The following is a 72,089-nucleotide window of genomic DNA, read 5'->3' on the forward strand; positions in this document are numbered from 1 at the left end:
CAGGTGCATAACCTTACTGATGCCTCTTAAGTGGCCATAAGAAGTTGGCTGAGCATGAAATTCTGTCATTACAGTTTATGCTTTGAGTTGGGGGAGGAGATAAGAAACAAAATTCAAGACTAGAATAAAAGAAGAGGAGGAGGAAAAATTGATTACAGCTCATATGAGAAAATGATGTGGTTTTGAGGAGACACTTAGTTTTTTTCTGGGGGGAAAAATACACTTGTGATTCTGAATCCAGTGTGTGCTGGTGGCTCTCCCCCCTCCTGACATCCAGAATGGAAGCAAAGAAGGGAGATTGCGAAGAGGTTCTGCTTCTTCATCACTGACCCTAATGTGATAGCTCGTGAGTTGCTGAGCTGTGAAGAAGAAATGCTGACAGCTCTCTTGACACACATGGGGAGCAGAATTCTGCTTGGGGAACTCAAGGGAAAAAAGTATTAGTTCAGAGTAGTTTGTATTTTTATAGTAGTACATTGTGTTGAATTGGAATTTACACAGTTGCTCAGGCGGCAATCAGAAAGGTCATTCCCTTAATTTTTATTAATTGCTCTAATATTGTCAGGTAGACTGAGGTTAGGGGGAGAGGAAGACTTTTTTTTCCCCATGGTCAGTCCCTTTGCCCTCTGATTTTAGTCATCTATTTTGGATATTCAGGTATCTTTTAGATAAATAGTGCCATTCACATTTACATCACCCTCTGTGGCTGTCTAACATGGGATCAGGCTGCTGGGTGAGAGGTAGGAACAATCTAATATGAGCTCACACACCTGAAGTACATAAGGATCTTAGAATGGGGCCTGGATGTCAAGAATGAAGCTCTTTGCCTGAGTGGTGTGGCTGGGCTAGGTTGGGCTTTGGACTGATGACCACAGATATACTCTTTGGTCCTACATGGCCTCTGGGAGTGATGTCCTGACAGGCACTGTTGAGCCCTGGTTCTAGTCATCCTCTTCTTATCCACCCTCTCAACACGCTCATGTCAATTCAACAGAAACTATAGAAATGGCTGGACCCCTTGAATGCCACTTACAATCAGGAGGATCCTAGAGGATTGTCTCAGGATCATCTCGCTAATCAATTCTCTCTACCAGACAAGCACCATCCTCCCCAAATTGGACCAGGCATTCTCTCTTTCCAGGCAGATAAAAGAAGAAAATGGTTCAAAACATCTACTGATTCTCTTCAACATTTCCAACTTCTTAAAGTCAGATGCCACTTCTCTAACTTGCCTACTTTGCCTTCTCCTTCCACAGCCCATCAGATGACAAGGGCCATCTCCCCTTCACCTTTTCCTCTCTGGAAGAAACGTGTGTAATTTCCCAGGAACACTAAACTTTGGGTTTAGCTGTAACAATAAATTGGGAGCAAGGAAAGTAATCTGCTTGCCAATAAAGACCACAATGCAAGAGATAATTACACATTGTTATCCTCCTTATACTTATACCCTCTCCTAGATTCAAATCTATTAGAGTCATGTAAAATTCAAGGATTACTTATCACTATTGGAATGCTGAGGTTGAATGAAGTATTTAGCAAAACAATATATATTCCCCTTATAAGAAAAACTTTTGAAAAATAAAGCGAGTAAAACTCAGATGAATTCATGTGAGCAAAATATTCCTTTGCTAAATGGAAGTAACATATAAATTAAATGCAAAAAAAAATTAAAAAGATGATAGGAAATGTTTAACATCTGAATAAGAGTGTCACATAGTATCACTTGGGGGAAGGTGCATTTTCAGGTGTGTGTGTGACTTCTACAGCCATCCAGGCATTTAACCACAATACACCGAGAAATAGAGCTCTGGGTTACCAGTCTCTGGGACTTAAAGTTTTACTTTTCTTAGTGCCCACATTTTACTTAGTTTAGGAGAGGTTGCAAGATGTCCCTAATTCTGTCTTTAGGGATCATCAAGAAGGGGCAGACAACTCTGTACTGTTTAGTTTAAACATTTTTCCAAAATAAATGACCAATACCAAGAAGTTGAGCTCAATGATTCGTCAACTGGATATTACTAGATATCCCTTAAGTTTGAGAAAGACTTCATAAGAAGAAAAGAATATGAATTGTTACCCACCAAAGCTACCACCAAAGATGCTCTGCTTTGCTGCTTTCACGTGAATGTTTAGTGAATGTTCACAGTCGTTCAGGCGACGATTGGCCCTGGATATAAAAATAGGAAGATGCTGTCATGATCTTCAAGAACCTCAAATTCAATGCTATTTAGTAGGTTGTTAGATACCATTAATCTTTCTTTAAATCTTTCTTATTCTGTTCCTTAAAATTAAAATACACACACAAAAGATTAATTGCCAGTTCTTGTCTAACCTGGATGCCTGACAATCTTGTGCTATACACTCATAAATGAGGCACAGGTATACATACAGTCACCATTTTGAATATAGTCCCTGGGATTCTATGCTGTTGTTTGCTTACTTGTTCATTTTCCAATTATTATAAAGTTAAGGTAATAGACATAGTCATGATCCTTTGCTATATTCATTATGTGATATTCATAAATATATATTTAAATCCTCACTTGAGGGTATGTTTTCATTAGCAAGAGAGAGAGAAAGGGAGAGAAACATCAATGTGAGTGAGAAACATCCACCCTGACCAGGAATCAAACCCACAACCTTTTGGTGAACAGGGATGATGCTCCAACCAACTGGACCACCCAGCTAGGGCTAGTATGTGATATTTGTTGAAAGAGGGAGAAAAGGATGATGTTTCAGTACCTCATTTTAAACCATAATCTGAGTAAATATGCTCTTGAAATGCTAAATGCTCTCTCTTTCAACTTTCTCTATTTTACTAGAGCTGTATTCCCCTAGGACTGTACATTCCAGTATCATTAAAGTCATGCTCTGCATAATTGTTTTGAATCCAAAGTGACCACAAATAAACACGTCTAACAGTTAGTATACCGTTGTGCTTTTATTCTGGTCAAGAGACAACCAGACATGCTTTTTCCCTGCCTGAGAATTTTGATTGCAAAGATCCTTTAGTGGGCTTACATTGCTTAGCCAGGATTCTGGAAACCCCTGTCTCCATTTCATATCCTGCTGGCCTCCTCATTGTGCATTTCAGAATCAGAACAAAGAGCCAGTCAAGGAAAGAAAATCCTTACAAAGCGCTGTTCTGATACAGCTGCCTCCTACTCTTCTTCAACCTAATGTGTATTAGCTTCTAGGTTTTGTAATGAATTGGTAAGGAGTTTACAGATCAAAAATCCTCACAGGAGTCATAATCAACCTAAGCAAATTCTGCTGGCTTCGGAGGTGAACTGTGGTAATAAATGGAAGTGGATGAAAGAAGTGGAACAATGGAAGCCGCATGATCCTACTGCAGAAAATGTGAAAAGGAAAAAAAAAAAGTGGTATCTAATTCCTTCACTGTCTTGAGAATCCATCACTGAGACAGAACCCATAACAGAAATCTAATTCTCCAGTTGCTGGACAAAGTTAATTAATTTGCAAATATATTTCATCTTCTAAGTGACAGCCTGGTCTGGTCTAGGCAGTGAGGAAGTAGGAGGCTGAAACTGGAGCATGAAGCACCGGCGGGCTCACGTGACACGACTCCAACCCTGGAGAAGTGAGGTGACACCGGCTCGTTATAGCTCCTCTAAATGAGCTCCTCGTCAAAGGGAAATATTTTGATTAAGGTAGTGAGGGGGGCACTTGCCAAGCTCTCCATGTGCCTTTTCTAATTGCTTTGCGGTGTACTTAAGTTTCTTCAAAGGAACGATGCCTGCAGGGACCAGGGTCCTCCTGATTTTTGTCATCAGCCCCAAGGTGGGGTGCAGACATGTTTACTTTTGTTTTCTGATTCCTCCAGTAGCTGTGTTCCTCTCCTTAATCTCCAGTGCCTTCATTTTGGAGCCACTCATCCTGAGAGGAAGTTTTCTCATTACTTTAGTTAGTGACTTGCATTGCCTATATTCTATGGCAAGCTTCAGTAAAAACCCTAACATCTTAGCTTGCACCGTTTATTTTCCATATACATATTTCCAACTGGGAAGACTCTTTCCCTGTACCAGAGATCTTCCTAGGCTTTATGCTTCTATGGCATTGGCAGAATAATTATAAAGTCAAAACTTGGGTGATTGGAGGAGGATTAAAAGTCTACATTCAGAATAGAGTCAATCTCTGCTTTATCCCCAACCTATACAGTTCAGTGTTTTGTAAGGCTGGTTGTCTTGGCCCCATCTGCTGACTCAGCAATACCCCAGTTCCTAAAACACAAAGTGGGAGAGAGTGGTTGTCAGCACAATGGCAAGGAGGAAGTGATTACAACAAAGTCAGAGGTTTATAAAGGGAGAAGTTTTCCCAACTGGCATGGCTCAATGGTTGAGCATTGACCTATGAACCAGGAGGTCACTGTTCAATTTCTTGTTAGGGCCCATACCCATCCCCAGTGGAAGGCAGCTGATCAATGATTAGCTCTCATCATTGATGTTTCTATCTCTCTCTCCCTCTCCCTTCCTCTCTGAAATCAATCCTATATAATAAAGAAGTAATATGCAAAATGACCATCACACCCTCACACAAGATGGCTGCCCCTATGTGGTTACAAGATGGCCATCACAAGATGTCCGGCATGGGAAGACAATTTGGGGCAATCGGGCCAGCAAGGGAGCAGTTAGGCATCGATCAGGCTGGCAGGGGAATTGTTGGGGGCGATCAGGCAGGCAGGCAGGCAGGCAAGCAGTTGGGAGCCAGCAGTCCCGGATTATGAGAGGGATGTACGACTGCCCCTGAGGGGTCCCAGATTGGAGAGCATGCAGTCTGGGCTGAGGGACACTCCCCCCCCCCCACAGTGCATGAATTTCATGCACTGGGCCAGATAGATAGATAGATAGATAGATAGATAGATAGATAGATATACTAGAGGCCCAGTGCACAAAAATTTGTGCACTTGCAGGGGGGGAGGGTCCCTCAGCCCAGCCTGTGCCCTCGCGGAGTCTGGGACCCCTCAGAGGATGACCACCTGCTGGCTTAGGCCCGCTCCCCAGGAGATTGGGGCTAAGATGGCAATCAGACATCCCTCTGGCAGCCCGGCAGCCCTCAGGGGATGTCCACTTGCCAGCGGGGAGCAGGCTGAAACTGCAGTTGGACATCCTTAGCACTTCTGAGGAGGCAGGAGAGGCTCCCACCACCACCACTGTACTGGCAGTCATCAGCCTTGCTTGTGGCTGAACAGAGCTCCTCCCATGTGAGAGCACCCTGACCACCAGAGGGCAGCTCCTGCATTGAGCGTCTGCCCCTTGGTGGTCACTGTGTGTCATAGTGACCAGTCGTTCCCAGTCCTTCTGCTGTTAGGGTCAGTTTGCATATTACCCTTTTACTATATAGGATAGAGGCCTGGTGCACAGGTGGGGACTGGCTGGTTTGCCCTGAAGGGTGTCCCAGATCAGGGTGGGGGGTCCGCTTGGGTGTCTGGTCAGCCAGGATGAGGGGATGATGGCTGTTTTTCAGCTGGTCACACCCCCTTCAGGGTGGGGGTCCCCACTGGGGTGCCTGGCCAACCTGGATGAGGGGCTGAGAGCTTTTTGCATCTGGTCGCACCCCCTTCAGGTTGGGGGTCCCCATTGGGGTGCCTGGCCAGTCTGGGTGAGGGGCTGAGGGCCATTTTCAGGCTGGCAGGTGACTGAAGCTCCCAACCTCTCCTTTTTTTCTTTTTTTATTCTTGGATTTATTTACCTTGTATGGCTGTCACTGGAACTGAGAGCCGGCTTTAGCTCTGAGGCTCGGCTCCAGCTCTGAGATCTAGGCTGCTGAAAGCAGGTATCTGTGTTTGTTTGGCTTCTATAATTGAAACACTGTTGCAGCTCCAGCTCTGAGGCCCGGCTGGCTGAAAGTAGGTTTCTGGGGTTTGTTTAGCTTGTATAATTGCAACATTGTTTCTTAGAGTGCAAGCTCAGAGGCCGGCAGCGGCAGGCGGGGAACCTTGGCTTCCTCCATCACTGGAGCAAGCAAGCCTCCTGTTCGCTTCAGCTGCCTGGCTGCCGACCGCCATCTTGGTTGGCAGTTAATTTGCATATCACCCTGATTAGCCAATGGGAAGCGTGTCGGAGGTACAGTTAATTACCATGTTTGTCTATTATTAGATTGGATATATATATATATATATATATATATATATATATAGATAGATAGATAGAGAGAGAGAGAGAGAGAGAGAGAGAAGATCATGCAGCTTTGTACCATATGTTAAAGTCTGGCTTGTATTCTAAGTGCAATGGGAACCGATTGAAGATATTTAAATAAGGGAATTATATGACTTGAATTATTATTTTAAAAGAATATTCTGGCTATTGTATGGAGGTTGGGTGATACAGAGTGAAATCAGGGTGCTGTTTTAAGTCTCCTAGCCAACAAAGGTATTAGGCTGGAAATGTTGATAAAGATTTATATTGGAGGTAGAACAAACAGGCCTTGTTAAAGGATTGAGTGTAGAAAATTAAGGAAAATGGGGGATTCAAAGATGGCTAGTAGGTTTCTGGTTTTGAGCAACTGAGTATACGTAGGCACCAGAGCGCTTGGTCTTTTTAGAACTTGAGCCTTGACATGCTCTTACTAGTTCCTGTCCAAACTATAGAAATATGCCTATAAAATCTCAGTTTGGTGGTCAGATCCTTAAAACAAACTAGAAAAGTTTTAGCACTCCCTTTCTCTCTATTTTCTGCCCCTGAAACCTTATTACCCTTTTCAGCAACTGTATTAGCTGGGATGCCCCTCTTGCTTCATTCTGGACCTCCACATACTGACATTTGCACTGAGATTTGAGTGATCCCCAAATTCCCATTGGGAAAACTGTTAATTTTGCACAGAGACTCCCTTCCATCTTCCACTCTTGGATGTCCCAGCCATATGCCCAGCACTGGTGGTCACTGTATTTGTGATGGGTATAGTTTTAGATGCCTGCACCTTTCTTTTAGAGTCTGTTTCATTCTGATTTACTGTGTCTTTCACTGCTAAGTCTTGAAATAGGAAACATAAATACAGTGATACCAAAATGTGTAGTAAGTTTTCACAAAAATTTCCCCTCATTTTGAAATTGCTTTCCCCCAAAGTACATACTCAGAAAAGTACTTCTTCTCTTTGACTGTCCCTAAGCCCCACTACCATTGTAGAAATGTCAATTGGTTTATCTAAAGCACTCAGACAGTTATATGTTCAGAATGGTCAAACACGATGACCAAAGGTAACACTCCAGGAATAATTATGCAGTTTATAAAAACTGTAATTGAAGTAGCTACTGAGAAAAAGAAGAAAGGCTACTAAAAAGAGAGAACTGTGTGTATTCCTTTCCAAAGACCAGAATTATTCCAGGTCTTGTTAGTGGGCATTCATTTGGAAATTTTAAAATATACATCTCATTTTCTATCTTACAACAAAGAAAAGCAAAAATACTCTTTTCTTCATTTAGTAACCAGAGATTTATTTCTAGGATAATTTTATAATATACCAGTCAAATGAGTTGTGACTAAATATCCATTATATTCAAGTGCTATAATTCCAATGAACTAATGAACAGGAGAATTTTTTGCTTCACTCACAAGTGTTGAATTCTGCTACCAAGAAAAAAAATCAGTCAAAAGAAATGGGGAAAAAATCCAACAGTTTTTTAAGAATGGTGTTAAGGGAATCTGTAAGCCAGCTTTTAAAAAATGATCAATCACCCCCTGTAATCTAAAAATGGGGATATAAAGCAATTTTTATAATTCCAGATAGCACTAAAAAGCTTGAAATTGCTTCATTCTTTTAAAAGAAAATGTTATTCTAGCTAAAATTTCTACCCAGTTGTCATGACAACGTTTCCATTTTATACAGTGTAGAGACAATTAGATATTAACCTGAGCATTTAGAGAAAGACGCTTCTAACTTAGAGAATGACTTGTTGATTTGTGTTTGGCTGAGTAGTCCAAAGAATTACGATTATAATTCTTCCTGGAGTTAATATTCTTTGAGCCATCCAGGCCATTGTCTTAGAAAGGCATATCTCTGATTTTTATAGATCAACCAAACACAGTCAAGGGAAAGAGACACAAAAGGGGTTGTGTTAACTAGTACTCTACCAGCTGGAAAACTGAGAAAGTCACAGTTTTTTTGTTTATTTGACATAAATCTTTAATATAGTGACTGGCAGCACTGTAGATTTGCACAAAATAGAAGACTAATTTGCCTGAGATTTAATTGGAGCAAGAAGTAGCAGTGGATTGTATCTCTATGTTTTAAACAAACAACAGTTATTAAATCTGTAGGCCTAACTCCTTTTATATATCTTGTGAGACGACAGCAAGGGAAGCGATGAGATGGAAACCACCAGAGAATGCAGATATTAATCCTTCCTTTATTAGGGTTTTTGTCTAACTGGCACTCTTCCTTTTCCCATCAGTTCAGATAATAAAAATTTTTTCATTATCTTCTTTGCTATTATAGTGTGTGTGTTTTTTTCTACTTACCTAATAATGCCAGAGTGGGAGAGGGGTGGAGGCATATGGTTGGGAAGGAAGAACTGTTTTATATTAAATGGACTCATAAAACAGATCTAAGGTACTGTCATAGAGTATTTGTTTAACTCCAAAACCATGTTATTTCCCTGGTTAATGCAGATGTTTACATAGACTCAAGTTAGTCCCAAAACACGTACCCTACAGATGAGGAACAAGGTAAAATGAATTAAAAAACAAAAAACTGTGATTATAAAAGAACAATGATTTTTGTTTGAAAAAAAAAAATTAGGGCTTTTCTTTTCAATGCACTAACCAAAGGAACAATATATTTTCTAATTTTACTGTAGTTGTTCAAAATATTTAGAGACCGTTTCTCCTAGAAATTGTTTCTGGAGTCTTTTCCATGTTATTGTGATTGTCCAAAGCAAAGTAAATCTGTATTCTTTGAGAGTAAGCCAAGTCTATTAAAAAGGTGGATACTCAAGTTTAGCAAAACCATTTAGTGAATGTTGTTGGTTTTGTTTTGTTTTATCTTTTTTTTCTTTTTTTAAGGATCATTGAAGATTGTATTTTATGTGTGCATGAGGGAGGGATGGTTTTTTAGTTTGCTAAGGCAGCCACAGAAAAATGACACAGATTTGGTGGCTTAAACAAGAGAAATTCATTGTCTCACAGTTCTGGAGGCTAGAAGTCCGAGATCAGGGTGTTCCTGGGCAGGATTGGTTTCTTCTGAGGGCCCCGAGGAAAAGAGCTGCCCTTGGCCTGAGGATGGCTATTTTTTCCCTGTGCTTTTCCATGATCTTTCCTCTGTACACATCTGTAAATCTCCTCTTATGTGAACACCAGTCACCCTGGATTAGGGCTTACTCTAATGACCTCATTTTAACATAACCACCTCTTTAAACATGCTATCCCCAAATACAATCACATCTGAGGTACCGGAGTTGGAATTCCAACATATGGATTTCAGGGTGTGAACACAGTTCAGTTTGTAACAGTGAGTTTGAGGTGCCCTTTTAGTGTGTCTGTCTCAGAACAATGGGTGTGACTTCTAAATAGAATCTGCCCTAGCTGGTTTGACTCAGTGGATAGAACATCTGCCTGTGGACCAAAGGGTCCTGGGTTTGATTCCAGTCAAGGGCATGTACCTTGGTTGCAGGCTCCTCCAGGGCCTGGGTCTCCTGCAGGAGGCACCAGTCCATGTGTTTTTCTTACATCGAGTTTCTCTCTTCTCCTCTCACTTCCACTCTCCCTAAAAATCAATAGAAAAATATCTTAGGGTGAGGATTAACAAAAACAAAAATATATAAATAGAATCTAAAGGCCATTCCCACAGGAAGTTTCTGTGAAGGAAAAGACTCCTTGGATGTTGTATCACTTATCTTTTGCTGCATAACAAAAATCCCAGGATTTAGTAGTTTAAAATAATGGCTTCCTCTATATATAGTCATTACAATACTATTGACTATATTCCCTATGCTATGATAACTATGTATGGTGTCAGATGGACACTAGATTTATTGGGGAGACCACTTCGTAAGTTATATGAATGTCTAATCACTATATTATTGCAAAAATAATCCATACTATATTATTTCATTTTTTTATAAAACTGTAGACAAAGCAAATTGATCTCTAATCACCACAACCGAGTAGATCATTATGTTTGGGGATGGTGGGTGGAGGTGGGAGAGAGGAGGAAGTAGGAAAGTTTGCAAAGGGATACTCAGAATCTTTTGGAGGTGATGGATTTTCATTATCTTAACTGTGTTCATATATGTATACATACATCAACATTTATCAAATTATACACTTCAAGTATGTGCAGTTTATTGTATGTCAATTCTATCTCAGTAAAGATATTTAAGATTTTAAAAAAATGTTTAAAAATATGTTTCCCACAATTCTGTGAGATGGTCAGATGATTATTTTGCTGGTTTCACCAGCTCACTTGTAGGATTGCATGCATAAGGAGAGCCCTCTGAATAGGAATATACACAATGGACTCAATAGCATGTCTAGTAGTTCTAAGAAGGGTGCTCAGTTCTCCTCTCAGGGACTCTCAGCCTCCAGCAAGCCAGGCAGCTTCCCCGCATGCTAGTCTCAGGGCAGTGCCCCAAGAGTGCACAGGAAAAATCAATATTCCTGAGGCCCAAACTCTGGAACTCCTTTTACTCTGTTGAAATAATTAAGCCATAAGGATATAATATATAACATGGTAACTATAGTTAACAATATTGTATTACAATTTGAAATTACTAAGAGAATAAATCTTAAATGTTCTCATAATAAGGAAAAAATGTATAACTATGGATGGTGACAGATATTAAAGCATTGAATCATTATGCTATACAATTGAAACTAATATGATGTTTTATGTCAATTGTACCTCAATTAAAAAAAAAAAAAACTTGTATTTTTTTTTTTTTTCATCAAAGCAAGTAAAAGACTACCCCAAACTCCAAGGATTGGGAATAGATTCAACTTCTTGATGGGAGGAACTATAAATAAATTATGTCCATATTTAATCTATCACACATATAAATCTTAGTATGTTTGTTTAAATAACTATCTTTCATTTAATGCCATGATTTCTAGTTCCATTGACTTTTTGGAGGTAAATAGTGGCACACATAAACTACAATTGATTTTTTTTAAATTCTCATTATTTAGCTTTTAAAACATTTTATTCCTACTCTACTTTTAAATCTGATTTGTTTTGATTAAGAATTGTGTAAATATTTAATAAAAGTAGTTTGAATTCTTTTTAAAAAATATATTTGTTAATTTCAGAGCGGAAGAAAGAGGGAGAGAGAGATAGAAATATCAATTATGGAAGAGAAACATTGATCAACTGCCTCTTGCACACCCCCACTGGGGATCTAACCCACAACCTGGGCACATGCCCTGACCAGGAATCGAACCATGACCTCCTGGTTCATAGGTCAATGATCAACCACAAAGCCACACTAGCTGAGCAGTAGTTTTCATTCTTTAAGCACGCACTGGCAGATGTTGGAGACAACCTGAAAAGTAGAAAACAAGCTCATAAGCAGTGTGTCTTAGATGGTCCAAGGAACAGAAAATTATAGTTATTTAGTGATGAAGTCTTATTGTAAAGATACATGAGCAAGTAAAGGAAAACTGAAAACTCTGCAATGAGGTCCATCCAGGCTACCTAGAGAATTAGCACATCATGTGGTATGGGACATGGCAACCATATCATTTTCCTGGAGCTTCTGTAACAAATTACAGATTTGGTGGCTTAAAACAACAGAATTTTATTCTGTCACAATTCTGGAGGATAGAAATCCAAAACCCAAAAAGGTTCTCATCCTTCTTGGAAATCCTAGGAGATAATCTTCCCTTGCCTCTTCCATTCTGGTGGCTGCCTCAGCATTCCTGGGCTCGTGGCTATAGTCCTTGCCTTCATTTTTGCATTGCATTCTCCTCTGTGTGCCTGTTGTCTCCTGTGGCATTTGTGGCTTCATTTAGGCCCCCCCCCCCCCCGCCAGGTCATCCAGACTAATCTCCTCATCTCAAAATTCTTAATTACATCTACAAATTGTAGGAATTACAACTTGATATCTTTAGGTGGCCATTATTCAATCTACTGCAGCAATGACCAACACTAGTTTTTCTCCAGCCTCTAGACCTGACCTGTTATAGAAGACAAATATGTCAAGAGAAGGTGAAGGATCTGCCAGCCTGCCTATGTTCTCCCTCATCCAGCCCCAGCACAACAGCTCTCCACTCATCTCTATTGTATACTAGATGCCTGGTGCACAAAATTCTTGCACAGGGTGGGGGGGGGGGAAAGGGTGTGTCCCTCAGCCTGGCCTGCACCCTCTCCAATCCAGGATCCCTCTCACAATCCGGAACCACTGGCTCCTAACTGCTCACCTGCCTGCCTGCCTGATGCCCCTAACTTCTCCCCTGTAGGCCTGATGGCCCTAACTGCCTAACTGCTCTCCCTTCCTGGCCTCATTTCCCTAACTGCCTAACTGATCCCCCCTGCCAGCCTGATTCCTCTAATTGCCCTCCCCTGCCTGCCCGATTGCCCTAACTACCTAACTGTGCTCCCCTCCTGGCCTGATTCCCTTAACTGCCTATCTGCTCTCCCTTCCTCTCTGCGCCCTTCAGACCCCCGATGCAGGCGTGCTGAGAGTTCTTTACCACAGCCCTGCCCCCATCCTGATTGATCGTTACGTGACAGTGTCCCAGCCAATTTGCATATTCCTCTATTATTATTATAGATAAGTACATGTGGCTCACTATTCATTTAGGGGTCAGAGGCCCTTCTCAGTTGCAGTGAGTTTAAGATAGGAGGATATGGCCCCCTAAATTATTATTTATTTATTTTTTTCTGTGAGTAAGTCTCCTTGGAATTAATTTTCCTAATTCCAAGTTTAGGAGAAACAAAGTCAGCAGAGAGAAGAGCTCAATCTTTATCAGAGTTATAAAGCAAAAATAAAAATTCCCACTGATTCCTTCCTAGGTAGCAACCAGATCAGAGACCTCTAACTCTGAACATCCACATCTCAGAGACTATTGAGAAGGGCAGCAACAGCTCCATGCATTCTGGGGGGCAACTGATCCCCATTTTGATGTTGAAATCTTTGGATAAACTCTCATCCCTCATAAGAAGTGCATATACATAACATTTTATATGTAGTTTTAGGAGGGATGATAATTTTCAAGTGTAGCATAAGATGGGCTATGTGCTTTCAAGAGCAAAATCTTGAAGTGTTTGTATTTCAAATGCCTAGAACAGAATGTACGAGACCTTGTAAAAACTGTGTTTTAAGAGGCTTCATCAGGCACAAGAGACTTAATAATAGCTTTCCGTGGAGCACAAGTCCCTGAAATGCAGTTAAGGATTTGATGTCTTTGGCTACCAGTTTCCACATGTAAGCATACTTACTGAGGCATGAGGCTCTTCTAGTACTTTTTAAACAACGCTTTTACTAACTTTGGTAACAGTGTCATCATATGGAAGTCAGGGGAGGTTTGATAAGACAATCTCTAAGGGCTTTTAAATTTCCATATGCGTAAGAATCATCTGGGTGATTTGTTAAAAATGCTGCTTCCTGAGCAAATGGCTTCAGAAATTCCAAATCAATAGAGATGTGGAAAGCAGATGATTCAGATACAGGTGGTTGAGAAGGGTATTTTGAGAAACACAGTCCTCAATAACATTCTGTAACTTCCAACTTTTGATACCCTGTTCCAGAAAAGCCAACACAAGATTCTTACTCAGTAGGGGGTATGGGTCAGATGGGGAAAGACAGCAATGTCTAAAACAGTGTATTCCCAATTTGTTTCCACTAAGTTTTAAAGAAGTGAATCACTGAAGTTGTAAGCACCTCTTCTGGTCATAAAAATAGGATATTGTTTGTTAAAACAAAATATCTTGAAATGAGCATTCATCAGAGAGATTTCTTTATCTTACAACAGGAAAAAAATGAAGCTTTATCTTCCTTGATGTTTGGTTCACTCTTAGACATCTGTCATTTCGGGATCCGTGTCATATTTTTCAGCTCCACTTTGTAATCCTTTGCTTTTATCAAAGAAAGAACATATTGGCAGTTTCTGAAAAGATTTGAAACACACATTCACACAAAGGGGCCCAGAGAGAAAGCTGAGCTTTTATTGATGGAAATGAGCTGTCTGAGTGATCACTGTGTTTCCATGCAGACATCTGGAGAGCAGTTCTCCTCTACAAACACTTGTGGTACTTTAATGAAGCTTCATGTGTAACACTTATATCATCACTCTTCACCCAATTTAACTATGTTAAAAAATAAAATAAACATTAGGGGAAAGTGTTGAGCCTATTTTGAAGTATTTCTTTTTTTCTTTATGAGGATTTCAGAGCAAGGTCATGCTTTAAACATTTATTTAATAGGTTATTTGATAAGATTGTAATGATCAGATTATCCCCTGGAAAACTAGGACAGAAAAGGCCATGCTTAACAAGCCCTGCCTCTAGCAGAGAACATCAAGAAGGGTAGGAAAAGTGGCTGGCCTGGATTTTTCTTCTTTGCAATAGAGTCCAATGGTTACCAACCTATAGATACTTCCTTAGATGACTTTTACTGTCTTTGACAAAACATCTAGGAACCTGAGAAAAATGCCAAAATGCACTATTATGATCTCTGACTATACACATAAATGTGACAGATATTTAGATGGTTTATATTTTGGTATATTTCTTTTTTGGTCATATTCTTCTCCTCAATTACTAGTATAGTTTTGATCAGATTTGTAGACATCACTTCCAATAAATCATAAATATAATAATAAGGCCATAGTGAATTTTAATAAGACAATTAATACATTTGCACTCATAGGTATATATCAAACTGTATTCCCTAGAAGCAAAGAATATAATTTATTTATAATAACTATATATTATTTATTAAAAATTGGCCATATGCTTTAAAGAAAATCCTCAATAAACTTGAAAGCAAAAAAAATAATTTATATATCTAATCTAATAAAAGAGAAACATGCAAATTGACCATACCTTCGCTAGGCCCTAAGCCACGCCCACCAGCCAATCAGAGTGTCTATATGCAAATTAACCCAACCAAGATGGCAGCCGGCAGCGACTGAGCTGGAGCAAGCAGGAGGCTTGGTTGCCCCGGCGATGGAGGAAGCCAAGCTTCCTGCCTGCCCTGGCTGGCTGTGGCCTCCGCTAAAGGCAACAAAGTTTCAATTATAGAAGATAAATAAATCCCAGATACCTGCTTCCAGCCAGCCTCCACTGGGAACTTGGGTGGCTGGGGGCTGTAGCCAACCTGCAAACAGCCATCAGCCCCTCACCCAGGATGGCCAAACCCTCATGGGGTGAGGGTCCCCTCTGGGGGCTTGGCCAGCTCAAAAACATCTATCAGGCCCTCACCCAGGCTGGCCAGGCACCCCAGGGGACCCCTACCCTGAAGGGGCTGTGGCTAGCCTGCAAACAGCCATCAGCCCCTCACCCAGGCTAGCCAGGCACAGCAGCAGGGACCCCCACACTGAAGGGGCACTGGCCAGCCTGCAAACAGCCATTAGCCACTCACCCATGCTGGCCAGGTACCCCAGCAGGACCCCCCTCGCTGAAGGACCCCCCCTCCCTGAAGGGGGAGTGACCAGCATGAAAACGGCCCTCAGCCCCTCATCCAGGCTGGCCAGGCACTCCAGCAGGACCTGCATCCTGATCTGGGACACCCTTCAGGGAAAACCAGCCAGCCCCCACCCATGCACCAGGCCTCTATCCTATATAATAAAAGGTTAATATGCAAATTGACTCTAACAGCAGAAGGACTGGGAATGACTGGTCACTATGACACACACTGACCAGGGGGCAGATGCTCAATGCAGAAGCTGCCCCCTGGTGGTCAGTGTACTCCCACAAGGGGAGCTCTGCTCAGCCACAGCCAGGCTGACGGCTGATAGTACAGTGGTGCTGGTGGGAGCCTCTCCCACCTTCTCAGCAGTGCTAAGGATGTGCAACTGCAGCTTAGGGCTGCTCCCTGTAGGCAAGTGGACATCCCCAAGGGCTCCTGGGCTTCCAGAGGGATGTCTGACTGCCAGAGAGAGGGCCTAAGCCAGCAGGTGGACATCCCCCGAGGGGTCCCAGACTGTGAGAGGGCACAGGCCAGGCTGAGGGACTCCCCCCCCCCCCCGCCCCAAGTGCACAAATTTTTGTGCACCGGGCCTCTACTATATATATATATATATATATATATATATATATATATATATATATATATATATATCTCCAAACAATAATTATGCTAGAAATCTTTGGGGAAAAAATAGAAACCTGTGTACCCAATGACATGGCAATTAAAACAAACAAGCAAAATAGATATATATTTTAAACAACTCTTATGTCTTAAATAAGAACAAAAGTAAAAGTACACAATTCCTGGAAAGTAGTGATTATATTAAAATGTTTGTGGTGCATATTAAAAATATGTTTGGAGAAACATATGCCTTTACAACATGACTAAACAATACTTGAGAAATAGTCCATCAAAAGATATAAAAACATAAACAAACAGATCCAAAGAAAAAAATGTAAAAAATTTTTAAATGATAAATAAATTTAAGTGCTGAATTTAAAAAAAAAAGAAGAAGAAAAGGATCAGTACAATAAAGAGAATGCACAATGCACAAATTCAGAAATAAGAACAGATCAAATAGTACTTGGGAAAAAAGAAATTAAGAGACCAATAAATGAATATTTTTCTAAACTTCTTTCAAAAATACTTTCTGAACATGAATGAAATGAAAAATTTTTAAAGAAAATTAGAAGTTATCTAAATTTAAATAAAACATAATATTTAATCAGGTAAATTATCAAGAAGAAAATTATCAAATAACCACATACAAAAAAAAAAAAAAAGAGTCAGGGTGAAAATTAGCTTAGGTGATTTCTTTCAAGTCCTAAAACATTCAAAAAGAGAAATATAATTATATTATACAAATATCTATACAATTATCATAAAGAAAATATTACTAAAATAAATTCAGGAGTAAATGAGGATAATGTAACACTATGATCAAGTGGATTCTGTTTCAGAAATACAAGGATGATTCAATAACAAGAAATCTATCAAAATAGTTTAACTTATAAAAAGTTAACAAGGGAAAATATGTTCAGCATAGTAGAGGTCAAAAGCACATTGGGAAAATAAGTTCAACCTTCATTTCAAACTTTGCATATATTAAAAAGGTAGAGACTTTCCTAATATGATATAAATGCATTTTGTAAACTCAAATTTAGGGCCATAATTTATAAAATACTAGAGGAATTCCCATTACTGTTTTGAAAAGAAAAACTAATTAAACATTAGTCTGGATTTCACACATATAAGACAATTAAAAACAATTAGAAATAATAAGTAAATCTAAAAAGGTGATTGATTACAATATTAATATATACAATAATTGAAAACAAGTATAAAGTTAATGAAATAACAATTTAATTCATTGAACCAGTAAGAAAGATACAATACTGTTTTAGAGCAAGCTTAATAAGCAATGTGCAGCTAAAATATGAAGAAATTGTCACAACTCCACTGAGAAACAAAAAAGTGTTGACCATTTGCAACAGCATTGATGGACCTGGAGAGCATTATGCTAAGCGAAATAAGCCAGTCAAAGAAAGATAAACATCACATGATCTCACTCATTTGTGGAATATAATGAACAACATAAACTGATGAACAAAAATAGAACCAGTCACAGAAACATCAAACAAACTGTCCAACCTATGAGGGAAGGCGGGGAGTGAGGGCACAAGAGATCAATCAAAGGACTTGTATGCATGCATATGAGCATTACCAATGGACATAGACAGTAGGGGGGTGAGGGCATGTACTGGGGGGTGGGGGCGGCCAGGGAGAAGTCAATGGGAGGAAAAGGAGACTTATATAATACTTTAAACTATAAAGAATTTTCTTAAGAAGAGTTGGATACTCTGTTTTAAAATAGAAAGACTCACCCAGGCAGCATGGCTCAGTGGTTGAGACGTTGACCTATGAACCAGAAGGTCAAGGTTTGATTCCTGTCAGAGCATATGCCTGGGTTGCGTGCGGGCTCATTCCCTGGTGTGGGATGTGCAGGAGGCAGCTGATCAATGATTCTCTCTGATTATTGATGTTTCTATCTCTCCCTCTCCCTTCCTCTCTGAAATCAATAAAATTATTTTAAATAAATTAAATTAAAATAGGAAGACTCAATTTTATAAAAATACAATTATGCCTAAAATAACATATACATTTAATCTCAAAATATCAAGACATTTTTGAAACTTAAAGAAATGATACTAACTGAAGTTTTTCTAGATCAAGAAACATTGAAATCTCAAGACATTTTCTAAAATATTTTGGGAATGTAAGTAAGCTTCCAGAGAGTAAAATGTATTTTAAAACCAAAGTATTAAAAATTACTTTGATGTTAACAAAAATAGACAAGTAGAGTAGTGAAGAGAATAGAGAAGTCATAAATAGACTAACATCTTTATGAGAATTTATATCTTAAAGGTGAAGGGCAAACTGGATTTAGTAATTAGTGTTGGGGCAGTTGGCTAGCAATTGAGAAAACCAATATCTGGACTCATACCAGATTCTATTAATATCATAATAAATTTGAAATGAATCAAAGATTCAAATAATAAATGAAACCTTAAAATGCCAGAAGAATTTAAGAATGTATTTTAATGTAATTTGCAACTGATATAGCTCTATTTAAAGAGGGGAAAATATTATAGCAGTTATACATAAAAATAATTGGGGCATACAAATATTAAATATATGTATAGTCAAAAGAAAAAGATAAATGATAAACTAAAATAGCTTATTAAAGAGAAACTAAGTTAAAGAACTAATTTCTATAATATATAAGGAGCTCTTACAATTAAAAACATAAAAATGACATAGATATAAGGCATACACAGGTATTATACAAGAAAAGTATAAATAAGTATTTATCTCAATAAATATGTCTCAACTTATAATTAAATTTTAATACTCTATGTATCTACACACATATGTGTAGATGATGATAGATGATAGATAGATTGACAGATATATAAATAATATTTAAAAGATTTAAAAGTGCCGAAACCGGTTTGGCTCAGTGGATAGAGCGTCGGCTTGCGGACTGAAAGGTCCCGGGTTCGATTCCGGTCAAGGGCATGTACCTGGGCTGCGGGCACATCCCCAGTGGGAGATGTGCAGGAGGCAGCTGATCGATGTCTCTCTCATCGATGTTTCTGGCTCTCTATCTCTCTCCCTTCCTCTCTGTAAAAAATCAATAAAATATATATATATAAAAAAAAGATTTAAAAGTTCCTTAATATCCAGAATTGGTGGGAGAACAGGGAAGTTTGTTCTATGATATTCCATTGATGAGAAAATAGATTGGCACACATTCTGAAGAAAAGTGTGGCACTATTTGGCAAACTATTAAGTCTACATACTGGTTGAGCCATCAGTTCCACCTCCCAGCTTTTTCTCCCAAGGATTTACTTGTTGTACATGTTAACAAAGTTATGTGTCCAATGACTGTCATTGCAACATTTTTTTAATAACAAAAAGTGGAAACAACCTAAATATGTATTAACAGGAATTTGTTAAATTTGTTAATATTCATGTACTGGAATGAAGGAATTCTATATATAATGTAAAAAGATAGTAAAAATATAATTATAAGTTAATGAAATAATTGTGATTCTATTTGTATAAAAAAAAATACCAGGAGAAAATACACCAAACCAAACCAAGGAAACAAAATTGAATCAAGGGTATTATTTTAAAAATGGAAATGGGTTCAGAGTCTGAAGGAGGACTATTTTAATTTTCATTGTCTTATAACCTTATTGCTTGCTGTTTGACCATTATGTATTAATTTAACAATAATAATTAATAACAATAATAAAATACCTTTTAAGGGGTGAAAAAAGGAGGGAGATTTGAGCCAGCAGCAGGAATGGCATGTCCTCATCCTCTCAGAGTTGGTAATGATATAAATAAGTTTCTCACAAAGATTAGCCAAAACAGTAGTACTTTCAGTGACTGTGAATCCGTAATATTTTTTAATACCTGGTCTCAGTTGCTGGGTCACGATACATCAAATGAGAAAGTATATTTCCTACCTTTATCACAGAGGCAATTGGGCAAAGAAAACTGACGTGGGGCCTTGCTGCATGTTGTAATGGTCAGGTAAGGACAAGACACCTGAAGCCAAGGGATCCTGGTTTTCATATTCAGTGGATACGCTTCCAACAGTCGCCAACACCCTCTGAGCCTGTTTCCTTCTCTGCAAAATGAGGGTGAGAATCCTTAACAAGTCAGAGTTATCAGAGACTTCGTGAATAATATGAAACAAAACAGAGATTTAGTTTGGTTTTAGAGGAGATACATCACACTTTATTTTTGGATCTTTCTTTACCCATGTCAGAGCAGAAAATTTAAATCAACATGATTTCAACATCAGAAAGGTAAAAAATGATGATCTTCAGAATTGGCACAACCCTAAATCTGGGATAGGTTTGTATGAACTAAAATAAAAAGTACAAAATACAAATTAAAGACATCTGAATGGTCAGATTCTCCTTTCACTAGCTTCCTGTGCCAAGTGTGCACCACACACCTTTTCTTTTCCTTGTCCTATTCTTTCCAGCATCTGTTGTTATCTCTTACTATTTTACTTAGCTACAATATTTCATCTCTGTTTACTGGAGCTTCTGAACATTAATTAAAGGAGTGATATGTTCAATCATTCCCTGAGCAGTTATTTACTGTTTTAAATCCATTAAAACCAAACACTAACTAGGAAAATGAGAAATGAATATACAAATGAGCCCTGGAAAGTCACCAGTTCATTCTTGCTATCTATAACGCTTTTGCTTAGAGTAGAGATGGGGTTAGGCATTATGTCACTGATGAGTTAACTGATTAACTGCCAGAAAATATTAAACTTATTGGGCTTATAGGAATGCAAACTTCTCTGCTAAAATTAAAAACAAAATCTTCCATGATTTTGCATTATTCCTTCCAAACCTCATTGTCTATCATTTCCCATAATGAGCCTTCCTGTATATCTGGTCATCTAATATGCCCTCTAATTTCCCTGTTAATTTCCTTCACCATGTCTTTGTACATGAAAGGTTTTCTACCTATTATTTATGGTCCACCCTCTCTTTCCTCTTCGTTGAAATTCACATCTCCCGCATACTCAGACCATCCTTATCTCTTCCTCCTCTATGCTCTCTTGGGACTCTATGTCAATCATTGTGACTCCAATTTACATTCAAAACAATGGCATTTTGTGTGTTCAGTGTACTCTGACCTTGAGCAACTCAGTCTCCCTGGGTTTTACTTTCCTCATTTATAAAAGTAAGCAGGTGAAGAAATTCAATTGTTTATTTGACAAATATTTTACTAATACCCACTTGATGCAAGGCACTTTTCTATGTGCTGATGACCCAACAATTAAAAAAAAAAAAAAAAAAAGTCTACTCTCTTGTAATTTCATTCCCGTGGGAAGAGAACACAATATTAGCATAGTAAATTGCATTTTTATATAATGAGTTAAGTGATGGTAAGTGCTACGCAGAAGATAAGAAAATAGGTGAGGAGTAGGGAGATTGATGTATCAGGGGCAGGTCAGCAGCTGGGTTGCTTTAAATGAAGATGAACTTCCAACTTCAATGTTCCAAGTTTGTATGTGTGTGTTTATATACATCTCTCAGGAAGATTATAAGTTCCAAGACAGTAGGAAATACATAATCAATGTCTGTTGTTTTAAGCTATGAGGAATATGGTGAAATGAATAAGAGTTTAGGTTTTTTGTTTTTTTGTTGTTTTTTTTAAATATATTTTATTGATTTTTTACAGAGAGGAAGGGAGAGAGATAGAGAGTTAGAAACATCGATGAGAGAGAAACATCGATCAGCTGCCTCCTGCACATCTCCTACTGGGGATATGCCCGCAACCCAGGTACATGCCCTTGACCGGAATCGAACCTGGGACCTTTCAGTCCGCAAGCCGATGCTCTATCCACTGAGCCAAACCGGTTTCGGCGAGTTTAGGTTTTGTTTGTTAACCTCTTTTCAGAGGTTATGATTAGTTTTTTCAGACCCTTCCTTGTAAACTGTGGCCACCCTGTCAAACCCTCCTTCTAAAGCTGACCACCCTTTCAAATCTCTCCTTCTAAGGAAGTGGTTCTCAATCATCTGGCCCTTTAAATACAGTTCCTCATGTTGTGACCCAACCATAAAATTATTTTTGTTGCTACTTCACAACTGTAATGAATCGTATTGTAAATATCTGATCGTTACTGTTATGAATCGTATTGTAAATATCTGATATGCAGGATGGTCTTAGTCGACCCCTGTGAAAGGGTCGTTCGACTGCCAAAGGGGTCGCGACCCACAGGTTGAGAACTGCTGTTCTAAGGCGTGACCTCCCTCAAGATAACAGTTATGAGATCTGTTCCCGCCTTGCTTTCATATAATCTTCCTACTTTCCCTCCTTAAATCCAAATGCATAAAAGAAGTTGCAAACTGTCATTTCTTGGAAGTATTTTCTCAGTTTTTTTGTTTGTTTTTTTTTTCCAATCTTGCTTTCAGGTGTATCCTGTTTAGCTCAAATGACTGATACAGAAATTCTTGCCCTGGCCGGTGTGGCTCAGTTGGTTAGGCATGGTCCCATGCTCCAAAAGGTTGCTGTTTTGATTCCTGGCCAGGGCACATGCCGGGGTTATGGGCTCAGTTCCCAGGAGGTCAATGTTCCACTCACACATCTAAGTTTCTCTTTCTCTACCCCTCTCCCTTCTTCACTCTCTAAAAATCAATAAAAAACATATTTTTAACAATCCTCAAAAAACGAGTTTAGGTTTTGAACTCAGAAAGATTTGACAAAAATCCTTGCACCTCAGTCGCTCTGAGACCAAACAAGTTGCTTACACATTCTGAACCTTTGTTTTTTCTTCTCTAAAATAATACCGACCTTGTGAAATTGTTTGGAGAATAAAATTGTAGGTGCACCTCTATTTATGATGAGATTATGTCCTGATAAATGCATTGTAAATTAAAAATGTCATAAGTCAAAAATACTTTTAATACACCCAATCTACCAAATATTATAGGCTAGCCTAGCTTTTCTTAAAGATGTTCAGAATACTAACATTAACTTACAGTTGGGCAAAATCATCTAACAGAAAGCCTATTTTATAATAAAGTGCTGAATATCTTATGCAATTTATTGAATACAGTGTCCAAAAATAGGCTGGCAACACAGACACTGCAAAGTATGGGTTGTTTGCCCTCCTGCCCCTGTGGGTACCTGGGAGCTTGTAGTTCACCACTGCTGCCCAGCATCACCAGTGAGTATCATACTGCATGTTGCTAGCTCAGGAAAAAATTCAAAATCCAAAATATGGTTACCACTGAATGGGAATTGCTTTCACACAATCATCAAGTAATAAAATCGTAAGTCAAACCATTCTTAGTAGGGGATATTAGTAAGATATTAGTATAGTGCCTGACCCATTATAATCACTCAATAAATGGGAGCTATATCATTTTATTCTATATCAAAAGTTGACAATCAATACCTTTTATTGAATTAAAAGGTACTGAATATGTTAAACTAAAATGAAATGTATTATCATAAACACACTCTCTTGAATCTTTTACTTTGCTATATACCAAAGAATCTTGAGTATTAAAAAGTCATTGTTTGGACAATTGGCAAAATCTAAATAAGATCTGTAAATTAGATGATATTATTGTATTAAAGTTACTTTCCTAATTTTGATAGTTTGACTGTAGTTATGTAATAAGATGTCCTTGTATTTAGGAAATTCATCCTGAAATAGTTACTGGTAAAGGTGCATACTGTCTGCCATTTACTTTCAAGTGGTTCAGAAGATATATACATGCACGTTTCTGTATACATTTGAAAATCTAAGTGAAGATAGTTTGAGAAATCTAGTAACTTATTCCTAATTCTGAGATTGTGTTGCAATAAAAAGTTACAATTAAAAAATATATTGTTGAATGGATGAGTGACTACATGAGGGAGTGAGAACAAGGATTAATCTAGTATCATCAAAATCATTTTAGACATCTGTGTCAATGTAAGAAATGTCCAAACTGTAAGAATTTTTATGAGTTTATGAGTCAAACTGATGACAATTGCTGGGAAGCAAAATCTCAATGGATTGAGAAAATGCTGCACAGAATGGCATTTTGCACATTATTGTATACATTACAATCAAAGGAGGAGGCATAAGGAGGATTACCTACAATTCATTGGTGATAGATTAGGGAGGCAGGAGAAAGCAAAGCAGGGAAATCTCTGGAATTGGATAAAGAGTAAAATGAAGAGACAAATACTTCTTTTACATGGGTGGGTAAAGGATAGTTAAAAATGAACATTTACAGCACATAGAGATAGTATTTGGTAAACAAGGTAATGATGATGGGTTTCCTGATCTCACCTCCCATAGGAGATTTTGCCCTGGGGAGCCTAGAAAAAGGATTACTCTGACATTCGAAAGGTATGTTATCTTAGCTGCAAAAAGATAATACGTAGACAGGCTTAGTTAAGCTAAAGATTGACCTTTGTTAGGGAAGATACCTGCCTAGGACATGTCTACCAGCCATGACTTGCTTTTAATTAGTTTTAATTTCATACCATCCTATGAGGTTAATTTAGGTCTCTGAGTTTGTAAGGTCGCCATGCAGGCCTCCCCTGAACTTCTCAGGTTTAGTATTCGGCCCCTTTTTCGTCCATATCTGATATACCCGGTGCCCTTTGTAGCTTGCTTTTAGAATTCTTAAAGGACACTAAGACCTGAGATATTTGTAAGCTAATTAAAAAAGGGGGAAAGGTGAGTTTTCAGGTGTCTCATGTTTAGGCATCATGTCATTGAAATGGTAATCTTGTATACATGATGAAAATTTTAGCATGTTTTAAAGAAAGTAATTTTTGTTACAAATGTTGCAAACTGCTATTATATGAAACTGCATTCACAACGTGAGATTATATAGGAAAAACAGAAGCCTGCTGCAACTGATAAAGTGATGTCTCCGTTTTTTAGGCTTTCAACAGGGGTATAAATGCATGTGAAAACCCTGTGGCTGCCTTCCCTGTTGGCTCCATATGAAGTATGATAGGGCTTACTGGAGAGCCACAAATTCAGCCATCCAGCTACCCCATGGGCTTTATTATCAGATTCTGTTAAGTTTTCTTAGGAAAAAAAAAAAAAAAAAAGACTTTCACCCTCCCAGCCTCCTATTTTGGGCAAGTCATTAAAATTGTATACTCTTTTCTAATTAAACACAAAACTTGTCTATGCAGCAGATACTCTAAGAAACCACAGTAATGGATTAATTGAATGAAAAAATCATATAAGGAAATACCCACACATTTTCATATTTTCTTAAAATGGCCTGTGCAATTTGTTCTCGCACTACCAAGTGTGTCTAGTTTGATATGTCAAGAGCTCTTTTATTGTCCTAAAACATCCAAACAGTCATCCAATCAGACTTACATATATGGAAATACACACAAAGATACACACACTCATTTTTTCTATCTCGAAAGACCCCTTTTCAAAGAAAGAAAAGGGGAAAAAAAGGCCGAAGGAAAAGCCCCTTTCATCAGGTACAAGAGTGCTGTCCCAATTACTTCCCTACAGGGTGACCTTTTCATCTTTTAATGGCATTTTGGAATAAAATCACCCTCCCTCATGGGGAGTGTTACGTGTGTCACATTTCCAATTCTATTTTCCTCTTGTTGGCACTGAATGAGGTCTGATGTATTCATGACCTAATTAGAGTAATTTTTGAATAATAATGACCTCCTGGGGGAGACTTTTTTTCTTAGTAATACTCAGACACATTAACTAGAACAAGTGTTTCTTAATTTTTAAGTGTTTTCCTGGTTATTGGAAGTATTTTTGCTTCATTTAAAATGGAAATTATATAGCAGGAATCCCTGGAGGAAATGGGAAGCACTTTGTTTCAGTTTGGGGGATGCTTTCATCTCTTGGGGATGCAGGAACCCTGTTATGTTGTTGTTGCTGCTGTGTTCATCTTTTCTTTCATTCTGAGAGGGGTGACAGTGTTCAAGAAAGACACATCACAACATTTGGGGAAAAGAGCATAAACAATTCAGACAGCCCTTCTTACAGCTGTGTCTCTGGTTTTCTGAGTCAGTAGCACCATGCCTTTTATTCCAACCATCTCTTTTCATGCAATCTTATCCTTTTCTAAGATGGAAAGAAATTATAAGATACCCAAAAGCAAATTGACATATTGATGCATTTTGGAACCATATCGATGCCCTTCACTCATGAAATACTAAGTGGTTTTATTTTGAGTAAACCTTGTGTGTGTGTGTGTGTGTGTGTGTGTGTGTGTGTGTGTGTGCGCGCGCTTGCATGCACACATACCTACCTTCACCCAAGAGATCAACAGAACTGACAACAACATGCATCCAGTCCCTGTCACCACTGGGAACCCGTGCTATTTACTCCTCCATCTCCATGCATGCCTCCCCCATCTCCTAATCTGACTTAATGTAGCACTCTCACATGACCTTGTTATGTCCCTGGAACTCTCAGTCTGTCATTAAAATACATTGTACTATTGAACTCCTCATCTACCTCCTCACTTTAATGGAAACCTGACCTTTACCTGGGTGAAGATCCAATACTGCCATATCTGTCTTAAATGGTAACTGCCTTTTTTCTCTACCCACCACCCTTCTAAAACAGGTCCTTGAGGTTGAATTAAAGTACTTGCTCCTCATTGCTTCTCATAAACCACTCTTCTTTCCTCCTCTTTCAAAGTTCTTAGTTCCTCTGCAGCTCCTCATCAGACATTATTATTTACTAGAGGCCCAATGCACAAAATTTGTGAAGGGCCTTGGCCCTGGCCCCTGCCCACTGCTGCTGCAGCTGGGGGCCTCTGCCACCTCTGCCTCAACCCCTGCCTGCTGCGACGTTGTCAGGAAGGAAGGATGTCCGGAAGGCCGTCTAGTCTAATTAGCATATTATGCTTTTATTATTATAGATTACCATTCTTTTTCATTCCTATAACAACATCCCATTCTCCCAATTCTTGCAGGCTCACTCTCTTTTGTTCTACTTGTGCTGCTATATAAAAATATCCCTCTTCCTTATATTCCAAACTCATTTAGTCTAATATGTACACCCCAAGAATTTTTTGTCCCCATCAGGACCTATCCTTTTTCACTGAGCAATATTTTTCCCTAATGTTTCCCATTCATTAGGCTCCTTTGACACCATTATTTTTCAGTATAATCATACCGTTTCATACCTGCTCACCTCCATGACTCCTCCTACTTTCTTACTTGTGCAACAAAACCCAAAACTTAATGCAATCAAAATACTGGTCTTTTTGCATATCCATTCAAACACTTAAATTTGACACTAAACCACCATTCATCCTATTTTAATTATATGACCACAAATTCCAACTGGGCTTTTTGAACTATCCAAGAATAGTACTCTATTTCCTTAGTCAATGTTTCTTCACACTCACTAAAATGAATATTTCATACCTTCTCCTCATTGCGTAAATAACCCTCCTCTTTTTCCTCCCAATCTCTCTCATTTCTGTCCCATCCACATATGATTTTTGGTTTACCTTAAAGGGAAGAGGAACAAGACTTTCTGCTTAACATAAAAAGAGTTTGGAACTATGGGGGGAGAATAAGCCTGTAGGTCTTTTCCAAACTAGCTTGGAGATTTAGGGGTTCTAGACATTGTTTTGCTCTTAAAAAGCTCTCTAAACCTAGGCAAGTATTTAAAGTTCATAGAATCTCTTTCTTTAGGTCTAAATTGAGATATGTGAATAGAGGTATTATAGGATTACCTTATAGAAATAAACAGATTTAAGGAGATGCTTGAAAATCTTGTGCTATTGCAATCTCATCTGTCAAATTCTGCATCCATCCTGATGGTTGAGACCATGGAGAGGATGGAGAGAGAGGGAACTTAGAACCAAGAAAGTGGAAAGTTCGGGAGGTGTAGGAAAAGAAGTTGGTCTTCTAAAAGCTTAGTAAAATGTCCTTTTTTAAACTACATAATTACTATTCAGATTAAAATCTACTGACATTATAGGATATTACAACACCATTTTCACATTTGTGAAAAAGACTGTCCTGAATGCAATTGTTTTTAAGTAAAGGAAGCTTTTTAAGGCAACAAATAGCCACAAGTAAACTCATCATCATCATCATCATCATCATCATCATCATCATCATCAAAGCCTGAAAGGTGAAACAAAGGCAGGGACCCTACTGTGTCTCCATAGTTTTAAATTGAAGCAACATATTACGACTGAAAAAGTACTGAGCACTGCAGGTTAGATGCGCAGCGCAGAGCCTATGCTGGCGCATAAAGCGGCTTTATACTAATTCAAAAAGGTGTCAGCACTGGGCAAACCTTCAAGTATTTCCTCTAAATGAATTAAAAAGAGTGCCTCCTGTATGTGGAAAAGGGGCCATTTTCATGGTGTGGTTGTGATTCTTTCCCACCTACACCAAGAATGAGAAGCTTGACAAGCTGGCACACGGAGGGAACTTGGCTCACAGTGGTCCCTGTTGGCTGGGTATTCTTGCGCAGGGCACCATACTCATCTGTAAGCAAGACCCTGGAGGCATGAGTCTGCTAATTTTGCATGTGTTAAGAGAATAGAAGAATAGTCACAGTAAATCATAACCTCTTTAAGCATATGCCTCAAAGGACAAGTAATTGCTTCCTGATGTATCTATCAGACATGGAGTGCTGTCTACCTAGATCCTAGAACAATTTTATGTAAAGAGGCATTTCTTATATTGTTGAAAATAATGGAGCTTGATTAATTTTACAATTGAAAACTATAGCTATCTGCCCTGGCTGGAGGTGGCGAGGGGGGGCGGGTCAGTTGGTTGGAATGTCCTCCAGTACACCTAAAGGTGGCAGGTTAGGTTCCCCGTCAGGATACATATGTAGCTTGTGGGTTCCATACGTATGGGAGGCAACCAATCAATGGTTCTCTCTCACATCAATGTTTCTTTTCTCTTTCCTCCTCCCTCTATCTCTCTAAAATCAATAAAACATATCCTTGGGTGAGGACTGAGAAAACAGCAACCAACCATAGCCATCAATGAGAAAGGAAAATTCTTTTTAGTGAAATGATCCTGGAAAACCTAAATAACTATATGGGGAGGGGGGATGAAACTCACCTCTTACCTTGCAATATACAAAAAAATAATTCAAAACTTATCACAGCCCTAACCAGTTTGGCTCACTGGATAGAGCATCAGCCTGTGGACTGAAGGGTCCCAGGTTCGATTCAGGCCAAGGGCACATGCCCAGGTTGCGGGCTCGAGCCCCAGTAGGGGGCATGCAGGAGGCAGCCAATCAATGATTCTCTCTCATCATTGATGTTTCTATCTCTCTCTCCCTCTTCCTTCCTCTCTGAAATCAATAAAGAAATATATTTTAAAAAAAACCCAACAACATATCACAGACCTAGACATTAAAGCCAAAATCATAAAGATTCTCAGAAGAAAATATAGGAAAATACAAGATCTTAGGTATATGAAGATTTCTTACATAGGACAGAGAAAGCTCTAACCAAATGGAAATTTTGAGCTTCACTAAATTTCAATCATTTGCTTGTCAAGTGATACCATTAAGAAATAAACAGACAGGGCATAGGCCGAGGAGAAAGACTTGCATACATACATCTGACAATGTACGAGCATCTAAATCTCTATGCCTGGGAATTCATCACCTTACATTAAATTGGCTCAGTTGATTAATAAGGTTCTCACACCCTCCATCATACTGGAAAACTATATGAAAGAGCTAAATGTGGGCCTTAAGCAAATTCCAACCCCAAAACTTCAGGGAGACTCATGATTTTTGAGCCTTTGAGAAACTATTTCTGTTATCTCCTAACAACTGCCAACACGAAGTCACTCTGGCTACTATCAACCCTGAGAGGAAAGTGCATGTTGCAGCGCTAGCCTGGAAGTGTCCCGACATTCACGGATAAATCACAGGCAGATTTTTGAAAGTTCAATGCTAACACAACTTTCTGTGGCTCTTAGTTCTGACTCTCTAGTATAGTTTATCAGCTTCCCAGATAAAAGTTTTCTTCTAGACTGATCTTGCTATGCTTGTTTCTGCCTTCAATTCAGAGTTTCCTACCTCATGGCTCAGAAAAGAATTTAAAATAAATCTTTATAAACAAATTCATTGTTACTCAATCAGTATTGGAATGCCTGGTCTGTGAAAGACGCGGTACTAAGTCCTATGAAAATGACATTCTTCTAGCGCAGGGTCGTTTCTATCCACCTTGATCCCCTTATATAAGTACCAAGGGTGCGACAGAGGAGCCTAGGAATAAATAAGAGAATCCTATGACCATCTGAGATATTTTAATTGCTATTGAACTCTACAACTCAGTGTTCTTTTCTGTTGTGAAATCCAGGTTTTATTAAACTGACCTAATCGATAGCAGTCCACTTTCAGGGGGAGCTCAGAGACAGTCCTGGGGATGGGAGCATATAATCCACTGAATCTGCACAGTGATTTCCGATGACTGAGTGACGAGGGCTGTCTTTGTGTGATGATTATAACAAATTTAGCAGAGGTCTTGGGAAGCTGGTTAGGAATGCACAGAACAACTTAATCATTCATGTCAAAAACACCGAAAGTGACTTTGCTACTTTTCTTTAGAACTTGACACATACCTACCAGGAATCCTATACATCCTTTAAAACTTTTTACTACCTTACTCCAATAATAAGGTCTTATTTTAAAAGGGGACAATGCCACAGTTTCAAAGTGCAAGTATTTTTCACTTACCAACTCTATTTAGTTCCTGGATTTAGAGATGAGTATTCAAATAGCATGTGCAGGCAGCAAGGGTTACATATGTATCTGAATGTATTCAGTTTTTTGCTTGTTTGCTGGTTAGTTAGTTTGTATCAGATAGCAAGTCAGAGATCAAGGAATACTTTATAAATATATCAAACTCTTCTATATTCTGATTTTGGATAGTGGAAGTTTAGATAACTAGAGGGGGAAGGTTTGTGTTTTATGCTATTCTTTTAGTTTTTTTCTAAGGTATGTATTTCAAAATTCAACTTAGCCCCAAATTTTCACCAGCTGTATAGGTTTAAGGGCCCAAGTATTTATGATATCGTCTGAAATTGCAATCATCTCTTTAGCTCATAGCTTAATTGCACTGGGAAATTCACTATCTTAATAGAGTTATAAGCAGTGCACATGGATTATGAATTTATGTATATGGATTATGGTCTTATGCATTCGAGGAGGAAAAAGGCACAGATGGTTGGGCTCCATAAACTACTTCATTGGTGTATCAAATAAGCACAGGTAACAATTCAGGGAGATGTGAATGGAAGGGAAGAAAGGGAGAAGAAATTATGTGCAGGTAAATTCATTGTATTCTTACTCTGCAGTAGAAAATTAGCTTTTGAACTGTCTACCCTCAGTTATACTGTAGAAAAATCAAAGCATAACTTAGCTTGTTTCAACTCTTTCCTGGATGGAATACACACAAGCCAGGGGTCAGGGGCTAAGAACTCCAATGAAAGTATTTGTAATCACCTACTGAGAACACAGATATTGAAGTCCACAGAAAATAAGTGTACTATATCAAATTCACGAGGCATTCAGCTGTTATAAGAATTTTTCGCTTGGCCTAAACGTGTATGATATTGACCTCTTGAACTAGGGCAGAAAGCCACCCATTAGAAAGAAAGTTGGGAATAAATTTCCACTTTTATAGCCTGGAAGGCTGGGACAATAGAAGCTCAAATGATGTAAAGGAAACACACAAACTGTTTGGTAGAGTCAAGTTGCAAATGGACTTCACTATATCATTGGCTAAAAAGGGAACTCAGTCTGAGGATTCATTAAACCCATTGTCCACAAGTTGCCTGGGGTTGCATTTCATTTATAGAAAGAACCTGGTCAGAGAAGTAGAAATTCCTACTCTTAAAATATCACTCAAAGTAAAAGGTTCATTAATGATAAATTACTAGGAAGATAGACTCTTGGTTCCTTTTTCTCCCCTGGGGCAATCTGTGTGTTTTGTAATTTGGGAATTAAGAGATTGGGCAGTTTGTAGACAAAGAGAACTGTCAGGGAAACTGCAGCAGACTGTTAATCCCAGGCTGAATTCTTGAGAACTCACAGTTCAAATGGAAGGTAATATCTCACTGTGGTGGCTGCCCAGTTTTCACTTCACTGCTAAGTGAAAACACATAGCAAAGTCTAGCATTCATTTATGTCATCTATACACTGTGTGTGTGTGTGTGTGTGTGTGTGTGTGTGTGTGTGTGTGTGTGTAGTGTTTATAATGTATCAGATTCTAAGCACTGCTTTAGGCCCTGGAGGCACAATAGGAAAAGGTGGTCTTTGTGGAATTTACATCGTAGTTTAGCAAACAGAAAATTAACAAGAAAAATAATACAGATAGAATATAATTTTAAGTAATGATCAGTGTTAGTTAAAGCAGAAAAGATTCCAACAGGTGAAAGGCTTAAAGCCTTCCCTGACACAGAGGGATGTGAGTGTTGAGCCATGTACACATGTCTGGGAGAAGAACATTCTAGACAGGAAAAGTATCACATGCAAGAAGAACCTTGAGGTACAGTAAGCCCGACATATTGGAAGACAATAAGAGGCAACTTTAACAGGAGTAGCTAGATGAGAACATCTGCAGCAAATGAGCTTGAAGAGTTATGAAGAAGACAGACCACACAGGTTCTCATTGTCCATGATATAGCCTCTGGCTGTTTTTAGAGATGGGAAGAACACCATTAAAGGGGTGACCAAGGGAATGACATAAAGTGACTTAAAGATGATGGTGCTACCATATGAATACAGGTAGTTTGGGTACAAGAATGAACAAAACAATATGGGTTAGGAGACTCCTAAAGTAGTTTAGGCAAAAGGTGATGGCAACTTGGATAAGAGTGATATCTGTGGAAATGGCAAGAAAGATAAAAATTTTGTACATGAAAGGTAATCAAACAAGGTTTGCTGACTGATGGGCTGTAATGTGTGAAAGAATAAAGATGAATCAATAATGGCTTGTCAGCTTGGGAAATATAACCATTGTTAAGATTAGGGACACATGGGAAGGCTAGATTTGAAGCAAAGGGACCTCAAGAGTTCTACTTTGGACATGCTAATTTTTATCACTCTTGGAAATCAAAGGGGTGATGCTGAATAGAAAATTGAATATATGTATCTAACAGTTGGGAAGTATTAATACAAGAGGAGAACAGTTGGAATTGTATTTAAAATTACATATTATTATGGAAAATCTCAACAATACCTGATTTAATCCAGGCTTCCCATTTAATTACTTTAATAATTATCAACTCATGAACAACATTATTTCATCTATACTCCCACCACTTTCTCCTTTTTTATATTGTTTTGAAGCAAACCCCAGATATTGTATCAATTTATTAGTAAAGACATACATATTTCACTATGTATGCAGTTGGAATTTACAACTATGGGTATGGACAAGATAATTCAGGCAAAAAGTAAATAGAGCTGAGAAGAATCATTAAGTTCCAGTTTCTTAAGAATTTGTTGGCTATATGATAATATTGTTATCTAGAATCACTATCTTGTGCATCACATCTCTAGGGCTTGTTTTCTACTCATTGCAAGTTTGTGTCCTTAAACAACATCTGTCCTATCCACCTATCCATCCCCTGGTAGCCACTGTTTTATTCTCTGTTTTTACAAATTCAGCTTTTTAAGATTCCACTTAAAAGTGCCGTCATACGGTACTTGTTTTTCTCTGACTGATCCCACTTGACATATTATGTTCAAGAACTTAATGATTCTAACCACTATAAAGAAAGGATCATTATGTAATACAATGAAGGTGCTAATTATTGCTGCAATAGCAATTATATTACAGTATGCAGACATATAAATTAACATGTTATACACCTTAAATCTGTACAGTGTTATATGTCAAAGATATCACAATAAAGTAAATAAATCCATCAGGGCAGTTGGGGTGGGTAGAAATGAGGAGAAGGATGAGGTTAGAGTTTTGGAGTATTCCAAAATTTTGAGGTCAGAAAGATAATTTCACAAAGGACATAGGGAAAGAGTATGAAGGAAACTAGGGCAATCTTGTATCATAGGAGTCAAGTGAAAATAATATTTCTGTCCTGTCAAATACTGCTGAGAGATAGAATACTATTGGCACAAAGAACTGAGTGTTGGATTTAACAAGGTGGAAATCATTGTTAATTTGACAAGAGTAGTTTCCTTGACATGATCAGCACAAAGTTTTGAGTGGAATGGATTGAGGAGAGAATGGCAAATGATGAATTTTAGACAACAAATATAAATAACTCTTTTGAGGTGATTTTTTAGAGGAAAAGCAAAGAAATGGGACAGAAGCTTGAAGGGAATATTGGGTCAAGAGGGAATTTTATATCATGGAAGATATTACCACATGTTAATATGCTGATAAAAATGAGCTGCTATAGAGGAGAAAGTTGATGATGTAGGAGATAGAGGTCAAGTGCAAAACAAAATCCATTAGCAGGTGAAGGGAAACGGCCTCCAGCACACAAGTGCAGGGGTTGGCTTTAGATAGAGTGGCGACAGTTCATCAATTTTAACAGGAGGAAAGGCAAAGTATATTGATCCAAATGCAGGCAGGTTAGTAGATTTGATGGAAGACAAGTGAGTATTATTGCATTCAGAATGCTTTTATTTTCTCAAATAAATATTGAGGTCATCAGTTGATAATGAAGTAGGACTAGGTCTTAGCAGATATTTCAGGAGAAAGAAAAAGGTGTGAAATAGTCCTCCTAAAAATGAAAAAGCAAACTGACAGGAAATAGTGTACACATGTTGGCAGTGCTGAATTCCCATTTGAAATGTGTCGTCAAAAATTAGGGCCTGTCCAGTAACAGAGTTTGGTGTTTCTCTCCACCTTTTTTCGCTGCTCATGTACATTAGTGGAAGAAGATAAAGGCTAGGTTTTTTTGTTGTAGTTAATCCTTGCCTGAAGATATTTTTACATTGATTTTTAGAGAGAGTGGAAGGGAGAGGAGAGAGACAGAGAAAGAGAAATATCAATGTGAGAGAGACACATCAATTGGTTGTCTCCCATACAACCAGGGCCAGGTATTGCGTCTGCAATGGAAGTACATGCCCTTGACTGTAATCAAAACCAGGAACCTTCAGTCCGAGGGCCAATGCTCTATCCACTGTGGCAAAGTGGCTAGGGCAGAGAAAGGTTGAATTTTACCAAGTAGGGTTTTGACATGTTGGAGGAAAACCAAGTTTGAGTTGATGGTGTTTGCAAGGGATTGCTTACAGTGATGAGTCATTGGTATCTAGGTGTGGTACAAAAGGAAATGGAAACAGGACAAGGAAGAAGAGAGAAAGTGAAAATAATAAAAGATTTTGAAGTTGGTGATAACAGTGTGTAGTGAAAATCATGGGGATGGTTGGCTGAGATTGGAGAAAACATTGGTGGAAGTGAAACAAATAAGAAGTTGATACCCCAAGGTGTTGGATTATATACCAATGTGTTGAACAGAACAGAGATTCAAGTCTACTCAAGGACAGTGAACAGGTTCCAAATATTCATAATGAAAGAATGAATGACCGGTTGGTCAGTGAACGATTCAAACAATAAGCAGTAGTAGATGGTGTAGTATGGTGGCAGGTTTCAATGGCTCTTAAGTTATTCAGAGAGGAGAAAGAGAAATGGGCTGGCGTGGCAACAGGGAGCATGAAGGAAGCCTCCTTCCTTTCCCTGTAGAGGGCGACAGGGGCATCTGTGATCTCAAGGAATATTTACTTTTCAATTAGGGCAAGTACAAGAGGAGGATGCTCATAGAAATGATGGAGGGGAAATGGGATTTGCTGATGAGAGGCTGTGCAATTAAATGGTTTTGTGAGAGAGCTAAAAAGGGATGGAAGTTTAGGTCAGATTACAGGTTGCATAGAGCTCCATTAGGTTGAATCTACGCATTGTCAGATGATGATTGGGTGCTTCCACTTCTGGTAGTGACTGCTGTCAGCAGGGTGGAGTGCTTGATGGGTTAATTCCTATGGATTGTTGTTGTTCTGTTATTAAGGATAGTTAGCTAATCACTACCTCTTTTCTTCCCAGGGTCAGTCCCATAAGTGGTTTGTAGTGGTAAAGTGGTGGTTTCATAGCCAGGGGAATGTGGCTTTGCCGTAATCACATGGTGTGCACTCAATTTCAAAAGCAGGCAAACATCTCTAAACCTATTTCATAGACAACAGGACAGTGTCATGCCAAGAGGCAGAAGGCTTTAACAAGAGTAGTTGGTCAATAAATGGTCCTTTCTTTCCATTTTTTATTCCCTATCATAAAGAAATATCCTTAGGAAGTAGAGATATGACATAAAATTCTCAGAGTCCCTGAATTAATTTAGACTTATTGAAACAACACAATTTAAGAGCCTTCCTCAAACTTTGCATTGCACAAAGTATCATCTTGGAAACTTAATAGAAATACAAATTTCTGGGACTCAATCCCAAAAGTGCTATAGATCTGGGATATGTGGGGGCATCCCATGTTCTATTTTGCCCAAGGGCGGTGCAGTTTATACTTATTAGCCTGGCATGATTACTTATAGCAATATTTTTCACTTTACAAAATGTCCAGATTTCAACAATCAAGTATATGTTCACCTTAGGGATAGGATCTGGGAATCTTTATTTTAAACAAATGCCCCAGAGTATACTAATTCAAGTGGCCCAAATTTCACACTCTGAAAAACACCACTTAAAGGGATGGTACTGTTTATTTTATCAATTCTTAGCATTATATCTTTTTTGAATTAGTGAAGTACAATCCCCCAAGACCAGGTCCTTATATTTAGAATAATCTTTAAGACACCATGGGCTTTATAAAAAGGCAAATTGATCTATTCAGAAATGACTGATTCAGCCTTGGCTGGGTAGTTCAGTTGGTTAGAGCATCATCTCAGCACTCCAAGGTTGTAGGTTTGATCCCTGATCAGGGCACATGCAAGAATAAACCAATGAATGCATAAATAAGTAGAACAACAAGTTGATGTCTCTCTCTCTCTCTCTCTCTCTCTCTCTCTCTCTCTCTCTCTCTCTCTCTCTCTTTCTCTCTCTCTCTCACACACACTTTCTTTCTCTCTCTCTTCCTCTCACCTTCCATTACTCTCTCTCTAGTATCAATAAATAAATTTAAAAAAGAAATGACTTATCTCTACTCTGAAATGACAACTACATGTTATTTATTATACCAGCTTGAGCGTGCACACACACACACACACACACACACAGAGACTAAAACTGCTGAATGGTGCCTACAATGTCCTAGGCAATCATCTAAACACTTTCATATATTAACACATGTAACACTCAGGATCACACTTTAAGTTTCCGTAATATTACTTCCATTTTACAGTGACACAGAAAAGTAAAACAATCTTAAAGATTTTAGTTAATACTAATAAGAGGTAGAACTTGGATTCAAAATCAGGCAGCCTGGCTCCCCACCTATGCCCTTAAACATTATACAATGCTAGAGGCCTGAGGCATGAAATTCATGCAAGAGTAGGCCTCCCTTCCACCGGCTGCTGGCATCGGCTTTCCTCTGGCACCCAGAACTCGGGCTTCCCTCGCAGCCCCGGCTTCATCCAGAGGATGGAAGGATGTCCGGTCTAATTAGCATATTATGTTTTTATTATTATATATTATCTCACTGACTCCTATTCTGAGGAAATTCCAAACTCTAGTTTCCCCTCTCTAAGATTCTGGTGATAATCCTCCACCAGATTACCACTGGTTATCACTGTGTATTATCTCCCTTCTAAAGATTTTCTGTGTCCCACTGAGTCTTACCCATGTTTTATTATGAGTGACATTCAGGATCTTTGTTATTTGTAAATGGTCTTAGTCTTTTCATTCACAAAACTCTACCAAAATTATATATTTTTGTTGTTCCTAAATATGACAAAAAATGAGAGGAAAAGGAATGGACATTGAGCACTTACTTTCAACTACTTTATTGCATTTTATGTAATTTTCCTCATTCAACGTTCATAACAGTTCTGAGAGGTGAATTTTTTATCCAATATTTTTGTAATAACAAAAGTAGAGTTAAAAGAGAATAAGTAGTTTTTTCAAGGGAATTAGAAAGTAGTAGGACCAAGATTTGAACCTGGGTGTAACCTCAGAGTGAGACTGCATAGCATGCTTTAACAACAAAGAATGACTCTTTTTTTTTTTTTTTTTTTTTTTTTTAATTTGGTCGGCCCCAATGCTCTTTCCTTGACTTGTGTTAATAGCAGCAAAAGGAAGGATATTATTCCATTCCCTTTGGTGAAGAGAGCCACTGCCTTGATAAACTCTAAGGTGAAAGTAATAACATTAGATACCCTTTTCAGCACTATGGGAGGTGCTGGTAGTTAACTGTTTCAGTGTTGTAAAAAAGTCTAGGTCCTCTTCCTCCATCTAAAAATGACTTCTGACATTAGTGATAGGAAAATATGACAATAGCCAGATAGCTGAGAAATAATGAAAAAAACATGTATGAGACTTCCCCTGCCCCTTGCTGAATATGTGTTATGGGGATCAGAGCAAAAGACAACCTTAAAAACAATATTTTTCATAGAGCTACTGGCTTATTATCTGGTCATACAATATTTATTAAAATGAGGGTCAATTCATTGGCACCTTCAAAAAAGAAGCCTTGGTGCTGAGTTGTAATAAGATATCTTGCAACAAACAAGGATGCCTTATAGGATGCCAAGGAAAAAAAATAAAGAAAAAGCTCAACAAAGATGATGATAGCAGCCAAGGACACCAAACAAGTCCCCTGAAAATAATTGATCCTGACACAGCCTGAGTCCCTGTAAGGTTTTTAGCAAGACTGAATAACTGGGTAGAACACCTCAAAGCAGTGTGACAGCCTCTGTCATTCTGATAGGTAACTATAAGATACCTATCATTTCATTCCCTAATTCCATGTGGAGTCATATTTTCCTCATTGGGAAAGCCCATATTTAAGACGGCTGTGGTTTAAATAGGAACTAAAAGATTGAGTAGATATAGTATTCTTGTTGTTTGCCAGAAATGGGAAGGTCACTGAGTACTGTTGGGCAAGACCCAGGCGCCCTAGAGAGAATATGCAGTTTGTTGGTGTTGCCTCAGATGTTTCTCCCATCATTGTTAGTGCTTTCCCAGGCTACAGTGAAGACTTCAGAACACAGCAGTCAAGTCTAGCTCATATTATTGCCCATTACAGCACAGCACATACTCATTCATGATTTTCATAAGTTCTACATCTGACAGATAGATTCTTTACCTGTTGCAAGTTTGAGGTTAAATAATATTTTAATGATTGTCTGTAAAACATGGACTTAAGTCAGCCTTTCTAACTTATAGTCACCCTATTGTAGTGGGAAATCCATTTGATTGGTGGATGAAGAGATAAGTAGATGTTAGATGATTAGATAGATAGATGATAGATAGATGATAGATAGATAGATAGATAGACATGTGCAACTATGCATGTATATATAAGTATATGTGTATATATGTATGTGCTTTAATATATAGTTATAATAACAATTAGTAAACACAGTGAAATTATGTGTTTGTGTGAAAGAAAATGACTAGAGATGATATGGCCCAGTACAGAAATTATCTCCCAGTGTTCTTCTTGGACAGCCTAGGATTACTTTCTTCAAATTCAGCACATGAGAAATCATTTTATTTATTTACTGCTCCTGACATTTTCTTATCCAACATGTAGTGATTTTTGAGATTCTAAAAATAGGTGGATATATATTTATAGGTTATATATACATATATATTCTGCTATATATGTGTATATATATAAATTCTTATATATGTGTATATGTGTATAAATATATGTGTATAAATCTGAATCTAGATTTTTATAACTCTCAGTTTTATTTTAGCTTAGGCAAGTTAAAATCCTTCCTTACCTATTTTTTATTTTCATAAACACAAACAGCATGTGTTGTTTTCTGCACATGCTCCAAAGATTTTAAGATAAACTGACTAGATCAAGTTCTCCATTCAGCATTTAGTCCGCATTTGGTGCCTCAATAAAGTTTTGATTGAAGCAAAAACAGGGGTTAATGGAGTTTTAATACCATCACATTATATACACAATGATGGTTTCAAAACCCTACAGAAATTTTGTTCAGGTTTAGACAGTTCCTACATATTTATTTGTGGCACAATGAGAAAATAATCATTTCATGACAATTCATGTCATAGTTCTATTTTAAGCACCAGGATGCAATCTAAGGTGATCATTCCTTTATTGTTGTTTCAAGAATGAGACCAAGGCTGCCTCCTGTTAATCTGTCTATATAATTTGCAAAATGGGCATGCTCTGTGTTGGATTCCCAGTGTTGCCATTTACTAGCTGTGTGACCTTGAACATGTTCTATAACCATCATTTGCCGTGGATTTCCTATTTAAGAAAAAGTGTGGGAGGGGGGTAATATATAATTTAATAGGGTGACATAATAATTATGTAACATGAAGCCTATGAAAAAGTTTGCACAATCTCTGGCACTCCTACTCTTTCACAAACTTCCTATGGCAGATGTGGATGAGAATTTTAATGCTTTAGGATCCCAGGAATCCATTAATTCCAACTCACTCATCTCACAGATAATGGATTGAAGGCCTGAAGGGATGAAGTGACTTATCCAGCCAGCTTAGCTACTGATCCAGGACAGAAACACAGAACAGGAGTTCCTGATACCCAGGCACCTGTCCATATATTAAATCAAGATGGTAATCCAAATTTATTCAGTCTGAATCCCTAAATTTCTAAACTTGTTGATTTAGGCCTGCCTTGGCAATAATATGGTTTAAGGGAAAGAATGAGGCTTCTGTTTGTTACTGAGTAGTTATGTAGCCTTAAGCTCCCCTTCTCGAATTCTCATCAAGACATCTGGCTCCATTCTTAGCCTGGAAACCTACATCCCTGCCCTTTATTGACTTCCAGATTGCATTACTCCATTCTTCAGGCAAATACTGAACACTTTCTACATGCCAGATGTAGCACTGGGTTGAGCCTTCCATGAATCTCTGGAAAACCAAGTTGTATCACCCCCCCCCGCCCCCCCCCCCACCTTTCTGGCTTCCAGATGCCTCATTCTTAGCACCACAGGTCTCTCAAACCAACTCACTGGTCTCTCAGCCCCTTGCCAGATAAACTATTTAAAACCTCTCTTGTGCAGTTTGGGAGCACACCATCCTCCTTGTGACTGTGAGTAATCAGCCTACCTTAAGGAAAACTGGTTCTCAGTGATTGTATCCTACCAAACTCCAAATAGGCTTCTGGCAGGTGGCGATAGGATAAGGGAAAATTACTACTAAATAATAATTCAGTGTCATGCTCTAGTTTGCATAAGAACCCAGCTGTTTTCTGTCCTGCTTCTCAGAAATCACTGAAGCAGAGCTTCTAGGGAGTGTGCTGCTGGCTAATTAGAATGAGCCAGCATAGAGACCACGACCCAGGGACCAAGTTGTTGTCAACTTTTAGTCACAGGACAGGAGCGTACATTCCAGAGACATGCTATTATGTACTGCTGAGATTAAAGAAAACTCAGGTTCTGAAAATTCATGAGGAAAGATGATTTTTTAATGAGGGTGTTTATTTATTTTCATTAGCGATTGCTTACTGACCCAATTAATGAGAAGCCAGAACTTGGTTGCAGAGGAAAATGAAGGGAAAAGTAAGAGCATAACAATATAAAATGTAATTCAAAATCTCCTGAAGGGAAACTATTTTTTAATCATGGAATCACAGTGGTATTAATTATGTATACTATTATTAATACATATGCCTGTCTGAAGTATTGTAGTTTATAGAAGTTGGGATCTTATAGAAGTAGAGCCAAAAACAGCATAGAAATGGCCTCAGAATAAACTGAATGAACTGTCTTTAGCATGAATTATTCCAGTCATATCATGTCCTGTGAGTCTAAAAATCACACATTTGACAGTATCTTCTACCCTGTGCAGTCATGCTCACCTGCATGCATGTGCTTATTTTAGTCAGATTCTTATTACTGACACTTGGAGGAGGAAGCAATGGTGTGGGAAGCAAGAATTATAGCATTACTGTCTCTGCTCTACCACTGTGGAGCTCCATGAACCGCCATAGTACCTCTGTGGTACCCCACGTCTCTAAAATAAATACACTGTGTTCTAGACAGTGTGGCTCAGTTGGTTGGGCATCATCCCATGCACCAAAAGGTTACTACTTCAATCCCTGGTCAGGGCACATGCCCGGATTGTAGGCTTGATCCCTAGTAGGAGGCATGCAGGGGGCGGACAATGGATGCTTCCCTCTCACATTAATGTTTCTCTCCCTCCCTCTTACTTCCTCTCTCTCTAAAAATCAATTTTTAAAAATATTAAAAATAAATAAATAAATAAACACATTGTTTTGAAAACCCACTGGTGTTCAGTATATTCCATATATATATATATATATATATATATATATATATATATATATATATACTAGGGGCCCGGTGCACGAAATTCGTGCGCTGTGTGTGTGTGGGGGGGTGTTCCTCAGCCCAACCTGCCCCCTCTCACATACTGGGAGCCCTCAGGCGTTGACCCTCATCACCCTCCAATCGCAGGATCGGCCCCTTGCCCAGGCCTGATGCCTCTGACAGAGGTGTCAGGCCTGGGCAGGGGACCCTCATTTCCCCCCATCACTGGTTCTGCCCCCAGCCCAGGCCTGATGCCTCTGGCCCAGGCGTCAGGCCTGGGCAGGGGACCCCCAGACCCCTCCGATTGCTGGCTCTTCCCCTTGCCCAGGCCTGATGCCTTGGCCAGAGGCGTAGACCCCCATCACCCTCCGATCGCAGGATCGGCCCCTTGCCAATATATCTACACTAATAAAAGAGAAAAATGGTAATTGGCATACAGCGATACCGTTTTCATTGGCTAATCAGGGCTATATGCAAATTAACTGCCAACTAAGATGGCAGTTAACGGCCAACAAAGATGGCGGCTAATTTGCATATGTAGGCACAATGCAGGGAGGCGAAAGGGAAAGCAGGAAGAAGCCCCCTGCCACTGACAGTGATCTGAAACCCAGGGGGAGCTAAGAGCTGGGGGGCAGGGCAAAGGCGGCCCTGGGGCCGCCTTTGCCCTGCCCCCCAGCCATGATTGGAGAATCAGGTGCCTTTGCCGCCCTGGCCAGTGATAGCAGGAAGTAGGGATGGAGCCAGCGATGGGAGCTGGGCACGGTCGAAGCTGGCAGTCCTGGGAGCTAGGGGTCCCTTGCCTGGGCCTAAAGCGGAGCCCACGATCTCGGCGCCCCCCGCTGCCACTGCGGTTCCCCACTGCCCGGGCCGGACGCCTAGGCCAAAGGCGTTAGGCCTGGGCAGGGGCGGATCCTGCCACCGCGGGGAGCTGGGGGTCCCCTGCCCAGGCCTGACACCTCTGCCGGAAGCCTCATGCCTGGTCAGCGGTCCGATCCGGTGATTGGTGATCGGAGGGTGATGAGGGTCAACTCCTCTGGCCGAGGCATCAGGCCTGGGTGGGGGGCGGAGCCAGGGATTGAGGGGATATGATGGTCCCCTTGCCCAGTCCTGAAGCCTGGGTCAGAGGTGTCAGGCTTGGACGGGGGGTGGAGCAAGCGATCAGAGGGAGATGGGGGTCCCCTGCCCAGGCATGATTCCTGGGCCAGAGGCCTCAGGCCTGGGCGGGGGCCAGAGCCAGTGATCGGGGGGAGATGGGGGTCCCCTGTCCAAGCCTGACACCTCTGGAGGAGGCGTCAGGCCTGGGCAAGGGGCCGATCAGGCGATCGGAGGGTGATGGGGATCAATGCCTGAGGGCTCCCAGTATGTGAGAGGGGGCAGGCTGGGCTGAGGGACACTCTCCCCCCCCCACACACCCAGTGCACGAATTTCGTGCACCGGGCCCCTAATATATATATATATATATATATATATATATATATAGAGAGAGAGAGAGAGAGAGAGAGAGAGATTGAGAGAGAGAGAGAGAGAGAGAGAGAGAGAGAGAGGAAGGTAGAGGGAGAGATAGTAACATCAATGATGACAGAGAATTATTGATAGGCTGCCTCCTGCACTCCACCCATTAGGATTAGGTTGAGCCCACAACCCGGGTCTGTGCCCTTGACTGGAATCTAACCTGGGACCCTTCAGTCCACAGGCTGATGCTCTATCCACTGAGCTAAACCAGATAGGGCAGTGTTTAGTATATTTCAACTCCATATGCCTACAAAGGTGGTTCTGTTTCAAGAGGGGCTTGTTTTCTATTATCAAACTTTTCCAAACTGCCCATATGGAGCCTATAAAGGGAATGATATAAATATTTCCACAGTTTCTTCTCCTCTCCTCTGCAACCAACTTTCTAAAATAATAAGAAACTTTGTTGCTGGGAAAACAACCTACAGCTGTCAGAAATTTATGTTTTATTTTGTTTGTTGTCCAATTGGGGAAATGGGATGAGCATTAGAATGAAAAAGAGCTAAAATAGGTAGATTGGTTTAAAAAATAGAGCTTGGAGTACTCTGGAAGAGGGACTGGAGTATCCGGATGAGAGGGGAGGAATCAGTAAAGCTGATTAGCTGGCACTGGAGATTGGAATGTGAAGGAAGAGCTGGGGGATGTTTGTTAGTTTGATTAGTCTGAGAATCTATTTGGAGGATTTCAGAAAACTGTGTAGAATTTCTTACCCTGAAAAGGATATTATCTCATCTTTTGGATGCCCTTTAGCCAGTATTCCCTCTTTATATATTTTAATGAATATTGAAATGCCTTTTCAATGTTTCTTAGATACTATTTAATGCTAGCTTTGTGTTGAAAGGGGCAAGAGGTGGCCTGTGACTAGGCTGTGTTAAAAAAAAAAAAATGTATAAGGTTTAAATTCTTATTCCATATAAATCTTGTTCCATTTCCGAAAGATCATCAGTGCCACTCGAGCCACCCAGCAACCAAAAAATATGTTACATGACTATTTTTTATCTAAATGACATTACACCACACTTACAGTAATAGATCTGCCTGAACTTTCTCCTACTTCTCATTTCCGTTTCTTCTATGCCTTTGCCATGTGGGTGATAAAGGAGCGTACACACTGAAGCTGGAAGATGAGAGCCTATGGTAGAGAACACCACAAAGCTGCAGGCATTTGGTTTTACAGCCTTGTAGAGTCTGGCAATTCTGCTGAGGAGGCTATGCAGGTATCACACAGCCATAGCTACAGTAATCTTCCACGGGCACGCACATGTGCAGCAAGTCACCAGTCCTGGCGTAGGTCCTATTCTCTTCATCCTTTCTTAAGTACTAGTAAAGCAGTAGCAGAAGTCACCCCGGAGAAGGTGAATTTTACAGAGAAAAAAATGCTGCGAAATATCCTATGGACTAGGTGTCCTATGTGTCCGTTTTCGTAGCATTTTAACTTTCTCACATATTGTTTTATTTGATCCTCTTTGCAACCCTGGGAAGCAGGAGAGGAAAGAGCCATGGCCCCATACGAGGAGTCAAGCTTAGAAAGGTTAAGTTAATTGCCAAAGCCAAACAACATCAGTGAAAGAGCCCATTGTAGGACTCTGGAGTTTGGATTTGAGTCCACTTCTCTATCAGCTGTAAGATGCTCTCTCTGGGTAAGTCTGTCAGAGGTCAGAACCACTATTTAGTGTTTCGCTGGGCTTTGTAGTCAATGGTCACATGGGGTCATTTGATCTCTTTGTTGGGGTTGGCTGTTTTCAAGTTCACAGTCCCTTCTCAAAGGCCAGTTCTGGAAAATTCAGAGACTAGGAAAATCCAAAAGCTCTTTAAGAACGTTTTACCTGGAATAGATACCACTTAACTGAAATGTGTTAAAGGAGTTTGTTTGTCTAGGTTGCAACTCATTAATGAATAAGAATAATTAGCTGTAGTTTACAAATGGGGAAAGTGAGGCATAGAACATTGCCTGAATCCTCTAGCAGCCGTTTTCTTCCTCCCCTACTCTAATCACCTCCATCACATTCTTGTTAAGTGACTTTGGGGAGAAAGAATGCACTGATTCAGGTGGAAAATATAGCATAGCCAATTAAAGCCAATTGCCTCATTTGATAAAGGCATTCTTTGCAGTCAAAATGTAGGCCTTGGATCTATTATTTGATTACAAACTTTGAAGCTGTATTAATTTCTTATTTTGAAAAGTTGCAAAATAAGCTTGTACTTCAGTGCCTTCTTCTACATTATTCAATAGGGGGCAGAACTTCAGTTTGGGAAAAATCAGTATTGAAATTCCTTTTTCTCTTGATTGAACTTATTGTTGACTATGAAATAGTAAGATTAATATGTTTTGTTCAAGGTAATTCTTCTGTAAGTGTGTCAAAATGTCCCTCACCTAGCTATGACTATTTTTTTTCTGTATGCTTTATCTATAATTCTTTTTGATCTATTAGAAAACCTGTGTTCATTGAAGTCCATATTTCTCCTCCCATGAAGCTAGGGAGGGTTCTAGAGTAGCATGCCACAGGCTAAGAAATAAGACAATTGGGTGCCTGTCTTTGAATCCTGGGCAACCACTAAGTTTAGAAGATTTCTCTAATCATTAATTTCACAATGCATCAATTTTCTCCCTATATAGGGTGGGGCAAAAGTAGGTTTTTCAGTTGTATGTGAAACACAAAGTTTATACTTAAATTGTTTTTTTCATTAATTATTGTATTATTTTCCATATAAACAACTGTAAACATACTTTTGCCCAACCCTGTCTAATAAGAATGGGATTTTTTTTTTTTTGAAGATTTGTGAAGATAAACAATCCAGAGTGTTTTGGGGCTATAAGTTCATGGAAAGCAAGTGATTGAAAAATACATTGATTTCACAAATTTAAAACAGTAGCATATTGTAAAAATTCCTGTTTAAAGGATAAACTTCTCAAGGTGGAGGAAACATAGTATTTCCTTTTCTTTCTTTTTTTTAAAGCTGAATCTTTTTTTAAATACATTTTTATTGATTTCAGAGAGAAAGGGAGAGAGAGATAGAAACATCAATGAGGAGAGAGAATCATTGCTTGGCTGCTGCCTGCATGCTTTCTACTGGGGATCGAGCCTGCAACCCACGCATGTGCCCTTGACCGGAATTGAACCCAGAACCCTTCCGCCTACAGGCAAACACTGCATCCACTGAGCCAAACTGGCTAGGGCTATAGTATTTACTTTTTCTTTTTTTCTTAGGATATGATGTGTTTGAACTCCCTGGGAGTAATTACAGAAATACTTTCCCCCAGGTATTCTCCTGGAGTGTTTGGACTATTAAGTAGTATAGGTCTGTCACCCCACACCCCTATCATATTACTCACGAATGGTAGTTATTATTCTCCCCTGAGTGGCCCTTGGGCATTGTCCCCTGCGAAATGCCACTGCATCCAGAGAAACCTACACTGAAAGGTAAAAGTGTGGCTTTGGTGGTAGCGAAAGGCTGTTAAGCAAAGTTGCCAGCACTGTAGAGTCAGACTAGTGACGTGGGTTATAATTTCAGCTTTACTCCTTAAGTTTTGTCATATTGGGCAAATCAAGTCATTCCTCAGAACTCAATTCTTTTACCTGTAATATGAGATCGTGTCTACATCCCTAATCTGTTGTGACAGTTGGTGAGATGATATTTGAAAGAGCTTTCCACATAGGAGGCACTCAATAAGGATGTATGGACTTAGCTGGAATGTTAGTTGTTGTGATGAGTTCTGTTGAAGGACTGTGAAGGAATTTTCAAAATGATAAAGGTAAGTTTTCCAAACTCTGTTTTCTGGCATAATATCATTTCTTTAATTGTTAATAGCCTTTACATAAAAATAAAGATTTTAAAAGTGAAATAACCTTGAAAAGATTCTATTGTAGAGTCACAAAATGCACATTAGCATGCTAAAGTCAATAAAAGGCCTATCATTTTTAATCCATTTTTTATCCAATTTTTTAGAAAACTCATTTTGTCATAGAAAACATTATTACAGAACATTTACTAAGTTCTTCCAGAATGTATTTTGGAAGATGCTGTCATCAAATTTTTAAGAGGTCTTAGAAGTTATCTAGTTCAAACCTTCTCTGTTTTATTTCATGAATAGGGATATTGAAATTCACAAGGGTTTAGGAACTTATCCATGATCACACCACCATTAATGGCCAACACAAGGTCACTGTACCACCTACTATGGATCTAGGACAGGTTAACTCTCCGTTGGCTCACCATAAACCACTTATTAAGGTCTTTGGAACCACAATTTACATCTTTTCCCCTACACATAATGAGATCTTCAACATTTGAGCCCAATGATCCATCCTCCCAACCCCATATCCATGCAGTCAACAGCATGCTCAGTGGAGAAATAGCTGCTTCTAAACATCAATTCATTCAACTAGATTCAACTTATCCCAATCATGTTTATTGGGCCCTTATTACCTACTAATATAGCAAGGGATACAAAACTGAGAAGAACCTAGTCCTTAAGGGATCTTAACCAAAAAGCCATGTTCTGAGGATTCTGGCATTTTTATGAGCTCCTTACTGATCTATAGGAAGCCTGTGAGGCTCAAAAATGTATATTTTTGTATTTATGTGGGCAGAGATTAATATTTATAGCAATATCAGAATACATACCCTGCAGCATAATGCACAATAACACCACAATTTTTAAGACCAAATGTCTTTTCTTCCAGTAATCATCATATTTGGCCTCCTTGCTCATATTTTCTCTGTTCTGTTTTATCTTCTCCAATAAAATTTAAAACTTCTTGAGATTAGGGGCTTTGTCCAAATACACCTTCACATAAAGAAGTTTGAGATGTACTTGTTTTTAATATATGTGGAGTTCAAGTGCATTTTCAAATCATATTTGCATGAGTAAAAGAGAAAGAGAGGACTCAAAGCTGGAAACTGGTCTCAGTCATGTAAAAAAAAAATGAATTAATTAAACACAATGTATCTACTCTTCAAACATACTTCATGACTTATTTGAATGACAACTCTCAGCACATTACTTATCTGGATTAACAATACAAACCCTAGATCTGAATAAACACCTTGCTTTTATCCAAGTTATTTGTTTTAATGTCAATTGTATTTTATTTTCTTTATGCAAAAATAACCTCTAAAGTGGCATGCCTTTCTGAAATAAAAGTAAAAGCTGCTACCTTACATATGACAAATGCGTTTACCTTTGTTAAGCAGTTGAGTTTCATCATTTAAGGGCACAGATGGCTATCTTAAAGTTACTCTTGCCCTGGCCAGTTTTGCTCAGTGGGTTGGGTGCCCTGTGCACTGAAAGGTTGCCTGTTCAATTTCTGGTCAGGGCACATGCTCAGATTGCTTACTTCATCCTTGGTGGTAGTGAGGAGCATGCAGAAGGCAGCTTATTGATGTTTCACTCTAACATTGATGTTTCTCTCTCCCTCTCCTTTCCTTTCTCTCTAAAAATCAATAAAACATCTTAAACAAAAGGAGATACTCTTGAACTCCAAATTGTCACAAGCTGGAAAAATAATTTACTGTTTGCTAAAAGGGAGTTTTCTAGCACTCAGATCCAGGTGCAGTATGGAATAATATATCTAGAGCAGTGTGAGCAATCGACCATTCTATTAAACATATAAGCAAACAATTTCATGGGTAATAATTTCATCATTCCTGTTTTAGAAGACTATAATGGCTCTCAATGCTCATTGCTCCATTTCCTTACGTCCACTCTCCTTAGCTTGACCATCGATCCACCAAAAAGCATTTATTAAAAATAGATATGGGAATTATTTTTTAAAGATTTGTCATTTTCATTTAAAGTTGATTTACACACTGAATATTAAATGTGTATTTTATATTCCAGTAATTATTAGGACCATCAAAAATGTCTGGTTATTGTGAAACATTTATCCAGATAAGAAGTATGGAAGGCAATTTAAAACAGTAGAAGTCAACAGAAAGAAAGGGGAAAAAAGAGAGAAATGCTCCAGGAAACAGTAGAATTAAGCAGAAGAGGTTTGCTTTGAAAGACACAAAAGAATGCTACCGGCAAATATGAGAAATATTGGGAAAATACTGTACCTCTTAAGAATTAGCAATAGAGTTTGTATTCTGTCTTCCAGTACCTTTCACCTCAAAATTTTGCCCTAAATTCATCTCCCCTAACTTCAAAAATTATAACTAAGTTAGTTGACATATGTATGTGATTTTTAAAAGTATATTTCTTATTCTATTATATGCCCTTCAAGTTCAAACATAATCTTTATTCTCTTCTGCATTTATAGTAATACTAGAGGCCTGGTGCATGAAAATTCATGCACTAGAGGGGAGGTCCTTCAGCCCAGCCTGCCTCCTCTCACAGTCTGGGAGCCCTCAGGGTGGGAGGCGACCCGGCAATCAGGGGAAGGTGATGTCCCATCATACCTCTGCTGCTGCCACTGCTGGCAGCACAAGCCTTGGTCGACCCTGGTTACCTGAGCCTCAGGCAGCCCTGGGCGGCTGGGAAGCTGCCATCCAAGGCTTGCCTGTACCTCAGACCAGCCCTGGGCAGCTGGGGGGCTGAGGGGACTGGGGGACTCTGGAGGCAGGCACGTGGCAAGGCCCCAGCGGAGCTGAGGGGACTGGGCACCGCCATCTTGTGGCTGTGGGCACCGCCATCTTTGAGATCATGACAGTTAATTAGCATATTCCCTCCTTATTGGCTGTGGGTTCCTCCATCTTTGAGGGTGGGGTAGTCAATTAGCATATTCCCTCCTTATTGGCTGTGGGTGCTGCCATCTTTGAGGGCAGGGCAGTCAATTAGCATATTCCCTCCTTATTGGCTGTGGGTGCCACCATCTTAGAAGGCAGGGCAACAATTAGCATATTTCTCCTTATTGGCTGTGGGTGCCACCACCTTTGCAATGGCATGAGGGTCAATTAGCATATTCCCTCTTTATTAGATAGGATTCACCCTACCACTTGGTACCCAGCAGATACTTAACAGATTTTGTCTCGTTCTTCATCTGGTATGGATTAAGTGGTTGTACCCTCCCCACCCCCAGACTTCATGTGTTGAAGTCCCATTCCTTCAATGTGGTTATATTTGGAGGTGGAATATTGGGGAGGTAATTGGTGTAGATGACATCATGAGGACAGAGCCCCATTATGGGACTAATGCCCTTATGAAAAGAGGAAGAAACATCAGCTCTCCCTCTCTCTACCATGTGAATTACACTTAGAAGGCAGCCACCTACAAATCAGGAAGAGATCTCTTACTAGACACTGAATCTGACAGCCCCTTAATCTTATACTCAGTCTCCAGATTGGTAGGAAATAGGCATTTGCTGTTTAAATCAACATTCTGTGGCATTTTGTTATAGCACCCCAAAATGACTAAAATAGTAATATTTTTCCTAATTTTTCCCCCATATTAAAGAGCTGGTCACCATACATAGCAGCTAGCATCCCTGAAACAGCCTACATCCCTTTCTTAGTTATAATATTCCCTGAAACATCATCTTTTTTGTTTGTTTTCTACACTTTTCTACAGAATTCTTAAATTTCAAAGACAACTTACATTTCTAACACAGTGTGGCTTGTGCCATTATATCATGTCTATTTTAAATAGTCAAAAAATCCTTCATTAGCAGCAAAACATATTATACCCAACATATCGAGAATTGTCAAGCTATGCATTTTCAAGAGGTGCCCTTATGAGATAAGTTTAATTAAGCAAGGCATTCTATTAATCATTTCTAATTACTCATGCAAATCACAGACGCTCTGGCCTGTGGTTTAATAGCCTGATTTGATCCCAAATGCAGCTGATGTCTGTGGCCCAATGTGTATTTCAATGAATGTGTCTTTACTGATCTTGTTACTCTATTTAGATATGATAATTGTCAGAAAGCCACAGCTTGATTGGTATGATGTTACAAGTGTTTTAATTGCTGAATTAAAGAGGCAAAGGTAAAAGAATGCAAGGAAAGGTTGTGTTGCTACATGTGGCAGTACAGCTCAACAGCACACATGCACATCCATCAGGCTGTGTGCACTACCCAGGGTGCTGACCCAGAGACCTGAGAGCTTCATCTCCCAGATACAGTTTCTATCTGTGAGCTTAAAAGGTGATGCCAAGGAAAAGATGCTCTCCTGAGTTTAGAATCACAGTTTATCTAAGTAAACAAGGCACATAAAAGAAAACCAGATTCGTTCCACTTTTTTCCAAATTTATTCTCTATAAAAATGGTTCATAATTCAAGCATGTGCTTTAAAGATGGGGCCTCTTCACCCATCTAAATCCAAATTTCTTGAGAAAATCCATAATGACAAAAATACCATGAATTTATTTCTAAATAAAGTTGTATTTTAGAATCTATAAATTTTGAGAAATAGTGATGCACAAACGAGTGATACTTACTATTTATTCACTTTAAAGGTGATGCTTGTAGAACATATAAATTCAAGAACTGCCTTGTAATGATTCCACTATGTCCTAGAGGGTTTTTCCCATAGGTTGAGATGTCTATTTTTTTCTGATTTATGGCAAATTTAGAACTGTTTCAACTTTCTTACTTAGAGGGAAATATTGAAACCTCCAGTACACCAAGGAAAAATGAAATACTTCCCATTCTCTCACATACAGTGAAACTTCCCCTCAGTCTACACAGCCAAACCAGGCAAGCCTGAGATGTAGTCACCAGCTCAATCTCCCTCCCCCACCTCTTCTCCTCTGATCTAAAAGCTCCTACTTTATAATCTTAGTCTGGGTGACTTCTTGGACTCACCCATCATCAAAATCTGCTGTCACCAAATGTCTTGCTAAATCAATTTGTACTAAGGTAGAAAGGACAGATAAGGTTGCATTTGCATTTGAATAAAGAGCATTGTGCTTCACTAAAGGATTAGGCTCTGACCTGGAATTTTAGGCATCAGCAAATAGATGACTAGAAGACCAATTCAAAAAAAAACCTGAGCCTTCCTAGTATCCATAGAATTACACTAAGTGTGTATTCACTTATTCCCCCACCAAAGAAACTGTGTGACCTAGTAGTTGAAAGTCTAGGTTCTGGGGTCGGATTGCTTGAGTTTAAATTCTGTTTTAAGCACTTTCTTACCTGTGTGGCTCTGGGTATGTTTTTTCGTTTCCCTGTGCCTCAGTTATCCTATCTATTAAAAGGGAATTAAGATAATAGTATATATCTTGTAAAAATCCATGTGTATGCAGAGTGCCACACACATTGTTGTGCTCTGTATGTGCTTGATAAATAAACCAAATACTAGTAATGCTAGCCTTGAATCTGTGTGGAGTTTCTAGTAGGAACAAGGCCTAAGTAAATCCTGTGGAGGAATGTGATTCAAACATGTGAGGGATGAAGGACACCCTGAAAACAGCAGCCATGTCATGAATGAAAAAATACATTTGTTTTTATGTTTATGATTATTTCTCTCCCTCTCCCCCATACTCCTCCTTTTTTCTGTGCTATGTTTGTGTATATGCATACATTTGTACATGTATGTATTAGTTTTATTGAGATCTAATTTAATAGTATACATCATACTTATAATTTATCCACTTAATCTGCATGACTTGGTGCTTTTTCTTGTTCTGTTTTAGTATATTTACAGAGTGAAACCAGCACCAGTCTATTAGTGTATGAGATTGTTGCTGCTGAATTTAGGAAAGGCAGTTTCAGTCAAATAAATGGAGCAGTTATCTAAGAATTAAGAAATAGTGAGGCGATAGACTGAGAGAAAATCTTACAAAACACATGCAGACAGCCCTCAGAGATATTGTGCCTACTGCTCAAGACCACCATAACAAAGTGAGCATTGCAACAAAGTGAGCTGTAATTTTTTTACTGGTGGAGGATCTTACCTTCAATTTGTAAAAACTTTTTTTTTTAAAGTGCAATAAAGCAAAGCACAATACAGTGAGATATGCCTGTATCTGATAAAGGGCTGTTATCCAAAGTAAACAAAGAACTCTAAAAACTCAACAATAAGGAAACAAACAACCTGATTACAAAATGAGCAAATGATCTGAACATATACTTCACAGTTGACAAATAAGCCAAATAAAATAAAATGATGCTAAATATTATATGTCATTGGGGAATTTCAGATTAAATGAGATACCACTACAAACTTATTAGAATAGGAAAGAAAGAAAGAAAGAAAGAAAGAAAGAAAGAAAGAAAGAAAGAAAGAAAGAAAGAAAGGAAGAAAGAAAGAAAGGAAGGAGGAAGGAAGAAGGATAACTCAAAATGCTGGCAAGGATGTGGAGCCACAGGAACTCTCATTCATGGCTGGTGGGAATGCAAAATGGTACAGCCATTTTGGGAGACAGTTTGGCAATTTCTTAGAAAACAATTACAATACAATTCAATAATTTGCTCCTTGGTATTTACTCAAATGAGTTAAAATCACATATACATAAAAACTTGCACACCAATATTTATAGCAGCTTTATTCATAGTTGCCCAAATGTGTGTTAACTTAGAAATACAAGGCCAAAGTGAGAGCCAGCAAGCATGAATTTGAGATAAAAAAAAATAGCTATTAAAGAAGCACTGATTTAGGCAGAAACCCAAATAATGTTCCAATTCAGAGACAAAGACATTTCTGAGAAAGGGAAGAGAAACAATTAATAACATCAATAAAAGAAAGGCATTTGTATTTGATGCAAATGAGCAAACATAATGATGCTAATTCTAAAGAATATTTTTAATTTTCAGTCTAAGAGCCATCAGTTTGGTAGTCAAAATATTTGCTTACTTTGGGGCACTGTTGCTTTAGGCCCAGTCCAAAGGTTACATTGCCCTATTTTAACATTCCAAAGATTTGAGGCATAAGATGTGCAAGGCAGTTGGCAGCTCCAGGTCCATTTTAAAGGGGCTCCATTTACATTATTTTTTTTACACTTGGAAGCAACCAAGATCTTCTTCAGTGGGTAAGTAGATAAATAAATTGTGGTACATCTAGACAATGAAATATTATTCAGTATTAAAAAGAAATGAGCTATCAAGCCATGGAAAGACATGGAGGAAATATAGATGCATATTACAAAGTGAAAGAAGCCAATCTGAAAAGGCTACATAGATACTGTATGTTTCCAACTACATTGCATTCTGAAAAAGGCAAAACTACAGAGACATTTAAAAACATCAGTGGTTGCCACAGGCAAAAGTGGGTGGGGGAGATGAATAGGTAGAGAATAGAGGATTTTAAGGGCAGTGAAAGTATTCTTTTATAGTGGTTTCTTAGTATTATTAATTTGTCAAACTGCATACAACGTAAAACATCCAGAGGGAACCCCATTTAAACTATAGACTTTGGTGGATAATGGCATGTCCACGAAGGGTCATCAGTTGTAACAAATGCACCACTCTGGTGTGGGATGTTGATGTGGATAGCTGTGCCTATGTGGGGGCAGGAGGCATATAGGAAATCTCTGAACTTTCCTCTTACTTTTGCTGTGATTCTAGCTGCTTGGGACTGTCTGTGTGTACAGCCCTTGTTTGTTTAAGAAAGGGGGTCTGAGGAAATGTAGTGTACCTCACATTGCAGAATTCACCTAAGACTGTGTTTGATGGAAGGAGGCAATGAAACAAGCAGGGGAAGGGGAGTAGTTGGGACTTTAACTCTTAGAAGAAAAGAAAACACTTTTCCTTTGAGACAGAAGTGAGGAAGGAGAGAATTGGTAACACCCTTGGCTATTCAGAAGTTGTGAGGAGCATATGGTTATACACACATTTTGAGGAGAAGAGGTAGAAGGAAGTTTATATTTTGTGACTTTGATTTCTTCTCAGGAAAGCAGAGGCACATAATGCTCCACAATACTCCAGGCAGGAGTAAATATTTGATGAAGAAGAGGTTTTTAAGCTCAGAGGGTTTGCTTCTCTAGTTGGCTTACTTGGGGGAATGGGGATAAGAGTTAGTGTCTGCATTGGTTCCTTATATTGTTTTTCTGCTTAGGTTCTTCTATATCTACACTGACACATGTGGGTATTGAGCCCTCGAAATGAGGCAAGTCCAAGCTAAGGTGTGCTGTAATTCTAAAATGCACACCAGAATTTGAAGACTTACTACACAAATATTTTTTAAAAGTAGAATTTCTCAGGAATTTTTTTATATTAATTATATGTTACAACAATATTTTGAATATATTTGCTTAACCAACATAAATTATCAAATTAATATCACCTGTTTCTTTTTTACTTATTAAAAAATGTTGCTACTAGAAATTTTTATATCACTAGGTTAGTTCCCATTACATTTCTACTGGGCAGGGCTATTCAAGACCCATGGTTATATCTATTTCTGTTTATCTTACCTGATTGTTAGAATATATCTCTCAAAGACAATATTAATTTATGTTTGGAATATATATATATATATTCCTATATATATGCCTATGCTATTGAACGGCCAAACGACTGAATGACTGAACGACCAGTCGACCGGTCACTATGACATGCACTGACCACGAGTGGGCAGACACTCAACACAGAGGCTCCCCCCTGGTGGTCAGTGCACTCCCACAGCCAAGCTCCCGCAGCCCCTCCCCCCAGTGAGTCAACTTCCCCCAGTCTCTACCCCCAGTGCAACCTCCTGCAGCCCCAATGGGCCCCAATCACCAGCCAAGCCGAGGGACCCCACCCATGCAAGAATTTGTGTACTGGGCCTCTAGTAGAATATAATAGTTGTGATAATTATGGGCCACCTTGACTTTTACAAATTAAATTCCTTATGCACTAACAAAAGAATAGATTTTGCACAGCAACACTTGCCTTTATTCTCACCAGACAATGGCAAGGTAACTTCTGAGTGGTGAGAAGAGAAGGACCCCTGTCAAATCCTGGAGTAAAGTGCTGGATAATAATGATAGGAATCATTTAGTGGGAGCCTACTATAAGCTAGGACAAAACAAACAAAATGAGTGAGTTTCCAAGCTAAACCCTTGGACCTCTCTGAAAAAGTGTAAAGTGAAGCAAAAATAATCACTAATCAAACATCTATGTATCTATAAGACATTAAGTGTATTAGACATTGCTACATATGCTAGCTCACATAGTTTAAGAATTAAAAATTCTATTTTACCTTTGAAGCAACTTTTCTGAGAGTAATGGCCAAGGTTGCACAACTAATAAGGGCTTGGTGTGACTCAATGTCCATCTTCTTTCCACAGAGCTACACTATGAAGGCCAATGACTACTCTTTTATATGACTGTTTTAAGGACCTAGATTTGCACATCATTCTCCCCTTGCTCATTTCTTATCACTGGAGCATGAACACCTCTCTCCTGCCCTCTCTTCCTCTGTTTGTGTCTACCTTTCTAAGTGTTTGGTCATTCTACCCTTTCTCCCTAAACTCACTCACTGTGCCACACTTTCTCACTGCCTCAAGTTCCCTTCACATTTCTCTGTTTCTCTTATTTCTGCATACCCAAAGCATAATCTAATATGATCCTGTGTTTAGCCCAGTTCTTTCCAGTTGTCTTCAAATTTTACTACAAGAGGTGCCTGCAGTATTTCTTCTAAACATTTTTGAGCAAAAACAAACATTAGTTGGGAGCAAGAAAGAAACTTGAATTAAACAAAAGACTCAGCAAACATGTCTTAGAGTTAATCTGAATTATTTAAAATGTCTTTCTGGGGAGGTGGCATTTTGTCAACATGTTTAAAATATATATTCAAGGATGTTCTAGTGCGTCGGGACTAATATATTCTCTGTATCATGAATTTTATAGCATTTGGTTGAACATTCCCATAGATAATGTTGGCATGCCTTCTTCCTGGCATCTGAGAAATAAGGGAAGATAAGGTTTTACAAATAATTCACTGTTAGATTTAATCATACTCCACACACATCTTTGTTGTTTTGATGGGATTGTGACATTGCAAAACTATCCACTTTATAAATTATCTTAATTTGTATTTTGCAGTACTGTAAACTTAATTATTAGTGCAAAGAGTGTGTTCCTTTAAAATAACAGTTTTTGGGTATGTATTTAAACAAAAAAGTAAGGTTTCATAAATACCTTCTTTGTTAAAAAGTTTTTGACAGTCTCTGAACTGTAAAATATGGGGCTCTCGGTAGCTGCACTGAGAGTTCGCTGTTACCATTCCAGCTGTTGAATATTTACTGCAGAAGAGGGTGCTGGCAGCAGGCAGAGAAAATGCTTAATTACCTTGAGCTTTCCAGGTAAAGATTTCTTTGAAGTTGATTTGAACATTTGCCTATTATGAGAAAAAGCTATGCATTATTCAAAACATTTAAAAAACTACAAAAATTCCCCCAAATTGTTCAGTGTTTTGTCAAATAACATAAGTGCTAGTATTTAGAGGAACATTCCATTATGCTAATCAACATTAAAAATACATTAACTAACACATTTTTTTCACTTAAATGATATATGCTGGGAGATCCCAAATCCAATTGTTTACACATACAGTTTAGTACACATAGGAATATTTTACTCATGACCAAACTAAGCTGTTGCTTTCCATTGTAGTTATTACATAATCTATTTTTTTAAATCTCAAATGGTCTAAATTATCATAAGAACAGTTGTATTCTTTAACCTCTGGGACATATTTTTTGAACGATATTATTTTCATAATGAGAAGTGGTATGCTATAGTGGTGAAAGCCCCAGCTCTCAACTCTAAAAGCAAGTGTGGGTTCAAATCCTTGCTTGCACACTTAAGAGATAATTTTTTTAGTAAATTGCCTGATCTCTGTCAGTCTGTTTTCTTATTTGTCACACAAGTACCGTGATCCCAGTAAATGGATTGATTGAGTCATGTTAAAAACCTTAGACATTAAATAATAACTTTATTAAAATGGGGGCATTCCAAAGCCTGCTGAATAGCTCAGTTGGTTAAAGCATCATCCCGATATGCCAAGGTTGTGGGTTTGATTCCCACATCAGGGCACATACAAGAATCAACCAATGAATCATAAATTAGTGGAACAACAAATCTCTCAAATCTACAAATAATATATATTTTTTAAAAAGTGGCCCATCTAGGGGATCCAAGATGGTGGCCGATGGGATGGCAGGCTGCAAGATAGCGTGTGAGTAAGAGAGAGAAAGAAGAGTGTGTGGACATGTGGAGAGTGTCTGTATATGTGAGTGAAGGACAGCTATATTCCACAGGACTGCTGGGGACTTGTGGACCAGGCTCCCCTGGCCAGGAAGCTTCTACTACTGCTGAAATCTCTCCCAGAAAGGCCAGCTCTGCTGCAGAGATCACACCACCCTGAAGGGGAGAGCAGCTGTGATCAGAAGCCCAGACTTACCTTCAACCAGGGAGACCTCGGGTACCTCCTTAGACTCTACAAACACAATGCTCAGGGACCAGCTGCCTCAGCTGCAAAACCAAAAACATTGAGACTCCAGCCTCCCAGGCCATGGGCGCCTAAAAAGTTTGTCTAGGGGGAGACAAAGTGGTGCCAAATACGTGGACGGGTTCTGCACCTTAGCACAGAGAAGATAGAAGGAATAGCTGAATCAAATAACATCCACCCTGAATTGGCAAATTAAAAACAGCTGGACAGAAAGTTCAAATATTGCCTAGAGAGAGTCAACACAGGAGAGAGAGCTACATAACCAGACACCCTTAGAGGAGCAAACATGGGGAGACAAAGAAACAGCCCCAATACAAGAGAAAAGGAGGAATCACCAGAAAAGGAAGTAAATGAAAAATAGGCAAGCAATATGTCAGAGAAATAATTCAGAACTATGGTCACACAGACTCTGAAAAGAATGGAAGATGAATCCAACAATATGTGTAAGAACCAAGAGGAAATGAAGAACTAAGAAGAAATGAAAAATTACATTACTGCAATAAAGAACACAATAGAAAGCATCAACAGTAGATTAGAAGAAGCGGATGTTGGCATCAGTGAGCTAGAAGACAAGGTAGAAAAAAATACCCAAGCAGAGAAGCAACTGGAAAAAAAAACCCCAAACAAACAAAAAACAAAACAATACAAAACAAAACAAAACTTAAAAAAACAGGACAGCCTAAGGGAACTTGGGGACAACATGAAATGAAAACAAAACAAAACTTAAAAAAACAGGACAGCCTAAGGGAACTGGGGACAACATGAAATGAAACAACATTCGCACAATTGGGGTCCCAGAAGGAGAGGAAAGTGAGAAAGGAATAGAAAGCCTGTTTGAAGAAATAATGACAGAAAACTTCCCTGATATTGGGAAGAATAAAAAACTCACAGAAGTCCAAGAAGCTCACAGAGTCCTAAACAAGATGAACCCAAAAAGACCATCACCAAGACACATTATAATTAAATTGGCAAACACTAATGACAAAGGAAGAATCCTAAATGCTGCCAGAGAGAGACGGAAAGTTACCTACAAGGGATTTCCCATTAGACTATCGACTGATTTTTCAACAGAAAAATATCAGGCCAGAAGATAACTGAATGAAATATACAAAGTCATGCAAAGCAAGGCTCTGAATCCAAGAATAATGTACCCAGCAAGGTTATCAATCAAAGTTGAGGGTGAAATCACAACTTCACAACAAACAATGACTAAGGGAGTTTATTACCACCAAAACAGCAATGCAAAAAATGCTAAAGGGACTGCTGTAAAAAGAAGAAATAGGAATGGAAGAAGGAACACAGGCATAAAGAATAAAAATGGTGACAAACAAGTATCTATCAATAACTTTAAATGTAAATGTCTTAAATGCCCCAATCAAAAGACATTGGGTAGCCAAGTGGATAAGAAAACATGACACATATATCTGCTGTCTACAGGAAACCCACCTCAGAAAAAAGGACTCATGCAGATTAACGGTGAAGGGATGGAAAAAGGTTTTTTGGGCAAATGGAAATGAAAAAAAAAAAAAGCTGGGTAGCAATATTTATATATGACAAATTAGACCTCAAAGTGAAGGCCGTAACAAGAGATAAGGAAGGCCACTTCATAATACTAAAGGGAGCAATTTAACAAGAAGATATAACTCTGGTAAACATCTGTGCAGCCAATACAGGAGCCCCAAAATACATAAAGAAACTTCTGAAGGATATCAAGGGAGAGATTGCCTGCAATACAGTCTTAGTAGGGGACTTTAATACTCCACAAACAGCACTGGATAAATCCTCTAAACAAAAAAATCAGCAAAGAAATATCAATCCTAAATGACTCACTATATCAGATCAATTGACATCTTCAGGAGGTCTCACACCAAAGCCACAGAATATACATTCTTCCCAAGTGCACATGGGTCATTTTCAAATATAGACCAAATATTGGGACACAGGCAAAGTCTCTTCAAATTCAAGAAGATAGAAATCATATCAAGCATCTTCTTAGATCACAATGGCATAAAATTAGAAATCAAGTACAATAAAAACAAGGAAAAAAATCAAACACCTGGAGGTTAAATAGCATGCTATTAAAAAAATGATTGAGTTATCAAAGAGATCAAAGCAGAAATAAAAAGCATCATGGCAACAAACAACAATGAAAACAGAATAATTTAAAATCTATGGGACACAATGAGAACAGTCTTGAGAGGGAAATTTCATAGCTCTACAGGCCTACCTCAAAAAACAGGAAAAAATGGTAATAAATTATCTGACCTTACAACCAAAGAGTTAGAAAGAGAGCAACAAGAAAAGCCCAGTGTAAGCAGAAGGAAGGAAATAGTAAAGATCAGAGTGGAGATAAATGGCATAGAGACCAAAAAGACAATACAAAAGATCAAAACAACAATGAGATGCCATCTCACACCTGTCAGAATGGCTATCACCAACAAATCAACAAATGACAAGTGCTGGCGAGGATGTGGGGAAAAAAAAGAACCCTTGTGCACTGCTGGCGGCAATGCAGACTGTTGCAGCCACTGTGGAGGACAATATGGAGTTTCCTCAAAAAGTTAAAAATGGAACTCCCATTTGACCCAGTAATCCCACTACTAAGAATATATTTCAAGAAACCAGAAACACCAATCAGAAAGGATATATGCACCCCTATGTTTATAGCAGTACAATTTACAATAGCTAAGATTTGGAAACAACCTAAGTGCCCATCAGCAGATGAGTGGATTAGAAAACTGTGGTACATCTACACAATGGAATATTACGCCACTATAAAAAAAGAAAGAACTTTTACCATTTGCAACAGCATGGATGTAACTGGAGAGCATTATGCTAAGTGAAATAAACCAGTTGGAGAAAGATAAATATCACATCATCTCACTCATATCCAATCTAATAAAAGGGAAACATGGTAATTAGCGTACGACCGCTACCATTCCCATTGGCTAGTCAAGGCAAAATGCGAATTAACTGCCAGCCAAGATGGCAGCCAGCAGCCAGGCAGCTGAAAGTGAACATGAGGCTTGCTTGCTTTAGTGACGGAGGACTCCAACATTCCCCGCCTGCTGCTGCCGGGCTCTGAGCTGCAACTCTAACCAACTATGTTACAAATACAGAAGCTAAACAAAACCCCAGAAACCTGCTTTAGTCCGTCGGGCTTCAGCCAGCAGGATCGCAACATTGTTTCAAATACAGAAGGTAAACAAAGGCCAGAAACCTGCTTTGAGCAGCGGAGGCCTAAGAGCTGGAGCCAAGCCTCAAAGCTAAAGCTGGCCCAGAATAAAAAAAAAAAAAGAAAAAAGGGAGCGGTTGGGAGCTTCAGTCACCCGCCAGCCTGAAAACAGCCCTCATCCCCTCACCCAGGCTGGCCAGGCACCACAGTGGGGACCCCCACCCTGATCCAGGACACCCTCCAGGGCAAACCAGCTGGCCCCACCCGTGCACCAGGCCTCTATCCTATATAGTAAAAGGGTAATATGCCTCCCAGCACCGGGATCAGTGGAGCTGAGAGGCCTCCCGGCACCGGGATCAGTGTGACAGAGGGCAGCGCCCAACCCCCCTGATAGCCCTGTGGCTCTGTGTGTGACAGGAGGCGGGGCCACAACCTCCCTATCCGCCCTGCTCTGTTCGTGACAGGGTAAGGCACCACAACCCCTGATCGGCTCTGATCTGTGCCTGATAGGGGGAGCGCCCCAACCCCCTGATCGGCCGTGCTCTGTGCGTGACAGGGGGTGGCGCCGCAACCTCCCCATCGATCCTGCCTTGAGTGTGACAGGGGGCGGTGCCCCAACCCCCCAATCGGCCCTACCCTGAGAGTGACTGAGGGTGGCATCTCAACCTCCCAATCTGCCCTGCTCTGTGCATGACATGGGGCGGCGCCCCAACTCCCCAATCGGCCCTGCTCTGAGCCTGACCAGGGGCTGAACCTAGGGATTGGGCCTGCCCTCCTCCACCCGGGAGCAGGCCTAGGCCAGCAGGTCGTTATCTCCCGAGGGGTCCCAGACTGTGAGAGGGCACAGGCTGGGCTGAGGGACCCCCGTCCCCCCCCCCCGTACACAAATTTTTGTGCACCAGGCCTCTAGTGTGGGATATAATGATCAACATATTTTGATGAACAAGAATAGATCCAGAGATAAACGGCAGGGGAAGGGGTGTGGGGTGTTACAGAGCAACCAAAGGACTTGTATGCATGCATATTAGCATAATCAATAGACACAGACACTGGGGCGGTGGGGGCTTGCCTGGGGTGGGAATGGCTTGGGCGGGGAGTCAAGTGGGGAAAAAGGAGACATATGTAAAACTTTGGACAGTAATAAATAAATAAATAAATAACCCATCCAAATAAACTCTGGTTGGATAAAGGGTAATTTTAAAAATATATATTTGTATTGATGTCAGAGAGGAAAGGAGATGGAGAGAGAGACAGAAACATCAATGATGAGAGAGAATCATTGATCAGCTGCCTCCAGCATACCCTCCACTGGGGATTGAGCCTGCAACCCCAGCATGTATCCTGACTTGTAATTAAACTGTGACTTCCTGGTTCATTGGTCAACGCTCAACCACTGAACCATGCCAGCCAGGCAAGGTGTAATTTTTTTCCCTTTATTGATTAAGGTATTACAAATGTGTCCTTATCTCCCCATTGTCCTCCTCATGCCCCCACTCATGCCCTCACCCCCCGGTGTCTGTATCCATTGCTTATGCTTATATGCATGCATACAAGTCCTTTGGTTGATCTTAGCCCCACCCTCCCCTGCCTTCCCTCTGAGGTTTGAGCATCTGAACAATTCTTCTCTGTCTCTAGATCTATTTTTGTTCATCGGTTTATGTTGTTTATAAAAATCCACAAATGAGCTTTGTATTTTTCAATTATCTACTATTCAGAATCTATTACTTCTTAATCAGTAAGAGTAAAGATTATGTAGTACATTTACAGGAAGTATTAGATACTAAGGATTTATTTTGAAAAGTATGATGAAATATCTACCAAGGGAAAGAACTCTCTAGTCTGCTCCCATCTACTACCACCCTCCTTGCCTTGAAAACAGCAGCTGGAAAGCGACTCTGCAGTCCTTGGGCACACTCCTAGGTTTTCCGCTTGCATAGCCAAGAAGTGCAAGAGCCATGTTGTGAGATTTTCAATTTGATCATCTCACATGAGGGTACCAGTGTTTTCAGACTGGAAACAGCATGTTACTACACTTTGGCAATAATGCATTAAATACAGATGGGTTTGTTTTTAGCCAAATATGTATCATACAGCCAACAGCTGTTTAGCTATTGCCAACGGTCTGTTTAGTACACAGAGAATCTGTGAGTTTCTTTTTGCTCAGGAAAGTCTAGTCCATCCATGTTAAAGCCCCACAAAGGTGTCCAGCCTACCACAAAATGTAAGGTGGAAATCAGCAACTCACTGAGAAAGGCCTGAGACACTTTTTCCCCAAGTTGTAATATCTAGTTTATTGTAAAGTATAGGATCAGCAAGCTTCTTATATGTCTAAGTTTTAATTTAATTCTAAGTATTTCAATAGCTAAGGAATGCCTTATCATCTCAGAAATAGTGAAATAAATGATAATATTTGGTATTTTTCATGTTTTCTTTAAAAGTGTGAACCATTGAAGAGTATGCTTAGCCTGTGAACACAAGTCATTCCTTACCCCTTCCACAAGTTGTGGATAATTGATAAGCATCTACTATAGTAATTCTTGTTGCCTAGAACTTACTTTAATCTCCATTTAACACATCCAGATACCTAATAAAAGGCCAGATGTATTCTGGAAAAGTAAAAACAAAAACAAAACAGAATTGTATTTTATCAAATTAATAATTAATTTAATAAAAGTCTATCACATATCAACCAGTAAAACACAAGTTATTACTGTTTTATATGTGCAAGCCCCCTCTTTTGTAAACATTGTTTTCTATTTCATTTATTTTTATTATAAATTTTAATGTTGAGATTATTTCAGGTGTCCCCCTAATGAACAAAATAAACTGACAAAGAAAATGTAAATTGTTTTAATACTTGAAGCAAGTGAAACCATTTACATTCTGTATTTTAGGGATACTGCCACCATGTGGTGGTAAGGCCTCATGACCACATTATAAATGTTATCTCTGTAACCATGTATTTCTGTATCTTCACAACTATACTTCTTTCTTTGAAATAGATAAACTTAGGCCCTGGCTGGGTAGTTCTGTTAGTTAAAGCATCGTCCAGATACACCAAGGTTGTGGGTTCGATCTCTGGTCAGGGCACATACAAAAGGCAACCAATGAATGCATAAATAAGTGGAACAACAAATCCATCTTTCTCTCTCTCTCTCTTTCCCTCCCTTTATCTCTCCCTCTAAAATCCATTAATAATTTAAAACAGAAATGGATAAACCTAAACCATTTGAAGCAATTATCAAAAATTAACAATTTTAAATCAGTTTAAATACATAAGAGTGATCACCTCTTATAAAACATGAAAGTAGATTCAGATTTTGTGGAAGCTTAAAAATTGGGGAAAACTCTTAATAATACAAAAATATTTATAGAAATATTTATAATATGTAATATTTATCTTGAATTTTATATCAAATAACCACAAATTATATAAGGCTTGGGAATCCATGTCTTTTATTTCTATAATCTTTATAGGCATTCTTTCCCATAAAATCTTGGAGAAATACCTCCCATTGACTATGTTGCCTCCCTTCCCCTCTTCACTCACTTGAAAATACCACACAACCCCCAGCACTCACCAAGGTCTGTGCAAGAGAGAAATTTGAAAACTTAAGTTTTATTAGCTTTATGACAAATCCATCAAAATATGAGATTTCGGCATTTCTCAGCACTTTCATTTTTTTGCAGCTGTAAAGCTCAGCTATTAAATAAAAACAGGCAACTCTACAATTCTTCTCAAGTCCAAAAACTATCAAGGTACTTTCTAGCTGATCCCAGCGTTGTTATAACTATTCACAGTAACCCCTTTTTTGCATTGTGTTAACTGTCCCCTGGTAATTACTCTTTTGTTCCTAAGCTCTGGGCATATTTCAGTCTCTCTTAAATAGACTTCTTCCCTTTGCTCTCTACCCAGAAAGGATTCCTTATCTTTTCAAACAATAGTTTATCAACAAATTACCTACTTCTGACCTGTAGGACTAAGAAAACCTTCTGCAAGGACCTATATCAAGGTGAAGGATATGGAAGGGGAGGGAACAAGGGTTAAAAATCACAAATCAGCCCTGGACGGTTTTGTTCAGTGTTTAGAGCATTGGCCCACGGACTGAAGGGTAGAGGGTTTGATTCCGGTCAAGGGCACATACCTCAGTTACAGGTTCCCCAGCCCTGGTAGAAAGCAACCAATACATCCATGTTTTTGTTTGTTTGTTTGTTTTTTTGTTTTATTTTGTTTTTGTTTTTGTGTTTGTTTTTGTTTTTGTTTTCCTCTCTCTCTCCCCTTCCACTCTCCCTAGAAATCAATGGGAAAAAATATCCTCAAGTGAGGATTAAAAAAAAAAATTCACAGTCCAGAACCTTCTGAAAATTTTAAGTTCACATTGACCTCTGATGAGTGGTGTTTTCCTCCTTGTGTTGAAAATCTTAAATGAAGACAAGATATTTTGTCGGTTCAATAATTTCTTGGCTAATGTTCCTAACTCTGGTCTAGGTTATAAGATTCCTCACACTAGAGGAGACACTTTAAGATTTCCCAGTGGAAGAAAAACTGGGAAGAAACTAGTTTTTAATCCTGGGGTTTTCAAACCATCAGCTTTGTCTTTTGACACTTCCTCCCTCCCACTCTTTCTTTCTTTGGCTTGTCCTGTCCCAGTCCAGGCCTTGGGGAGGTATTCTCTTGGAAGCATGTAGTGGGACCCTCCTAAGATATGTACAAACCAAACACATAAATTTGAATTCATTGACTCTTCCAGGGTCCAACTGCAAACAGAAAGGAGATGATGAAAAACAAGTTGAAGGAGGAGTTGTTCTTGTTGACTTTAATCAGCACAGATTTATAAAAGGCCCAGAGAGGGGCAAGCTTGCCAAACAAAAGCCTACTGAACTCTTTTCTATTCAGCTGACATTGAATATTTAAATTTTGGAAAAAGTAGGAATTAATGAGGAAAATAATAAACTTCCAGGTGTTTTTTTTTTTTTTTCACTTAAAGGCAAATATAATTTGCATGTAAATCAACATTTACCTGACACATGCCCTCTTCAAGGCTTGAATAGACTGTGACATGAAAAAGACGAAAGGCATGGAATGCACATGCAAATCTTTAAAAGGTAATTGGCAGGCACTTGCAATACATATTTATTAGGCAAAGGAATATCCCTTTTTGTTTTTGTACCATGGAGATTCCTACTTCATCTCTGTCTTCTTTCCCCTTTCTCATTTAATGTGACTTCTCTTTTATGATGGGATTCAGACCACATGCTGATGGCAGAGGAATGGGGATGAAGGAATCTTAGGGAAGAGTTCCCCTCCCCACCATGAGTAGTGTTTTGAGTTGTAGTAAAAGTCTGGTACAAAGCTGAGTGGCTGAAAAGTTTGAAAGGAGAGAAGAGCACAGATTAGAAGATGATCTAACATCAGATTGGCTTAGCTGCTCCCCTCCTACCCCCTTTTAAATTATTTCCATGTTGCCTGTGTTGATACTACTCCTTAAACACTAACTCTGTCTTTGAACAGCATGCAAAGACTATTATGCCAAGAGGGAAGTCAGGCCTTATGGTTCAATGATCCCTCAACATATTTGAGGTGAATGAGGAATCCAGGTCTGAGTCCCCTTTCCCATTGGTTTATTCTGAATGGATTCTATCAGGTTGGCCTTATGGAAGTCATCCAACCATAACACTTCAATGGTGCATTGAAATACAAGCCTCAGCAAAGGTCTACGAGCCCTTGCAAAGATGCCTTGAAAAAAAATTATTTTTGTCTCTAGCACATCACTATATCTTTATATTTTCCTCTTCTGTTCCCTTAGCTATCTTTTATCATGGCATCCCTTGTCATGACTAACCTCTGCCCTGGGTTAAAAACTGCTCTCTTATTTTTCATAACAACTTAGTGGTTTATTTTAAATACAGTCATTTACAAATCCCTCCTCACTTCATTTATGAAGTCTCTTTCAACCATTAAAAAAGGAAAGATGTTCCTACTGACTTGGATTTATTTTGGCACATTCAAAAGTCACATGTTTCCCTCTTTCTTATTCTCAATCCACATCAAATTCAATGGGATGGAATATAATTTTTACATGTAATTGATAACCCTCACAACCCCCATTCTCAGTATCTAAGGAAGCGTCTATGCAATTCAGAGCAAAGTGTTAAAATATTTACTCCTTTATTATTTCACTAGTGGCCTGGTGCACAAAATTTGTGTATGGGGCCGGGGGTGTCCCTCAGCCAGCCTGCACCCTTTCCAATCTGGGACCCCTCAGGGAATGTCCGACTGCCGATCCCACAGGGATCAGGCCTAAACCGGCAGTCAGACATCCCTCTCACAATCCAGGACCTTTTGCTCCTAACTGCTCACCTACCTGCCTGCCTGATTGCCCCTAACCACTCTGCCTGCTGGCCTTCTTGCCGTCAACTGCCTCCCTTGCCAGCCTCATGGCCCCCAACTTCCCCCCCGCCAGCCTACTCTCCCCCACTGCCCCCCCCCCACCTGATCACCCCCAACTCCCTCCCCTCCTGGCCTGATCGCCTCTAACCACCTCTGCCTTGGCCCCGCCACCATGACTTTGTCTGGAAGGTCTCCTGGAAGGTCTCTGATGTAATTAGCATGTTACCCTTTTATTAGTATAGATATTTTGTATCATTTTTTAAAAAAGCATACAGTACATTTTAAGGGAATTAAAAAATACTGTGAATTGATGCTATTCTTGCATGTCTGGAGATCAATGGAAATACACTGAAATCTCATGGAAATGAGACTGTAATTCCCAGTCTACATGCAGTAGAAGATTGTTCCAGACAGTCAGGGCCCAGTGTCCACTTAGCTCCTGGTGTTTTGCAGGACCAATTATGTAAAGAATCTTGACTGGCCTAATTTATTCAACACAATAGCTTCAATGCATCAAAACAATAAGTTCCGTGCTTCTTGGAAATAGTCAGCTGCCACATAATTAAATTCCACTGTTCATGCGAGAGTGGCCCACATCAGGCTTATACAAATCCAGAGAGCCTGTGTTGATCTTGTTTGGAAAAGCACCATCGACTGAGTCCCAGTGTGCTTTAATGAGGTATTTACAAGGGACCCCTTCCCCTTTCCCAGGCTTAAGGTACACATTTCTTACAAATATAGAGAGTCCATTTCAATTGCCATCGAAATGTTTACCTTTAATATCTCTATGAGGATTAAAACAAGCATGCCTGATTAAATGTTAACTCACTTTAAGCATTTACTGTAGGCACATCAGACGTCCCCATTATGGTTTGTATGGGAACAGGACTTAATGTGGAAATTGCTTTTAAAAAATTGACAAGGAGATGGAATAACTCATTTCCACAGGTCTCACCTTTTGGAAAGCTTATTACTGAATCAGGGCATGTGAAATTCTATGTTTAAAACTCTTAAGCTGCCAAAAATATAGTGTTGCACTTTAGAATACTAAAAGATTTCACTTACTGTATAAAACATTGCATAATTTATCAAATGTAAATTAAAGTCCGATTGGAAATGACATTGTAAAAGGATGCTATCAAGTAATTCTTAATAGATTCCCCACCACTCCACAGTATCACTGGACACATGGACAGTAATAAGTGTCACCAGCAGCTGAATCTTGCCATTTTCAGCAAACTTTAATTTGCTTCTTTCCTATTCCTTTTAAACTCATGGCTTGCAGTACCTTGGCTTTATTTAGTTTGGCTGCAGATTCATTAACTCAGGTGATGAGAAAGATGGCAAGTTAATAAGACGTATTATTCCCAGAGCCAGTCATATTTGCCAACTCAAGATTCTGTATCTTGTAAGAGCTACTCCATTTGTCCACTTCCATCTGCGCCCCTGCCACTGTCTATCTCAGGCCACCATCGCCTCTGAATGGGGTAATGTAATTGAGCCTCTGATGGATTTTTCTGTGCCTAATTTTTTTCTTTCTCCATCTATTCTCCACACTTTGCTTTTTTTAAAATCCTCACCAAAAGATGTGTTGTTTATTTTAATTGTTTTTTTTTTCTTTAGAGTGAGAGGAAGGGAGGGAGAGAGAAAGAAATACATCAATATGAGAAGAAACATTGATCAGCTGCTTCCTGTAGGCCCTCTGACCAGGGATCAAACCCAAAACCTAGGTATGTTCCCTGATGGAGAATTGAACCCGTAGCCTTTTGGTGTAGGAGAGGATGCTCCAACCAACTGAACCACCTGGCTAGAGGTATCCTCCACACTTTAAACAGAGTAATCATTTAAAAGTGAATTTGGGGGTAGGGAGGCTGGGGGAAGGTCAATTGGAAAAAAAAAGGAGACATGTACTACTATTTGTAGTACTTTAAACAATAAAAAAGTGAATTTGATCATCTTATTATTTTTCTCTTAAAGTTCTTCGGAAGTATATTATCTTTATCCTGAGGTCCCAGCTCCCTAACATTACTGGAGATATATATATATATATATATATATATATATATATATATATATATATCCTAAGGTTCAGCTCCCTAACATTTCTGGAGATATATATATATATATATATATATATATATATATATATATATACACACACATACTCATTCCTTTCTATATGCATGCTCCTTAATGATGTGACTGTTACTCTTTTCATTAGAAAGTGGATTTTTTTACCCCTTGAATCTGAACAGACCTTGTGAGATGCTCTGACTAGAAGGATGTGGTGGAATGATGTGAGGGTTCTGAGTCTGGGCATGAGGATGCCTTGAAGCTTTTATTTTCACTCTTTTAGATTTCTCCCCAGACACTGCCATGTGGAAAAGCTAGTCTGGCCCCCTGAAGGATCAGAGGCCATATGGAGCTTCCCAACTGAACCTCCCTAGACCCACCAGCCAAGCCCAACACCAAATATTGTGTTAAGTATACATAGTATAGTACAAAAATAATTACTATAATTTTAAAGATAAGGAAACTATGGGAGGTTACAAATAACCAGCCCAAGATCAGACATCAATTGTTGGCGCCAAGATTTTAAATCTAAATACTTTTACCCATGTCACCAACTCTTAACCATTGTGCTACATAAATATTTGTTTTAAATATTCTACATTCCACATTGCAGACTGTTTCTCCTCTATTATGTCTAACTGTGTGACTTTTTAAATTGATGTTTAACCCACTTAAATCAAAGTAATCTCATGGTTTAAGGCATGCAACAGATCATATTCCTATATCACTCATCACCATAGTTCCCAGAACACATTAATTGTTGGGTAATGGTAGCTGTTATTTCTATGCAGATAATGAATCTCCATATTTATTTTTGCAAATAGTCAAAAGCCGTTTGGAACTTGCATTCAATTTGACCTCAGTAACAAAACACGTGGGTAAAATAAGAAAACCATTTTTTCTCGGGTAGCTTGGAACCTGGGTTTGAAAGTCATTCCCTGCAGGATTTTGACAAGAGCATCACCAGTAAAGTACAAGTTACTGTCCACAAAATAAAACATCTACTTGGAAGTACAATTCTGGCCTGATTGTACAAA

Source organism: Myotis nattereri (assembly GCF_964212035.1).
Source record: "Myotis nattereri genome assembly, chromosome: 3".
In the NCBI taxonomy this organism is placed as follows: Eukaryota; Metazoa; Chordata; class Mammalia; order Chiroptera; family Vespertilionidae; genus Myotis; species Myotis nattereri.